This window comes from Lathyrus oleraceus, chromosome 4 (genome assembly GCF_024323335.1).
Source record: "Lathyrus oleraceus cultivar Zhongwan6 chromosome 4, CAAS_Psat_ZW6_1.0, whole genome shotgun sequence".
Taxonomy (NCBI): Eukaryota; Viridiplantae; Streptophyta; class Magnoliopsida; order Fabales; family Fabaceae; genus Lathyrus; species Lathyrus oleraceus.
The window spans coordinates 352,335,567-352,407,655 of record NC_066582.1 but is presented as its reverse complement, the minus strand read 5'-3'; the positions used below and the strand labels follow the sequence as shown (position 1 = coordinate 352,407,655).

General features: G+C 36.7%; 1 protein-coding gene and 1 long non-coding RNA gene across 5 annotated transcripts; both read right to left on the bottom strand.

Moving 5' to 3' along the window:
• Positions 1 to 12,288: 12,288 nt before the first annotated feature.
• Positions 12,289 to 45,258, bottom strand: LOC127075449 (choline transporter protein 1). 4 transcript variants are annotated; one of them, XM_051016908.1, is made up of 11 exons: positions 44,836 to 45,258; positions 44,138 to 44,496; positions 43,912 to 44,057; positions 43,308 to 43,491; positions 42,388 to 42,461; positions 42,170 to 42,283; positions 41,142 to 41,498; positions 40,323 to 40,583; positions 39,981 to 40,208; positions 19,997 to 20,096; positions 12,289 to 12,512 (listed from the first exon to the last, which is right to left on the bottom strand). In XM_051016908.1, exons 1-10 carry the CDS (start codon positions 45,018 to 45,020, stop codon positions 20,040 to 20,042), a joined length of 1,965 nt encoding a protein of 654 aa, XP_050872865.1. In that variant the 5' UTR covers positions 45,021 to 45,258; the 3' UTR covers positions 12,289 to 12,512; positions 19,997 to 20,039. The 4 variants fall into 4 exon arrangements, with proteins under 4 accessions (XP_050872865.1, XP_050872867.1, XP_050872868.1 ...); XM_051016910.1 differs by lacking the exon at positions 19,997 to 20,096 and adding an exon at positions 13,830 to 13,929; XM_051016911.1 differs by lacking the exon at positions 12,289 to 12,512 and adding an exon at positions 18,456 to 18,679.
• Positions 45,259 to 54,273: 9,015 nt separating this feature from the next.
• Positions 54,274 to 56,124, bottom strand: LOC127075448 (uncharacterized). Its single transcript, XR_007786450.1, has 3 exons — positions 55,753 to 56,124; positions 55,549 to 55,610; positions 54,274 to 54,985 (listed from the first exon to the last, which is right to left on the bottom strand). It is a non-coding gene; the product is annotated as an uncharacterized LOC127075448 (long non-coding RNA).
• Positions 56,125 to 72,089: the final 15,965 nt, after the last annotated feature.

The following is a 72,089-nucleotide window of genomic DNA, read 5'->3' as shown; positions in this document are numbered from 1 at the left end:
AAGTCAAGCATTTTACTCACAAATCTGAAATTACAATTACAAAGAGGTATAGTAAAGTAATTCAAAAAACATGAAAAGGAAAATAGTAAAGCTATGATCAGATAACACGTTTTGCTTTTCACTCTTTCAACTCCTTCAATTCAACTTTAAACCTCTTCATCATGCAATCACAGAGGCACATGAATCGGAGTATAGAATATGGAGTAGTGCTCTCATCAGCATCTTCCAAAGCATCCTCCAGCTTCCAAGGAACCTCCTTGGTTAACTCATTGCAGAATCTCACTAAGAGTTCATACTTGGCTCGATACATAGCAGCAACAGGTTGCAACAAGTTAATAGATTTATCATAAGTATCTAGAAGACCATTCATGCGAGCCTTCTCACTGAGCCAACCCAAGCTCTCTTTCTTCAGTGCAGAAAACCGATCTCTCAATGTTCGACACTCAAAGTGGCAAGTTCAGCTTTGTGACACTTCTTTCTCTAGACTTGAGGTGTGATGTAGGAAACTCATACGGCTTCCTCTTTGAACATCAATATTGTAGGGTAGTTTGATCTCCTTCACCCTTTGTACCACCCATTGGTGATACGTCTCTTTAGCTCGGCAGTCGCATTTACCAAGCTCTTTGCCTTTGCGATGAATTTGAGTCCAAGCTTGTTTGATCTTATGCAACAGATTTGGGTTCTCTGTTCCCAAATCGGGTAAGAAGAAATCCTTCAGTAATTCAGGCTTACGTTCAGTCTCCCTCAAGTACCTCAATTGTCTCATGGCCAACGAAGGGTTGTAGTTTATGCAACCTCGAGGACCCATGAGTGGAACATTTAGGAAGTCTCCACAACTCGTGATGACTTAATCTATCTTGGAAGCAGGGAGGTACCAAACCATGGCATTATCAGTAAGGGAAGCAAACTTCTGAGACCACCTCAAGTCTTTCAAAAAGTCTACCTGTGGCCCCTTTTGAGGCGTGTGGGATAGAAGTTATGTTTATAACAATGAAGCACGACTCAAAACCACGCCTTTCTTATTTTCGTGCCTAGTGTGTAAGAATTAATACACATCAGACACCGGAGCAGGGACAGGATTCCAGGATACGAACACACTAATGATAGAAGAGTTTATGTAGTCATCGTCATTAGGGAATAAGAAGACTCTATAAATTAAGAGAGCAAGAACATCACTAAAGGGTATCCATTTCCCTTCTTTCTCTAAGGCCCAAGCCTTATATTCCATGAACTTTCTAGAAAATACCCTAGGTCTCAGACCAAGGGTTACCACTTGAACATATAGGTGTAATGCTTTGGCAACTGATTCAAACGTCAATAGTTCACCCAACTTTGTAAAGGGAGGGTGATCTTTCACATACCAACCTAGAAGCCTCTCATATTCTTCAATTGTCGAGACCAATTGAAAGTCTTTGAAGGTGAAGCACTGAAGTGGAGGATCATAATATTAAGATAAGGCCACTAAGGCCGAGACATCAACAAAGGTGGTGAGAAGATCCAGGATCTGTCAGTATTTGTTGATAAAGTTATTCTTTTTACATGGAGTGATTTTGCGGCTGAGAGCCAAGAGATTGTCTACTCTTGGAAGCTTGAACTTGAGAGGAAGGGTATTCTTCTTATCTGATCCCATCTCAGAATGTTCACTACACAATTACAAACCTTTATGGTTCTCAAAGACTAAGGCCTAAGTATGTATGCAATGCAATATGTTATGAATGCATATGATACAAGAGAACAAGATCAATATGGGTTTAAGGTGTGTTGGAGGTTAAGTTTCCTTACAAGAAACCCATATACCCTCACAAGGTGAGTACTAAGACTTCTGAAGACGCTTAGAGTCACGGAGCATGAGGCGAAAGTATCATTATCGCCACAAGATAGCTTATGAGTTAACAATAATTTCTTAATGATCTCATCTAAGTGTAGTTTCCTTCAACTTCAAAAGCCAAGGGTTTTCTAAAGGTCCTCAGTGTCATGGACCCTCTTTGGAAGAATGGCTATCATCGCGAACGTGACTCACGTGCCAGCAAAACTCCAAAAAGAATTTACTCCAAGCGGGATCTTCATATCTCCCCCTCAAGACAACTATGTCAGACAGGTCAATACGAAGATCCCTCCTATCTTAGGTAAGCTCTATAAGCTTGTGTATTGGGCTTTTCACTCCATAGTATCCACCCCATAAGATCACGACAAGATATATATAACAAGGATATATATAATAGGAATGGATCACCAAAGGAAGGGTAACTAAGCCTATGTAAAGAGTGTTATCCTAGTGCCGAAGGCTCGTATCACCAAAAGAAAGGTAACTATACCTCCCAAATTAAGGAAAAATGGCATTCAAGCGAGTAAGCAAGACGCATGAGAGATTAATGCCTCAGAATACTTTCCAGGAGCAAACATGGCATGAGGTACTCCACTTGAGTAACATTTATGCGCCTCAAGCCCTACAAGCTCACATTAAGGGGCCCGAACCATGAAGATGGTTTTTAATTCCATAAAGTTAAAGTACACCACACCTAGGATTGATATCAACTCAAGAAGGAAATCGAGCTCTTGATCTAGGAGGGACACCTCAAGAAGTATGTTAAGGGTGACTTCTCCCAAGGGTCGGGAGGATCTAACTTGTACAGGTGATATGATGCGGGAATTCCCGGATCAAGAAAAGGAAAGGAGTCATCCATAGAGGAGAATAACAAAGTCGTGCTCCACACACTCAATACTATCACAAGAGGGTTCTCCGAGGACGGGTAAACTATCTCTGAGGAGGTGGATGAAGGCAAGCCAAAGACACCCGAAAGCGAAAATCTTCTTCTTCGATAAATATGCGTCCATGATCCACCTACATAATGATTATCCCATGGTCATCACTATTGGGTTGAATTTGAGAGGTTCCGCCCCGATCGAAATGACCCAAAATCCTTCAAGGGATTGCTAGTTGAATTCTCTGGGAATTGTCGTGCCGCAAAAAATACAGAGTCGTCATCAGATTTTATTTATGTAAGACCCCAATTTTGACCCAAAGATCCCTCATGCTATCTCATCATATGCATTGGAATTGGGATCACACCTTGGCATTCTCCTTACCCCTCATTCATTGGGTTTGCATTGGGAGAGATTACCAAGCACTCTTGATGGTATCATACTTTGTTTTTCATTATTTACTAACCAAAATACCAAAAATATGTCAATGCAGGGTTTATTGTTTTTTAGGTAGTGTACATACTCACCTATGCTCTATCAGGCTCATATCTAGGGTTTGAGACCCTCATTGCAAGGAGCTCAATCAAGAATTGGTTTACTTTGGCTCTAAGTGTCATATATGAATCCCCATGATCTTCACATGTTATTTTGATCAAGAAATCATCAAGAGTTTGGAGTTGGTTTGCCTTGGAAACCCTAATTCATCTGGGTATCTTATGTGACTTCTTCAATAAGTTTCTTCAATAATTGATCAAAAATTTCAAGGGATACTTCAAATTACATAATCTTATGCATATATGATCTTCCATGAGTCCCAAAAGTCAAGAGAATATCAAGCTAGCAAGTTGGTTCATGGTGGTTGACTAGAGGATTTCAACTGGTCAAAAAGTTACTCTAAATTACATTCCAAACAACTTTCATTTTAAGGTCAAGAGCTAGTTTTTCTTGGAAATTCATTTTTTATGGTGAAAGATTATAGGTCATCTTGTCTAAACCCTAATTTAGAGGTCAACTTAAGATCATAACTTTCTCATTTTGTATGAGATGAAATCCATTCAAATTCCATGATCAAATTCAAGATGTCTACTTCAACTTTGATGTTTAGAGGAAGTGCAAATTCAACTTGCAAATGCATGTGCCAAGAGGAAACATTATAGGTCACTTTGGGCCAATACCATTGAACAAGTGATTTTTCTCAACTTCTAAAATGCATAACTCCTTCATGTCAAATCCAAATGAGGTCAAATTTGTTACCAAATTAAAGGTATTTGAAAGAGCTACAACTTTGATGAAGGAACGTTTCTCATTTGAAACCCATAGAAAAAGTTATTCAAGGTGGAAGAAGTGAACATATGGCTTGGTACTTAGAATTTTTTTTGATATGTTTGATTTTCCAAAATTCCACCTCAAAATTCATCATGATCCAAGCTTAAAATGAAAAAATGTTCAACATGAAAGTTGTTCCTCTTGATCTAACCTTTCTAATAAGTCCAAAATCATCTCATTTGGACAAAGTATGAATGACTGGCGCATGGCTTAAACTTAAAGGACCATTTTAGATTGAAACTCCAAGATTCCATCCCTTTCCTTGATCCATTTTCATTCCATCTAGCATCTGAAGCAAGGCCACGCATAATTGAGAGCAAGATCATGCCAATCTGAAGCTGCAGTGAAGGTGATTTTCAGAATTTTTCATCTCTTCGATTCTCACTCAATTCTCCACTATTCTTGTTGATTTTTGGTTGTCTGAAGTCCTACCAATATAGGCAAGAAGATTGAGTTGCTTTAAGGTTAAATCGAAGCAACTCAGATCATGATCCTCAAAATTTAACTCCCTGTATCTTTCTATATACTTGGAGTTAGACAAAATTGAGGCCAGATTCGAGCTCCTGGGCATTTTTTCTTCAAATTCATGTCCTCCTTTTTCATTTTGGTGATGGTTGAAGGTGGACCGGTCTGGTGAGATCCACCGGAGAAGAAGACCGAAGCTCTGGCTCCGGCGATGTGTTGGCATGTCTCTGAACCACATGATCCATTCATTTTATTTTAATCTTAGGCATTGATTTTGATTACCACATGTGTAGCGTTGTTGACTCAAGACCACATGGAACGCGCGCTAGAGACCATCTGATCTTCCACCTCAATTAATGAGGGGGATCAGATGGTCCACGTATTTTTGTAATTTCTGATTTTTATTTTAATTGCTTTATTTTTATTAATTCATATTAATGTTACTATTGTTCCAAAAAATATGGGACTTTCACCAAAGAATTTAAAATATTTTTCTCTTTCATTTTCTGAATTAAAAATATTTGTTGGATCAATATTAATATTTTTATGATTTAATTGTTTTTGTACATATTTTTAATTGTTTAAAAATACTTTTGCATTTCCAAAAATAATGAAATTATTTCTCCAAGGTTCTTTGACCTCGTTTGACCTATGATAAATCTCTTGGCTATTTATTTGGTGTTTTGAAGAGGTTTTAGGTTTTTGATCAAACATAATTTAATTTAATGCATTTTTTAATTGATTTTTAATTGTTTAATTGTGAATAAATTGTGTTGAGCTATTTTTATTGACTTTTGAAGTTTGACTAATGTGTTTCGGCCTTGGTCAAAGTTGACTTGACTTTGTTGGATTAAAATCATTGGATTTAGGGGATTGATGGAATGTACATTTCATCTCCCAAAATGAATGAATGATTTTAATTTGATAAAATACTTCCCTTGTCTAATTTGTGTTTGTCTCATTTCCCCTTCCTCTTCATCTTCAATCCCCTTCTATCCCATTCATTCTATTGACCTATGATATCTCTATATCCTAAGGCTAATTGGTTGATAAACAAATACAAGTATGGATGAGATTAAGTCCACCCTTTTGCCATTTTCTTTTAAGTGTGGTATGTTTTAGGAGTATGGTTCATTATACCCTATCTCTAACATGCATTAACACTAAAGTTTCTATCCGATCTCAGATAGTTGTGACTTCTACATAAGTCCAATTAAGATTGCTTAACATATCGCTAAATTTTGACCCAAAAGCATAGCATTCTAGTAAGTGAGATTGTAAGTCTCCCCCCTTTCATGGTATTATGTGGAAACTTGGCATTTTTTCCTTCCTTTGGAAGATGTCTTGGTTCAAGGATTCATGCTTGTGAATAGAGGGTTGAGTGTTCTTCAAAGAATGACTTAAACAATTGAAAAGCAAAAATAATACTAACATCCAATCAACTAACACTTGACTAACTTTTAATTTCAAGTCATTTACTTTATGCACTTTAAATTCAAGCTCTTTTATCATTTGTCATTTATTCATATCATTTAACTTGTTTCTTTTAATGCCATTTTTTTACTTTGCTCACTTGAGCCATATGTTGTTAATATATTTTGATTGTGTAGACTTATCTTGTATCTTGTTTGTGTTTGTGGTCTTAGGTCCTTAATGTACATAATAACAACAAAAACCCTTAAAAAATATTTGTGTGGACTGTTGGATTTGATCTGAGACTTGGACTTAGAATTAGGCAAAACTCCGTATGCAAAAGGACTTGGCCAATGCCAACTTTTCTGAAGCCAAGCCATAGTGAATTGAACTTCCATCTGATGCAAGTATTGGGATCCACTTGAGCTCATCTGCTACATGGTCTTGATGCAAATGTGACTTTGAACCTGTGTCTAATGCCTTATTTTGAGCCATTCAAGGAGTATGTCATCTGATGTATGAGGAAGATTATGAAGAAGACTATGAAGTTGCTAGCTTGGATGTAGCTATCTTTATTTGATGCCTTGCTCTTCATCTTACTTGTTTATTGATATTGCTTGATTTTAAAGTCCAAAGGAAAAGTGGGTTTCTATATGACATTCTTGTCTATTGGGTTACATCCCACTAGATCATTTCAACTCTTAACTTTTAAATTCTTGCTTAGGATTAGTCTCTTCATCTCCTCCCATTTCTTGAATTTCAAATCTCTCCCCCCTTTCAAAATCTTCTTTTCTTGTGATTTTCAAACCTAGACTCTTTATTGCAAATTAGAAATTTTGGCCTTATGCCATTGCGTTTTTAACTTCTTTTTCTTAATCAAACTTGTAAATGAACTTAACCATACTTGACTTAAAATTTCAAAAGACAAAAAGAACTAACACTCATTCAAACTCTTTTAGGACTTTTGTGCCTCTTTCAAACTTAATTTTTTGTTAAAAGCAAGTCACTCACTTTGAAATTGATACCACGAACTACGAGGTTTTAATCCCTCATTTTATGTTGGTACGTAGGCACAAGTCCGAAGGTCTTGTCAAACACAAAAATTTAATTAATGAATTCTTTTCTCATTTCCCCACTCTATTTATTGCAAACATTTTTTATACCAAAACACATACACATATAAAAAAGGGCTCCCTAAGAGTACCTAGGACACTTTGGGTGCTAACACCTTCCCTCTGTGTAACCAACCCCCTTACCTGTAATCTCTGACATTTTATTAGTTTTGATTTGAAAACTTCTTATCTTTGGGTTTTGTTCATACTTTTCCCTTTTCCTTTAGAAACAATAAAAGCAGGCGGCGACTCTAGTTTTATTGACGTTAAGCTTATCCATAGTTTAATGGTCATTAATTTACCGCTACAATTTATTCCAAAGGAAAGGGAAAATAGCGATAAAACCCCAAACAAGAATGGTCTCGCAACCAAGAAGGGATTCGGAAGTCGGTTAAGCAAGGGGAAGGTATTAGCACCCCTTACATCCATGGTATTCCATGGGAACCACTTGCTTGTATCAATGCATATGGATGTTCTTTATCTGAATGTTGCTTGCTATCGATAAAATAATATTAAAGAATAAGATGGGTAGAGAAAATAAGTTTTAAATTAGTGTGCTCGCTAAGGATTTGGGCCCTTATGCCTACGTATCCTCATATGTGCAATAAGGAAGTCAGAGCTCCGTAGTTTAGCTCACAAACAGAGTATTTGTTTGGTTATTTTTACTGAACAGTGTTAACATTCACGTGCTACTGCTCACTTGCTTATATGCTCGAGCATTGGAGCGAGAAGTATTTATTTGTTTGCGATAAAATGGATGTGCATGGATCATACTCTAGTAGTTAAACATTACTTGCTCACACGTGGAGGCTTAAGCGTCGTTCATGGTAGAACGGAAGTAACACGTTCTTTTTGAAAGGTTTGAAGAATGCACTGAGGCAAAAGATGATTTAATTTATTGGGGTTAATTTTCGTAGGGAGACGGGCATCAGACCCTTCGCTAGACACAATCAACAGTCCAAAATCTCGAGAGTTGAGAGGACAATGGTATCCTAACCACTCTTTTTCATCCAAAATAGATTTGAATTGTGAAAAAGTTTGGCAAGTCTAATCGTTGGAACTTAGAGGGATACAAGCATATGACCATTGACTGAGTACGACCAACAATCAGAATACTTGGGAGTCAAGAGGGCAATGGTATCCTTAAGCTAGATACGACCGACAATCCAAGTACTTGAATATTGTGTACAAGCATGTTCACCCCACTTTTGAATTTCATATTGTTATGAAAATGTTTTAAAAAAGGCACTTGACGTTGGATCAAGTGTTTGAGTTTATTATGAAAAAGTTTATGTAGAATGGAGAAGAGAGATAGAATGGATAGAAGAGAATGGAGAAGAGTTGATAATAGATCATGGAATGGATGGGAGATACTTGACATTCGATCAAGTACTCACGTTGTTATGGTGTGAGTTTGGTTTGGAAAAAAATTGACGTTGGATCAAATATGTCTTTTGTCTTTTGAAATGATTTACTTTATTGTTTATTTTTATCTTTTTTAATTAGCATGCATGGTGAACTAATAAAAGAAATAAACCTAAGTTATTACACTTGCATGGGGTGGGGATGTAACACCCTTCTAAAAAACCCCAAAAATTTAATTAAAAATAATAAACATATAACAATTCAGAGTAATTATGCCATTCAAGGGTGTCACACAATTTATTCACACCATTCAACAATATAACGGTCATGCTCTTTTATTAATTCAAAACATAAACATTTGCATAAAACACAGCCTCAGCTTAGTTCCCAAAGCCTTCTGCAAAACTTCCCAGAACTTCGATGTAAATCTAGGATCCCTGTCCGAAACAATACTAGACGGAATACCATGCAAACTTACAACCTTCTCAATATACAACTCGGCTAATCTCTCTAACGGATAATCCATTCTGATCGGAATGAAATGAGCCGACTTTGTCAATCTGTCAACAATCACCCAAATAGCTTCAAAATTCTTACTTGTCCTCGGTAAACCAGAAACAAAATCCATACTGATACTATCCCACTTCCACTCTGGAATAGCCAACGGTTGCATTAGCCCAGACGGCTTCTGATGCTCAATCTTTGACTTCTGACAAGTCAAACAGGAATAAACAAAACTCGCAATTTCTCTTTTCATTCCCGGCCACCAAAATAACTTTTTCAAATCGTGATACATCTTCGTAGCTCCAGGATGAATACTCAGGCCACTACGATGTCCTTCCTCAAGAATACTCTTCTTAAGTTCGATAACATCCGGAATACACACCCGATTCCCAAATTTCAAAACATCATTCTCATCAACTCTGAATTCACCACCTTGACCTTGATTCACTAAAGTCAACTTATCAACCAAAAGCACATCGGATTTCTGACCCTCTCTGATCTCATCCAGGATACCACTTGTTAACTTCAACATTCCCAATTTAACACTATTGTGAGTACTCTCACACACCAAACTCAAGTCTCTAAACTGCTCAATCAAATCCAATTCCTTAACCATTAACATAGACATATGCAATGATTTCCGACTCAATGCATCAGCCACTACATTTGCTTTACCCGGATGGTAATTCAAACCAAAGTCATAATCCTTCAGAAATTCTAACCACCTCCTCTGTCTCATATTCAGCTCTTTCTGATCAAACAAATACTTTAAACTTTTATGGTCACTGAAAACCTCAAATCTTGATCCATACAAGTAATGCCTCCATAACTTCAGAACAAATACCACAGCTGCCAACTCTAAATCATGTGTCGGGTAGTTCCTCTCATGAACCCTCAGCTGTCTCGAAGCATAAGCTATAACCTGCTTATTTTGCATCAACACACCACCCAAACCCAACAATGAAGCATCACAGTAAACCTCAAACGATTCCGACGAACTCGGTAATATCAGAATAGGAGCAGTAGTCAACCTTCTCTTTAACTCTTGGAAACCTTCTTCACATTTCGAGTTCCAAACAAACGCTTGGCCCTTTCTAGTCAACATCGTCAACGGTAACGCCAACTTAGAAAATCCCTCAATAAACTTCCTATAATAACCTGCAAGTCCAAGAAAACTCCTTATCTCAGAAACTGACTTCGGAGCTTCCCACTTAGATACCGCTTCTATCTTAGAAGGATCAACAGCAACACCACCTCTTGAAATCATATGACCAAGAAAACTAACCTCTTCTAACCAAAATTCACATTTAGAGAGTTTAGCAAATAACTTCTTTTCTCGTAGAACTTCTAAAACCACTCTCAAATGCTCAGCATGCTCTTCTTCAGATTTTGAATACACCAAAATGTCATCAATAAACACCACAACCTCATAGTACCTTCTTTCTTCTTAACCAACAACACTGGTGCACCCCACGGTGACACACTCGGACGAATAAATTTCTTATCCAACAGATCTTCTAACTGACTCTTCAATTCAGCTAACTCAACAGCAGACATCCGGTACGGAGCCATCGATATCGGTCTAGTACCAGGTACCAAATCAATCGAGAACTCAACTTCACGCTCTGGCGGCAATTCATTCACTTCTTCAGGAAACACATCAGGAAAATCACACACCACAGCCAGATCACAAATCACCAGTTTATCTTTAGCTTCCAAAGTCGCTAACAGCATAAACAACTCTGCCCCATCTGCTACTTCCTCATTCACCTGCCTCGCTGATAGAAACAAATCCTTTCCTTCCTCAATCTCAGGAAAAATCACAGTCTTATCAAAACAGTTAATAGAAACTCGGTTAAACACCAACCAGTTCATACCCAAGATAACATCAATCTGCACTAATGGAAGACACACAAGGTCTATCCCAAACTCTCTACCAAAAATACTCAAAGGACAACTCAAGCAAACTGAAGTAGTAGTCACTGAACCCTTCGCAGGAGTATCAATCACCATACTTCCAAGCATCTCATATATCTCTAACTTAAGTTTCACAGCACAATCCAAAGATATAAAGGAATGAGTAGCACCGGTGTCAATAATAGCTACAAGAGGAAAGCCATTAATATAACACGTACCTCGGATCAAACGATCATCTGCAAAAGTCTCAGAACCCGATAAAGCAAAGACCTTGCCTCCCGACTGATTCTCTTTCTTCGGCTTAGGACACTGTGGACTGATATGACCCACCTCTCCACAGTTGAAACAAGTTACAGTCTTCAACCGGCACTCTGCAGCCAAATGACCACCTTTGCCACACTTGAAACACTTCATCTCAGCACTGGTACACTCATGGACACGATGTCCAGCCCGACCACATCTATAACACTTAGCAGGAGCACTAGAGTCTCCCCCACTAGGCCTCTTCATCCCACTCTGCTTTTGGAAACCTTTGCCAGCTGCATACGGTTTTCCACGATCATTCTGATTCTTGCCTTTCCTATCAACCCTTTGCTGATAGCTCTCTGCTCTGGCTTTGGAATCCTGTTCAAAAATCCTGCAACAGTCAACCAAATCAGAAAACACTCTGATCCTCTGATATCCAATAGCCTGTTTGATCTCGGGACGTAACCCGTTCTCAAACTTCACACATTTCGAAAATTCCCCAGCAGCCTCATTATAGGGAGTGTAATACTTCGACAGTTTTGTGAACTTAGCAGCATACTCAGTAACAGACCGATTGCCCTGCTTCAATTCCAAGAACTCTATCTCTTTCTTTCCTCTGACATCCTCTGGAAAGTACTTCCTCAGGAATCTCTCTCTGAACACAGCCCAAGTGATCTCAGCATTTCCAGCAGATTCCAACTCAGTGCGGGTAGCAACCCACCAATCATCAGCTTCCTCTGACAGCATATGCGTACCGAACCTGACCTTCTGGTTATCGGCACACTCAGTCACTCGGAAGATTCTCTCGATCTCTTTCAACCACTTCTGAGCGCCATCTGGATCGTATGCTCCCTTGAACATTGGAGGATTGTTCTTCTGGAACTCACTCAGTTGACGAGCAGCTCCTATTCCCACAACATTCGGATTCCCTCCAAGTACTCCAGCTAGCATACCCAGAGCCTCAGCAATCGCAGCATCATCTCTACCTCTTCCAGCCATCTCTATTCTGAAAACCCAATCAAGCTAAAACAATAAGTACTGATAGGGTTACACAACACCTATCCCGTACAGGGGAAACAGAATAATTACGACTCGACTCGACCGACTACGCTCTGATACCACTAATGTAACACCCTTCTAAAAAACCCCAAAAATTTAATTAAAAATAATAAACATATAACAATTCAGAGTAATTATGCCATTCAAGGGTGTCACACAATTTATTCACACCATTCAACAATATAACGGTCATGCTCTTTTATTAATTCAAAACATAAACATTTGCATAAAACACAGCGGATAGAGATCTCCTCAATCATGTAAAACATGTAACATTCACATGTAAATTGTTCGACAACATAAAACATCCCATCCCGATGTTACATCTATCAGAGCACGACCCACTAAGGAGACTACACTAGACTCCAAGCATTCGCTTCTACTCAACTCATTTCTCGTTACCTGAAAAATAGTTGTAAGGGTGAGTTCCTCAATCAATATAATAAGCATTATAGAATATAATGTCATATTAAGTAATTTAACACATTAATCACCCTAATCGCAACATACAATCAGTAACAGCACATCAGCTCAACATCATACTCAACACCAACATAAAGCACAAGTATAATCTCAAATCATACTCCACAACAACACAACACACGTATAATATTGGAATACATCCATTCATATTATACGCCATACATACATTATGCAATGAGACTCCACACATGCGGTACCGACTATTCTTGAACATATAGTTCAAGCTCACCGATCAAATCCAGATACGGCTACTAAGCTCACTAGTCCCACTCATTTGAGATCTAATGACTCACTCACTAATTCCTCACCATGGGAATTAGCTACATCCCCGAAGGCTAGACTATGCACACTAATCATCTAGCATGCAAACATCAACAACAAACCCACACTGGTTCACTCACTAATTCCTCACCATGGGAATTAGCTACAGCCCCGAAGGCTATGCTATGCACGCTAATCATCTAGCAATGCAGCATCAACAACAATTCACAATGGACATATGCTCACACTCTAAGCCATACAACAGTCCATTCACAAATACATGCATAATATATACATTCACATCATTATGCATACCATCATACATCATCAACACATGTAGCAACACATCATTATCATGTAAATCAATTACACACAGTATTAGCACACTCTACTAATACCTATACTGCTCAAAACAGCGGGAAATAATCCCTATTACATCATACGCCAACATAGGCCAACTCTCAATTATGTACACAACATTAAAAAGCCAATTTTTCCACTCTGCAACAGTGTTAACCGGTTAACGCCCTGGGTTAACCGGTTAACGCAGGCAAAAACACATTTTCTGGCAAAACGCAACAGTGTTAACCGGTTAACGCCCTGGGTTAACCGGTTAACGCAGGCAAAACAGCACAATTTCACAAATTATAACAGTGTTAACCGGTTAACACCCTGGGTTAACCGGTTAACGCAGACAAAACAGCAGTTCCTGCGCTAACACAAGGCAGAATGCAGAATTCTCCGCATTTTCCGCCGTTGGAGGACTTCCGGACCTCCGATTCCGATTCCGTAAAAAGCTATACGTTCGGAATTTCACAACTAACCCAAACACAGATTCAATTACAGTCTAAATACAATTTATCCAATTCAATTCTTCAGCATCAACAATCCCAATTAGGGTCAAATTAACGGCTTATCACTACCCATCACATATTATCCCATAATACCCATTAATCGACGATAAACCCCCCTTACCTGATTAATCCGGCAAATCTTTGAGCCCCAAGCTTTTCTCTCTTCAACCTTCAGCCCTTGCTCTGTCTCTTTGCCCTTTTCCTCCTTCACGATCGTTTCTCTGTTTTTCACGTAAAAACTTATTTTCCAAATGGGCTCTTTTCCTTATTTCCAACATATATATATTTTCCAAATAATAATAATAATCCAATAATAATAATAATAAAATTTCCAATTATTTAATTAAATTAATAAATAAATTATTAACTCAATTTAAATAATTATTTTATTATTATCGGGGTGTTACAACTCTCCCCCACTAAAAGAGTTTTCGTCCTCGAAAACATAACTCAAGCGAACAACTCTGGGTAAGACTCCTTCATCTTACTCTCCAGTTCCCAAGTCACGTTGCCACCTACTGGTCCTCCCCAAGCTACCTTCACCAAGGCAATCTCTTTACCCCGCAACTGCTTCGACTCTCGATCCTCGATCCTCATAGGTGATGTTTCAACAGTCAGGTTATCTCTCACCTGTACATCATCTACTTGGACTACATGCGGCGGATCATGGATGTACCTCCTCAACTGAGACACATGAAAAACCTCATGCAAATTCGCAAGCGACGGCGGTAAAGCGACACGATAGGCTACCTCCCCTATCCTCTCCAAAATCTGATAAGGACCAATAAATCGAGGTGTCAACTTCTTCGACTTCAAAGCTCGACCAACACCAGTTATCGGAGTAACACGAAGAAACACATGATCTCCCTCTTGGAACTCAAGTGACTTCCTCCTCTTATCATGATAACTCTTCTGACGACTCTGAGCAATTCTCATCTTCTCCTGAATCATCTTAATCTTTTCCGTAGTTTGTTGAACGATCTCCGGTCCAACCACAGCACTCTCACCGGACTCATACCAACATAAAGGTGTCCGACATCTCCTACCATACAAAGCTCCAAACGGTGCCATACCAATGCTCGAATGAAAACTATTGTTGTAGGTAAACTCAATCAAAGGCAAATAACAATCCCAAGCGCCTCCTTTTTCCAAAACACAAGCCCTCAAAAGGTCCTCCAGTCTGACCATCAGTCTGCGGATGATATGCAGAACTCAACCTCAGCTTAGTTCCCAAAGCCTTCTGCAAAACTTCCCAGAACTTCGATGTAAATCTAGGATCCCTGTCCGAAACAATACTAGACGGAATACCATGCAAACTTACAACCTTCTCAATATACAACTCGGCTAATCTCTCTAACGGATAATCCATTCTGATCGGAATGAAATGAGCCGACTTTGTCAATCTGTCAACAATCACCCAAATAGCTTCAAAATTCTTACTTGTCCTCGGTAAACCAGAAACAAAATCCATACTGATACTATCCCACTTCCACTCTGGAATAGCCAACGGTTGCATTAGCCCAGACGGCTTCTGATGCTCAATCTTTGACTTCTGACAAGTCAAACAGGAATAAACAAAACTCGCAATTTCTCTTTTCATTCCCGGCCACCAAAATAACTTTTTCAAATCGTGATACATCTTCGTAGCTCCAGGATGAATACTCAGGCCACTACGATGTCCTTCCTCAAGAATACTCTTCTTAAGTTCGATAACATCCGGAATACACACCCGATTCCCAAATTTCAAAACATCATTCTCATCAACTCTGAATTCACCACCTTGACCTTGATTCACTAAAGTCAACTTATCAACCAAAAGCACATCGGATTTCTGACCCTCTCTGATCTCATCCAGGATACCACTTGTTAACTTCAACATTCCCAATTTAACACTATTGTGAGTACTCTCACACACCAAACTCAAGTCTCTAAACTGCTCAATCAAATCCAATTCCTTAACCATTAACATAGACATATGCAATGATTTCCGACTCAATGCATCAGCCACTACATTTGCTTTACCCGGATGGTAATTCAAACCAAAGTCATAATCCTTCAGAAATTCTAACCACCTCCTCTGTCTCATATTCAGCTCTTTCTGATCAAACAAATACTTTAAACTTTTATGGTCACTGAAAACCTCAAATCTTGATCCATACAAGTAATGCCTCCATAACTTCAGAACAAATACCACAGCTGCCAACTCTAAATCATGTGTCGGGTAGTTCCTCTCATGAACCCTCAGCTGTCTCGAAGCATAAGCTATAACCTGCTTATTTTGCATCAACACACCACCCAAACCCAACAATGAAGCATCACAGTAAACCTCAAACGATTCCGACGAACTCGGTAATATCAGAATAGGAGCAGTAGTCAACCTTCTCTTTAACTCTTGGAAACCTTCTTCACATTTCGAGTTCCAAACAAACGCTTGGCCCTTTCTAGTCAACATCGTCAACGGTAACGCCAACTTAGAAAATCCCTCAATAAACTTCCTATAATAACCTGCAAGTCCAAGAAAACTCCTTATCTCAGAAACTGACTTCGGAGCTTCCCACTTAGATACCGCTTCTATCTTAGAAGGATCAACAGCAACACCACCTCTTGAAATCATATGACCAAGAAAACTAACCTCTTCTAACCAAAATTCACATTTAGAGAGTTTAGCAAATAACTTCTTTTCTCGTAGAACTTCTAAAACCACTCTCAAATGCTCAGCATGCTCTTCTTCAGATTTTGAATACACCAAAATGTCATCAATAAACACCACAACCTCATAGTACCTTCTTTCTTCTTAACCAACAACACTGGTGCACCCCACGGTGACACACTCGGACGAATAAATTTCTTATCCAACAGATCTTCTAACTGACTCTTCAATTCAGCTAACTCAACAGCAGACATCCGGTACGGAGCCATCGATATCGGTCTAGTACCAGGTACCAAATCAATCGAGAACTCAACTTCACGCTCTGGCGGCAATTCATTCACTTCTTCAGGAAACACATCAGGAAAATCACACACCACAGCCAGATCACAAATCACCAGTTTATCTTTAGCTTCCAAAGTCGCTAACAGCATAAACAACTCTGCCCCATCTGCTACTTCCTCATTCACCTGCCTCGCTGATAGAAACAAATCCTTTCCTTCCTCAATCTCAGGAAAAATCACAGTCTTATCAAAACAGTTAATAGAAACTCGGTTAAACACCAACCAGTTCATACCCAAGATAACATCAATCTGCACTAATGGAAGACACACAAGGTCTATCCCAAACTCTCTACCAAAAATACTCAAAGGACAACTCAAGCAAACTGAAGTAGTAGTCACTGAACCCTTCGCAGGAGTATCAATCACCATACTTCCAAGCATCTCATATATCTCTAACTTAAGTTTCACAGCACAATCCAAAGATATAAAGGAATGAGTAGCACCGGTGTCAATAATAGCTACAAGAGGAAAGCCATTAATATAACACGTACCTCGGATCAAACGATCATCTGCAAAAGTCTCAGAACCCGATAAAGCAAAGACCTTGCCTCCCGACTGATTCTCTTTCTTCGGCTTAGGACACTGTGGACTGATATGACCCACCTCTCCACAGTTGAAACAAGTTACAGTCTTCAACCGGCACTCTGCAGCCAAATGACCACCTTTGCCACACTTGAAACACTTCATCTCAGCACTGGTACACTCATGGACACGATGTCCAGCCCGACCACATCTATAACACTTAGCAGGAGCACTAGAGTCTCCCCCACTAGGCCTCTTCATCCCACTCTGCTTTTGGAAACCTTTGCCAGCTGCATACGGTTTTCCACGATCATTCTGATTCTTGCCTTTCCTATCAACCCTTTGCTGATAGCTCTCTGCTCTGGCTTTGGAATCCTGTTCAAAAATCCTGCAACAGTCAACCAAATCAGAAAACACTCTGATCCTCTGATATCCAATAGCCTGTTTGATCTCGGGACGTAACCCGTTCTCAAACTTCACACATTTCGAAAATTCCCCAGCAGCCTCATTATAGGGAGTGTAATACTTCGACAGTTTTGTGAACTTAGCAGCATACTCAGTAACAGACCGATTGCCCTGCTTCAATTCCAAGAACTCTATCTCTTTCTTTCCTCTGACATCCTCTGGAAAGTACTTCCTCAGGAATCTCTCTCTGAACACAGCCCAAGTGATCTCAGCATTTCCAGCAGATTCCAACTCAGTGCGGGTAGCAACCCACCAATCATCAGCTTCCTCTGACAGCATATGCGTACCGAACCTGACCTTCTGGTTATCGGCACACTCAGTCACTCGGAAGATTCTCTCGATCTCTTTCAACCACTTCTGAGCGCCATCTGGATCGTATGCTCCCTTGAACATTGGAGGATTGTTCTTCTGGAACTCACTCAGTTGACGAGCAGCTCCTATTCCCACAACATTCGGATTCCCTCCAAGTACTCCAGCTAGCATACCCAGAGCCTCAGCAATCGCAGCATCATCTCTACCTCTTCCAGCCATCTCTATTCTGAAAACCCAATCAAGCTAAAACAATAAGTACTGATAGGGTTACACAACACCTATCCCGTACAGGGGAAACAGAATAATTACGACTCGACTCGACCGACTACGCTCTGATACCACTAATGTAACACCCTTCTAAAAAACCCCAAAAATTTAATTAAAAATAATAAACATATAACAATTCAGAGTAATTATGCCATTCAAGGGTGTCACACAATTTATTCACACCATTCAACAATATAACGGTCATGCTCTTTTATTAATTCAAAACATAAACATTTGCATAAAACACAGCGGATAGAGATCTCCTCAATCATGTAAAACATGTAACATTCACATGTAAATTGTTCGACAACATAAAACATCCCATCCCGATGTTACATCTATCAGAGCACGACCCACTAAGGAGACTACACTAGACTCCAAGCATTCGCTTCTACTCAACTCATTTCTCGTTACCTGAAAAATAGTTGTAAGGGTGAGTTCCTCAATCAATATAATAAGCATTATAGAATATAATGTCATATTAAGTAATTTAACACATTAATCACCCTAATCGCAACATACAATCAGTAACAGCACATCAGCTCAACATCATACTCAACACCAACATAAAGCACAAGTATAATCTCAAATCATACTCCACAACAACACAACACACGTATAATATTGGAATACATCCATTCATATTATACGCCATACATACATTATGCAATGAGACTCCACACATGCGGTACCGACTATTCTTGAACATATAGTTCAAGCTCACCGATCAAATCCAGATACGGCTACTAAGCTCACTAGTCCCACTCATTTGAGATCTAATGACTCACTCACTAATTCCTCACCATGGGAATTAGCTACATCCCCGAAGGCTAGACTATGCACACTAATCATCTAGCATGCAAACATCAACAACAAACCCACACTGGTTCACTCACTAATTCCTCACCATGGGAATTAGCTACAGCCCCGAAGGCTATGCTATGCACGCTAATCATCTAGCAATGCAGCATCAACAACAATTCACAATGGACATATGCTCACACTCTAAGCCATACAACAGTCCATTCACAAATACATGCATAATATATACATTCACATCATTATGCATACCATCATACATCATCAACACATGTAGCAACACATCATTATCATGTAAATCAATTACACACAGTATTAGCACACTCTACTAATACCTATACTGCTCAAAACAGCGGGAAATAATCCCTATTACATCATACGCCAACATAGGCCAACTCTCAATTATGTACACAACATTAAAAAGCCAATTTTTCCACTCTGCAACAGTGTTAACCGGTTAACGCCCTGGGTTAACCGGTTAACGCAGGCAAAAACACATTTTCTGGCAAAACGCAACAGTGTTAACCGGTTAACGCCCTGGGTTAACCGGTTAACGCAGGCAAAACAGCACAATTTCACAAATTATAACAGTGTTAACCGGTTAACACCCTGGGTTAACCGGTTAACGCAGACAAAACAGCAGTTCCTGCGCTAACACAAGGCAGAATGCAGAATTCTCCGCATTTTCCGCCGTTGGAGGACTTCCGGACCTCCGATTCCGATTCCGTAAAAAGCTATACGTTCGGAATTTCACAACTAACCCAAACACAGATTCAATTACAGTCTAAATACAATTTATCCAATTCAATTCTTCAGCATCAACAATCCCAATTAGGGTCAAATTAACGGCTTATCACTACCCATCACATATTATCCCATAATACCCATTAATCGACGATAAACCCCCCTTACCTGATTAATCCGGCAAATCTTTGAGCCCCAAGCTTTTCTCTCTTCAACCTTCAGCCCTTGCTCTGTCTCTTTGCCCTTTTCCTCCTTCACGATCGTTTCTCTGTTTTTCACGTAAAAACTTATTTTCCAAATGGGCTCTTTTCCTTATTTCCAACATATATATATTTTCCAAATAATAATAATAATCCAATAATAATAATAATAAAATTTCCAATTATTTAATTAAATTAATAAATAAATTATTAACTCAATTTAAATAATTATTTTATTATTATCGGGGTGTTACAGGGGACATATAACCCATAATGGAGGGAGTGAACCATACAATACAAATGGAAAATGGAAAGAAATTAGACAACTTACAAACCAAGTACCATGCCAAAAACATACAAGTGGTATGGTATCCTCACACGATACAAGGCTACTGAAATAGATTAGAGACGTTGAATAACTTGGATCCAACTTGAATCTCAATGGCACATGTGGACACAAATATGATTCAAAATTAATTAGTATGCATTAACAAATGAATTAGAATGGAAATTAAATGAATTACAAATGAAATGAATTATGAAATTACAAAATATGATGAAATGACAAGATGATCATGGTAAGCAAAACATACACCAACAAATTAAATTGAAATGACATCTTCAATTTAATCATTAATCACAATCCAAAATGTAAACAATTAAAATGGTATTAATCATGGCATATGGAATTAATGTGGATTTAAACCGGAAACAAATCAATTTTAATCCTAACTAAATATGCTAATTGAATTAAAAAACAAGTCTGGATCAAAACAAATCAAAATCAATATGGAAATCAAATATTTTTAGGGATTTTTCATGGTTAAAAGGTGAATTAACATCTAAACATATCCAATCAAATTCTAAATGGCAATTAACATAAATGGTATTTTTTTTTCTAATATTTTCTAATCGTGATAACCAAACAAACAACAATCAACAATTAAAACATGAATTAAATTGCAAGAAAAAGAGAAATACAAGAAAAGTGAACAAAACAATTAAAATAAATAACATGGGTTGGGGGGCAAAATTATAGAATTGTGGGGAAACTAGTAAAATGCACATGGGCCTGAATTAGAAGCCCACTAGAATTTGTCTTCAGGAAAGGGGTGTAAAGCCAAAAGCATGGGTGATAGCACTTAATTCACATTTGGGTCCAACGTGTTGAGCCCCTCATAATCCAATGCAATGCAAATGAAAGAATTGGCACATGGGGGAAATCATGAGTTAACATAGATCCAAATGACATGTGGTGGTGAAAATGAAATGAACTTAAAAAAGGAACGAAAATAGCACGCCACACAGCTGAGATACACTCAGGTCAGCCTTAGCGAGGAGATTTAATATTAAAATCCTAGAGGGAATTCCCTCTGGTTCCATTTAATTTATCGGCACTCATTTATTTTCCTTACCGCTATCTATTTATTTTTTTCTATTGTTTTTTATTAGGCAGACAATATGTCTCTACCACTTTTAAGGACATGTTGTTATTTTGGGGGGTGAACTATTCCTTATGTATCTTGTGTGGGCGAGGGTTTTTAATGAGGTACATCACTTTATTATTCTTAATAATATTCATTGCTATCTACTCCTTTTGAAGGAAACCTAAAGGTTCTGAAGAAGATTGCCCTTAGAAGTAAGAAAAAAGCTTGATCCTCATGAAAGATTCTTGTCGTCCTCATAGGCAATCAAAATGTTGGATCCTCATGAAGGATCCTTTTCTCCCTTAGAGGCAATCAAAATATTGGATCTTCATGAAGGATCCTTGCCGCCTTTATAGGAAATCAAAACACTAGATCCTCGTGAAGGATCCTTACCGCCCTTAGAGGTAGTCAAAATGTTGAGTCCTCATGAAGAATCCTTGTTGCCCTTATAATCAATCAAAATATTAGATCCTCATGAATTGATGACAATGGTCTAGTTGATCAAAAGACGATGACTCCATAAGTCAAACGGCTTTTGGGTGTTGATAGCTCTTTTCAAGAGTTCATTGTGACGTTTGTCAAATGGGGGTTTGATTGCAGTTGTCCAGTAGTTTCTAATTATGTCATTTGATCAAGAAGAATATATCTCAAACCTCATCATTCAGATGATTAAATGTCCAATTAAAGTGTTAGTCAATCGTTGAATCAAATAGAGGAACTTGAAGTCTTAAAGTTGTGAAAGAGAGCAAGTGTGAAAGCTTCTATGATCATGCATTTAGTGTTTTAGAATGATCAGTATACTGTAAAAGGGACAAGAGTATGTCTTTAGATAATAAGGAAATCACGCACACAAAATACTTTTTAAATCTCTTTTATTTTACTAAAACTTCTTATGAACCAATTCAGAAAAGTATGGAATTGATTGACAATTGTTTCTAATCAATTAGGAAAGTTAACTCACTTCCTAATCGATTAAGAAAAGCCTATATTCTAGCAATAGTTCATGTAGTCGACGCATTGCTAACTCTGGTGGTGCTCGATTTCCTCTGCAGATCCATCTTCAAACTGGTTAATCCAACTAATAGTAATACATTCGGCCCCAATATTTGATCCAACTAATGGTGATACGTGTCTTCTTCCTCAGTGGCCCAATGTGAACTGTTTGTGCTCATATTGCACGATCCTTCAAATTCTCTCTGAGATGAGCATTGCCAGATCAATATCTTCTCTTATCGTGATGGCACGTACTTCTACGAATCTTCCCAGGATGAACTCAGAAGTGTTTACACCAGTCTCTAGAGTGGCCACCGGGAATGTGGCCTAATCCTTCAATATAGGCATCATATCTTTCTACACGAGCTTTGCAGGCCAATTGCCTGGTACTTGTTTGTACCACTGAGCTCCTTCCACACACAGCTCACATAGAATCATATCACTCTCTTCCTAGGTGGAGGGCAAGTTTCTTCTTATTTTGTGGATGACATACTTAGTAGGTGGGTATAGATTCAACAATCCATTAATGACAGCAAGTAGTCAACAATAATTTCATGTACACTGAATGAATAAGAATTGGCCTTCCTTTCTTACTAGTAGGTGTTAGCCATTAAACTTACTTATATTTTGGGATTGTAATCTTCGATCAAGCCATTAATGTGTTCACAAAGTGATCTCGTGACACTAGGAAACACCAACGTTGAAGTCCTTCTCGTCGTTAAACTTGCACTTTAGCAACCGCCCATCTCTCTCGTAATGTTGTTGACTAATGAAATGAATGGATCAAATGCTTGTTGAACATTGGAGGAACCTTTGGCAGCTCTGTGATGTTTTTTCATCTAGATAAAAATTATGAGTAAGAAAAATAGAAACTAGTATGGAATGGTCAAGAAATGCATTGTGTTCATTGTTTATAGCCTTCGTCAAAATGCATTGTGCCTCTAAGAACACACTACATTCTGGAGTTGTTATGGAACACATTGTGTTTCCCCTCAGATGCAATATGTTTATAGATTATTGATGGTACACACTTTTCTTTTTACACCTCTTTTTTCTTTTTTAACTAAAAATTTAAAAATAAAATAAAATAAAAAACAGTGGTTACATCCCATTGCCGCAGGTTTAACATCATTATCTTGATGCCGGTCACCCAAATTTGGGTAGGTACTTAATCTTCTACATAATCTTAATCTTCTTCTTTGATATGAAGGATTTGTTCTTCCAAGAGAAAGGTAGCACTCTTTCACCTAATATTCTTAATCTTTCCACAACATTCGTTTGATATTGCTTTTTCTTCTTTCGTTTATTTTTAGGAGTTCTTGCTTGAGTCTTTTTCTTCAGAAAAAGCTATTTTTTTATGAAATGTAATTACTTTTAGCATGACTAAGGTCCCATCTTCGCTGTGAAATTCTTTACAACTTTAGATGGCATAATATTTCAGTTGACAATTTTTTAATTTGGATTACATTGGCAGAAGACTTGATCTAGACGATTTGGTAGCAATCTTCTTTGCCTTCTTTGTGCTTCATGGTTTTTAGCACTTTTGATTTTACTACCTCATCGTATACTTTCAGAGTTAATGTACCTTCGAATTTGATGTTTCATTTTCCCGTTAGCAAGAATGGCAGACCAAAAATCAAAGGGATGTCTTCATTTGCAAGTATGTCAAATACCACAAAATCTATAAAAGAAAATAAATATGTCTATAACACCATATTTACTCTCCCAAAACCATATGAACGTTTGATGGAGTTGCCAACAAATTGAAGTGTTATCCTCGTGTTATTTACTCTCCCAAAACCAAGTTTCTTGTAAATCGATAGAGGCGTCACACTTATACTAGAACTAAGATCTATGAGGGCTGTTTGAAATGTTTCATCGCCAATTATGCAATGGATGGCGAAACTCACAGGATCTTTGCGCTTGATAGGTATTTTCTGCAAGATGGAATTTCATTTCTCACACATTTTCATTATTTTATAATCCAAATGTCTCTTTTCTAAGGAGATGTCCTTTATGAACTTGGCATGGGTAGGCATATGCTCTAGGGTTTATGAAAATGGGATGTTGATATGCAGCTTTTTTAGAATTTCTAGAAAATTTTTGAAGCTTCTATCATCTTTTGGCTTTTGCCATTTTTGAGGATGTGGAAGTTTTATCTCTAACTTTGGGAATGAGGGATTAATACCTGAGAATACCAAACGACGGTCTTTTCCTCTTACATGGGAGGCTCTCGGACATAGGTGTGATCGTCCTTGAGAATAAGGTATGGGATTGTAACAGCATAAAAAACTCTGGGGACACACTTAGGAAGATAACGGGAAGCCATTGTTGATTCTTGAGAGCTTTTGAGAAGAAAAAAAGAGTTTCCTTGAGAAAAGACGAATTTTTCCTCCTTGTATGGGAGGCACTAGGACATAGGTGTGATCGTCCTTGAAAATAAGGTCTGGAATTGTAGCAGCATAAGAAACTCTGGTGGCACACTTAGGAAGATAACTGGAAGCAATTGTTGATTCTTGAGAGCTTTTGAGAAAGAAAAAAAGAGTTTCCTTGAAAAAAACGATAGGAAATTGCAGGGAACTCAAAGAAATTTCTAGGATTCTGAGGAAGATGTCGAAAAAGGCAAAGGATATATATATATATATATATATATATATATATATATATATATATATATATATATATATATATATATATATATATATATATATATATATATATATATATATATATATATAACCACAAAGATGAAAAACTCTTCAATTTCCCTCTAAAAGATTCGACAAATGGCGTTTTGAAATGGACATGTGACATTTAAATTTCTTGGAAAAAAATAAATTAAATGATTTCTTTTAATATCATTTAATTTCATGACTCATAATTGTCCTAGGAAATCAGAACGATGATGACAATCTGCACTCAATTCTTTGACGTGACGGTTTGGTGAAAAGTAATCATGAAGACTATGACGTGTGTAGGCTATCTTGAACAGTGTCGAACAGTTACTAAAACGTCACATTTCTTTTATCTGATACATATGATCGAAAGTGGTATTTTTTTTTAGGGGGGGAGAGAGGGGGCATTTGTTATCCTGCAAATTTTAGTTGAAGAAATTCAACAAACGACGGTAATAACCATGTCGGAAAGTGCTAAGTGTCAAGAGCGGCATACATAGCTTCGACATACTAACCATGTCGACTATAGTTGGTTCGACCCCTTTTTAAGTTGGTATGGGGCACAGCCAACGTAGCATGGTTTGGAATAGTCTCAGGAACATATCCACAAGATTAGGACCACTCTCTCTTCGAAACATGTCCAGAATCTCGAAAAGGGGTACATGAAGCAGCTCTTCGAAAAGTGTCGAGTTCGACACATGCATCATATGTTGGAGACTTTAGATATACTTATGTCCCAGACTAGGTGTTGTGAAGATGTCTTAGTAACATTGTAGGCTTCGACCAAAGACTCCCGATAGAGGCAGTGAAGAAGTTCAAGAGCAGTTATTAGCATAGTGGATAAATTTCAGCAGTTTCAACATTGGAGAACGTGTGGAAGCAAGTTAGAGCATTGAAGCCCGTGTAATGGGATACATATCAAATCTTGTGGAAATAGTTGTTGTCGACAGTTATCATTATATTAGTATATATAGTCAATATCATTGTTTACTACAAATACCAGTAAAGACTAACATCAAGCAGACATTGCACCAACATTTCAAAATAAAAAGACCTTGGCACTATAAAATATTTCTTAGGACTTAAAGTGGCCATATCAAGCAAGGGCATTCACCTATGTCAAAGGAAATATGTTCTTGACACTCTTCCAAACTCAGACCTACTTGGGTGAAAGTCTGCTTCAACCCCTATGGCTAGAGCTTAAGACTTACACAATATGAAGGCGAGCCTTTAATAAATCCAACATCATATCGAAGACTAGTCAGACACCTGATTTACCTCCTGAACACTAGGTTTGACATTGCCTATGTTGTTCAACAATTGAGTCAACATATGAGCAAGCCAACACACATTCACTACAATGTTGTTATTTGGGTTCTCTTCTACCTCAAACTTTCTTCAGCTCAAGGGATCTTCTTCTCTTTTTCATCTCCTCTACAACTCAAAGCATTTTCTGATTTTGATTAGACCACTTGCCCGAACACTCGAAGATCTATCAATGGATTCTGCATTTACTCGGGGGATTCATTAGTTTCTTGGAAATCAAAGAAACAACCAATGGTTTCTAGAAGTTCAATAGAAGAAGAGTATCGCGCAATGGCTTCCACCGTGTGTGAGCTTCAATGGCTCGCCAACATCTTATAGGATCTACCCATCCCTCTGATTCAACTTGCCTTACTGTATTGTGGCAGTGCTTCTGCACGATAAATCGCAACCAACTCATCATTCCATGAACGTACCAAACATATCGACTTAGATTGCTGCTTGATGCGTGAAAAACTCCAACAAGATCGGTTTCATCTCCTGTCAGTCCCGTCCTCTAAAAAGGTAGCAGACTTCTTCGTTAGACAATAAATAATTATGTTCATTAGTGTTATTTAGTTAGTTATATTTTTCTAGGCTCTGATACTCATTTGTATTTTTAATCAAAGCTTTAATAAACTTAAGCCAAAATGGCTAGTTTTATCAACATGTGCAATATTTCCAACAAGTCTTATCGGTATGTGCAATATTTCCAACAGGTCACAAAGTGACATGTAATAGTATGCCCCAAAAGTGTACTTATTCTGAAAGTATATTTCTTGAACTTTTTTTTTTTACTCATTTACATATGAGTTTAGCATTAATGGATATATGGTGAACCCGAAAATTCATTTCCAAACTAAATTTTAAAGAAAATATGGAGTGAGACTCGCTTTAGGACATATTTTGTTGTGAAAATAGTGCGCCCGAAAATGCATTTTCGGAATCTGAGAAGCATTTTCGAATTTTCATAGGGTATTTTTCTACCTCTTCGGATGGGAATAGCAATTCCCTAAATATAGTTTACAACTGAGCAAGTTTTTAAAATGTTCAGCATGAAATATTTTTGGCGAACTTTTCTTTTATAATACTTGCTGTAAACAAGTTTATAATATTTGGAAAGTGAGCAATAAATTGTCTATCTCTATAACTGATCCATCCATTTGTCAAAAGGTAACCCCGATGATTGTCCAGAAATGAATATGAACATATTTACAAATGAAGTGAGAACAGAACAGAACTATGGTGGCAAAAATAAGCACCTTAATTAAAATCCAAATGTTGTGATAATCCCCAAAATTATACATGAATGATGTTTCACTGTGATCCTTGGGTAAGTCTATGCATCTCACTTTGGTTACCAAGAGTTTCAATGAGAAGAGGTGGAGCATACTGTGCTGTCCCTTGGTGTTCTTCAGAATCTTGGCAAAATGAGAGAACAATGGTATCAATTGACATCTCCACCACTGCAAAAAATAGAGTTGCAACAGTATATCCAAGAGCCCAGCATACCTGCATTATATCACACCAAACATAAAGTAAGGTTCTCACAACTCGTAATGTTGAGCGTGTGCTTTCATTATACTTGAGAACTTGATGTCAACTATACAATGAACTTGATGTAAGTTTTGTCCTTATGTAGATAGTTTGTAACTTTGTATTAGAGCTCTAACTATTCATCCCATTAGTGTAAATGTATATATAATCTTGTCTCTTGTTTGTAACTACATAATGAAATATAATTTATACAATTTCTTTTCGTGACACATCTAATTTATACAATTTCTTTTCGTGACACATCTGTTTCTCTGATAAGACCTTCCCCGTGCACATAGTCACCTCCGAAATCATTGCCTTGCCATCATCAGCCAGCCCACTAAATTGTACCTTGACAAAACTGTCACAAGTCACAACCTCCAATGGCCCCTTTCAATTTTGCCTCCCCTTCTCTGCCACATTTCTTCTCCCACTGCAATCACCATTGTGCTCCCTAGTTGCCTCACTCTGGCGAGTCTGGCCCAGTGCCAGAGCTCCAGCAAGCCGCCATGAACCGCAACTATTTTAGCTGTTCTGTTGTTTTCATCCGAGGACTTCATTTCCGCTGTTCTTTTCTCCTAGGCTAATTCCATCTTTAAAATTTCTTTTGTTGTTATTCCAACAATAACTAATTCGTACTCATCCAACAAGTTGCACTTCTTCTCTGCATTCATATACTTTAAGCCAGCGCAACAGAAAAATTAAGGGCTCCTCTAGTTTTGTTTCTTGAACTAAAGTTGGAAAAGTGGTGTATTGGATAGGGGTTGAAGAAGGATGAGGAAATTTCGGAACAGATTGATGGTCTAAAATTTACTTTGTTAGTTTGTTATGGAAATCTAGAGTTTAGCTTTGGAACTTTGAAGAGAGATTTTAGATAATAGGTAATGATGAACCCTTTATTATAATTGGGTTAAGGATAGTTTAGTCTATTTATGTTTTATTATATATTCTCTTTGTCATCCTTATTTCCAAGGATTATGTTATATTATATATTCTCTTTAGACTATTTATGTTTTATTATTATGTGGTCCGATAGCGCGAACCACTCTGATACCATTTTAGAATTAGAGTGTGGTCTAACTCATCCCTACAAAACCGGCTCGTAAGGTAAGAGGTGTCACTCTATATAAACTATTTCCAACATCTATCCATATCCAATGTGAAATTTCTTGAGATTTTCTCAATACACCCCCTCGTGCCCATCACTATTAGACTTGGTGCGTGGATATAAATGGTGGTGACCTAGGCCCGATCAATAAGCTCGGATACCATATTAAAATGTGGATTGGACCTAACTCATCCCTATAAAACCGGCTTGTAAGGTAAGGGTTGCACAAGCTTTACAAACATTACACATACCATATCTCTAAACAATATGAGATTAAATCCACACTTTCAAACCCAACACAAAGGTGATGGAGGTTGCAATGAAGGCAAGTCAAATGTCGCACTTAAGCAACTAGGGGTGGACCGCAATGAAGGCAGAATTTCCAACTAATACTTTATTGTTGAAAAATTAATCAACCGTCGTCACAAGAGTATTAGTGTTCCTGAATTTGTTGGTCAAATGGCATCCATCAATGCTGAATTCAATGCCCTTTTACCAATAGGGAAGAGGGTTGTTGAAGATATTGTTGACACAGACAAGTTCTTTATTGTATGTATGTAACTTTTACATGCACAGAGTCTTGAATGATCATCTCTTAGGGATCAGATATTTCCTGATCCTATTGTCTGTATATTGGATGAGGTTTGTTAGAATTAATTCATTTTCAGTAACTTGTAGATAAAGTTAGTTAGAAGGTATTTTATTATTTTTTTATTAAAATCTCATTTGTATTTAAGCAAGTGAGTGGTGTGAACAAACTGTATCTTTACTTTTTTTTGCAGTGTGTGTGTGTATTTTACTGTGTAACCATTTTAAGAGTAGTGCAAGTTTGTTATTATTCTCTATTTTCTTTCTTATTTTCATTGTTCATCTTTATCACTTTGTGCACCAACAATTGATATCTAGAACTCCGGTTCAGATCCACGGGGAAACACCATGGGAAACACGAGTGAAACGATGAGGCGTTATGTGATTGATTTCTGTTCAAAGAATTCGTGTTGAATTTCTTATTAGAATCGTAACAGAATCACATATCTTTATTCTGCGGGATTGAGAAACGTTGTGTTTAGGTGAGATTTGAGTGTATTGCACAAGGTTGAAGATGAACGGAAACAATCTGAGCACCAAGCTTCCAGAGTTCGATGGCAAGAACAGGAATCGTTGGATGATTCTGATGCGTGTGTTGTTTGGAGCTCAAGATGTTCTTGATCTCATCAACGACAATTACATTCAGGTTGCACTTTTAGAAAATGCAACAGACACGCAGAGAAATGCTCAGCGTGATCTGAGGAAGAAAGATCAGAAGGATCTGTTCTACATCCATCAGTGTGTGGATGTGAATGTGTTTGAGAAAATCGATGATTTGACGACAGCGAAAGCTGCGTGGGACGCACTGGTGCGATGCTACGACGGTGATGCATCTGTGAAGAAGGTGAAGCTTCAGTCACTATGTAAGCAGTATGAGAATCTCAGCATGAAGAACAATGAGAAGGTACCTGACTACATCTCCAGAGTGATTCTGATCACAAATGAGATGAAGTCATGTGGAGAAACTCTCTCTGAAGAAAGTATCATTGAGAAGTACTTAGATCTCTTACTCCTCAGTTTGATTACACTGTTGTAGCAATTGAACATTTTAATGATTTGAGCAGAATGAGAATAGAAGAGCTGCAAAGTAATCTAGAGGCGCAAGAGTTGCGTCTGACTGAAAGAACCTCTAAGAGAGAGGTAGAGCAGGCTCTGAAAGCTTCTTTTGTCAAGAAATACCATAAGCAATCTTGGTCAGAAGCCAAGAAAAGACATGGTAGGTTTCAGAAGTCAGAAACCTCAACTTCTGGTAGTCAGAGGAGAAAGGAGAAGTATAACACGAAAAAAGTTCAATGTTACTGTTGTAAGAAGTTTGGCCACTTCGCTGCAAATTGTTGGTCAAACAAGGAGAGGAAATCAAGAGAAGTGAATATAGCCAGAAGTTCTGATGATGAACATGTGCTATTAATGGCTTCTGATTCTGATAGTGCGTCTCTAGAAGACTGGTGGTATATGAACATTGGTTGTTCAAACCATCTTACTGGAAATAAGAAATTGCTGGTTGACTTTGACTCTGGGAAGAGGACCAAGATAAGATGTATTGATGATAAGTATATGAATGCTGAAGGAATGGGGAATGATATAGTGATTCTGAATAATGGCAAATCTGCGTTAATTCAGAATGTCTTGTATGTTCCTGACATGAAAAGCAATCTGATGAGTGTGGATTAATTAATTGAAAAGGGATTCTCAGTTACCATAAAGGATAATCTTTTGAAATTGTATAACTGTAATCAAATGTTGATTATGGAGTCAGAACAGGGAAGGAATAGAACATTCACGGTGAATGTTAAAACTATAGACTCTGAATGCCTTAGCACAACAAGTGTTGTGAAGGAAAGTGAGTTATGGCAAAAAAGATTTGACCATTTGAACTTCAGAAGCTTAGGACATCTGAATTCAAAGAAACTAGTACGTAGAATTCCTGCAATTAAGAAATCAGAAAAATCATGCAATCTATGTATGAGAGAAGAAACCAAGACTGTCAGTTGCATCAGAAGTAGCTCCAAGAGCAAAACATACTTTGGGAGTAGTGCATTCTGATGTGTGTGGACCATTTCCAGAACCTTCACTAGGAGGAAATAAATACTTTGTGACATTTGTGGATGAGTTCACAAGGATGACATTAGTATCCCTTATAAAGTTCAAACACGAGGTGTTTGCTGAATTAAAAAACTCAGAATCAAGGAGTTGATGAATGAGTTTGAGATGACTGATCTAGGAAATATGGTTTATTTTCTAGAGATGGAGATTATGTACTCGGAGAAAGGCATAATTTTACATCAACTGAAATATGAACTCGAGCTTCTAAAGAGGCTTGAGCTGCTGAGTTGTAAAGTTGTTGTCACACCTGCTGATACTAATCAGAAATTGGATTATGATTCTGATGGTGATAATGTAGATCCAACAACGTTCAAGCAGTTGGTAGGATCTCTGAGGTATTTGTGTAATACCAGATTTGGCATTTGCTATGCGGTTGGAATTATTAGTAGGTTCATGAGTAAACTGAAGTGGTCTCATTACCAAGCTGCTGTCAGAATTCTGAGGTACATTAAGGAACTCTAAAGTATGGAGTTTTGTTCCTTTCTGGTGCTGAAATTGACTTAGAACATATGAGTTACTCAGATTCTAATTGGTGTGGAGACAGAGTTGACAGAAGAAGTACTTCTGGATACTTGTTTAAGTTTTTGGGAAGTCTTATTTCATGGTGTTCCAAGAAGCAACCAGTTGTGACTGCATGTCGAGCTATGTGGCTTCTGATCTTACACTAGGATCTGAAGATCAAAATAAACAAGCCTCTAAAACTAATGATTGATAACAAGTCTGCAATCAATCTTGCCAAGAACTCAGTGTTGCATGGGAGAAGCAAGCATATTGAGACTAAATATAACTTTCTGAGAAATTAGGTTCAGAATGGAGTGCTAGAAGTTGCGCACTGTAGCACCCAGAAGCAACTGGCAGAAGTTCTGACGAAGGCAATCAAGACTGGTCAATTTCTCCGTTTTAGGGATGAAATTGGTGTTGTTAGTTGTGGTTAAATTGAATATGAATTAAGGGATGGTGTTAGAATTAGTTCATTTTCAGTAACTAGTAGACAAAATTTGTTAGAGGGAATTTTAGTATTTCTCATTAAAATCCCACTTGTATTTAAGCAAGTGAGTGGTGTGAACAAACTGTACCTTTATTCCTTTTTGCAGTGTTGTGTGTGCATTTTACTCTGTAACCATTTTAAGAGTAGTGGAAGTTTATTATTATTCTCTTCTCTCTTGTTTTCATTGTTCATCTTTATCACCTTGTGCATCAACAATTTTATTATAATTGGGTTAAGGATAGTTTAGTCTATTTATGTTTTATTATATATTCTCTTTGTCACCCTTATTTTCAAGGATTATGTTATATTATATATTCTCTTTAGACTATTTATGTTTTATTATTGTGTCGTCCGATATCGCAAACCACTCTGATACCATTTTAAAATTAGAGTTTGGCATAATTCATCCCTACAAAACCGGCTCGTAAGATGAGAGGTGGCATTCTATATAAACTATTTCCAGCATTTATCCATATCCAATGTGAAATTTCTTGAGATTTTCTCAATACACCCCCTTGTGCCCATCACTATTAGACTTGGTGCGTGGATATAAACGGTGGGTGACCTAGGCCCGATCAATAGGCTCGGATACCATATTAAAATGTGGATTGGGCCTAACTCATCCCTACAAAACCAACTTGTAAAGTGAGGGTTGCACAAACTTTACAAACACTACACATATCATATCTCTAAATAATGTGAGATTAAATCTACACTTTCAAACCCAACACAAAGGTGATGGAGACTGCAATGAAGACAAGTCAAATGCCACACTTAAGCGACTAGGGGTGGACCGCAATGAAGGCGGAATTTCCAACTAATATTTTATTGTTGAAAAATTAGTCAACCTTCGTCACAAAAGAGTATTAGTGTTCCTTAATTTGTTGGTCAAATGGAATCCATCAATGTTGAATTCAATGCCCTTTTACCAATAGGGAAGAGGGTTGTTGAAGATATTGCTGACACGGACAAGTTCTTTATGGTATGTGTTGATATTTGTAAGTATATAGTGTTGAGAATATTTAAATATAGAATAGTCCCACATCGACTATATCATGTAATTAGTTGTAATCTCTCTATATATAATAAAGTCTCCGTAGTGTTTTTAGAGACACACGGTTTAACCTAAATGTCTCTTAGTCTCTCCTAATTCAATATGGTATCAGAGCCTACTAAGAGACAACTTTTCGCCGTGTTTTTACCCGGTTGACCCACTGTCTTCTGGTGATTTTTTTTTTTTTTTTTTTTTTTTGCAAATCGTATCATCCCTCCGGTTTGCCTCTCACTTCTCCTAATTCTCAGGTAAAACCACCTTGCCGCCCGATCTGGCCGTTTTTACAGCCACCCCACTCGGCTCCCTCCATCGGTCACAGATCCGGTCTCCGTTTTTCATTTCGACTCTCGGCACCATCTCTCTGTGACTTCTGTCCTATATGTACCTAATTGGCCGTTTAATTTACTGTCAGTCAGTCGTTTAACTCGTTCCCTTAATTGTTCTATCACCTTTACTAATAGTAATGTTACTCTGCAGGATCATTGTTCTATCACCTTTACTAATAGTAATGTTACTCTGCAGGATCGGAGTTCGGGACAGACGATTGGCGTCGGATGTGAGTCTCAAGGCCTCTACTACTTCTCTATGTCATTTACCACATGCTCCACCACAGATTCTCCACTCATTATACATGCGCAGTTAGGTCATCCAGGTCTTCCCAAGCTACAAAAGTTGGTGCTAGTCTATCTAAATTGTCCACTTTACATTGTGAGTCTTGTCAGTTAGGGAAACATACTCGTAGTCACTTTCCTGATCGAGTCAATAAACAGGTTGCATCCCCCTTTTGCTTTAGTTCACTCCGATATTTGGGGTCCCTCACGTACCGTGTCTACTTTTGAGTCTAGATATTTTGTAACTTTTATTGATGATTATTCACATTGCACATGGTTATTTTTAATGAAGAACAAATCTGAATTGTTTTCTATTTTTGAACAATTTTATCGAGAAATAAAAACCCAATTTGGTTTGTCTATTCGTACCTTAAGAAGTGACAATGCACGTGAATATTTATCCCAACAGTTTCAAACTTTTATGTCATCTAATGGTATTCTGCACCAAACATCTTGCCGTCATGCACCCCAACAAAACGGGGTAGCCGAACGCAAAAATCGGCATCTTGTAGAAACCACTCGGACCATACTTCTCCATGGTAATGTTTCTCTCCGTTTTGGGGGGGATGCGGTGCTCACGGCATGTTACCTCATATATCGCATGCCCTCATCTGTCCTTAATAATAAAATATCTCATTCAATCCTGTTTCCAAACTCTCCTCTCCACCCAATTCCTCCTCGAGTATTCGGGTCAACGTGTTTTGTACACAATCTCTCCCCTGGTCTTGATAAACTAGCAGCTCGATCACTAAAGTGTGTCTTTCTTGATTATCATCGTTCCCAAAAGGGTTATCGTTGTTATTCTCATGCTCTACAACGATACCTCATATCGGCCGATGTTACCTTCTTCGAGTCTGTTCCATATTTTGGGTCCAATCCAGTATCTCCGGAACCTCTACAAGAAAGTACTCCCACACCTTTTCCGACAGTTATTAATGTTCCGCCTACCATTATCCCTCACCAGTCTATGGCTCCTGACCCCCTACTTCTCGACCACTTCAAACATATCAGCGTCGTCACTCAACGTCTGTTGTCCCTGTCCCTGAGGTCATTGCAGACTCTCTTCCGACGCCTCCGCCGTCACCGGATCCGATCCTGCAACCTGAGTCCGATCTTCCGATTGCCCTTCGAAAAGGTATACGTCAAACACGAAATCCTTCTCCACATTATATTGATTTATGTTATCATCGTCCTTCCCCTTTGCAGTATACTTGTTTGTCTTCTTTGTCTTCTGTTTCTATTCCTAAAACTCCAGGTGAAACATTATCTCACCCTGAGTGGAGGCAAGCAATGATTGATGAAATGTGTGCTCTTCAAAGCAGTGGTACCTGGGAACTGGTTCCTCTACCCCCTGGGAAATCTTTAGTAGGTTGTCGTTGGCTTTATACAGTGAAGGTTGGTCCAGATGGTAAGATTGATCGATTTAAAGCTCGCTTGATAGCCAAAGGATATACTCAGATTTTTGGATTGGATTATAGTGATACATTCTCGCTTGTAGCCAAGATGACATCTGTTAGACTTCTTCTAGTCATTGCAGCCATTCGACATTGGCCTCTTCATCAACTTGACATCAAAAATGCTTTTTTACATGGTGATCTTGAAGAGGAAGTATATATGGAGCAACCACCTGGATTTGTTGCTCAGGGGGAGTCGTTGAATATGGTGTGTAGGTTACACAGATCTCTTTATGGTCCTAAGCAATCTCTGAGAGCTTGGTTCGGCAGATTCAGCGTTGTAGTACAACAGTTTGGTATGGTCCGTAGTGAAGCTGACCATTTGTTTTTTATCGTCACTCAGCCCAAGGGTGTATTTATCTTATTGTGTACGTAGATGATATTGTCATAACTGGTAGTGATCAGCAGGGTATACTCCAGTTAAAACAACATCTCTCGAATCAATTTCAGACAAAAGACCTTGGTAAACTCCGCTATTTCTTAGGTATTGAGGTAGCCCAATCTAAAGATGGTTTGGTGATTTCTCAGCAGAAATATGCTATGGATATTTTGGAAGAAACAGGTTTGTTGAATGCTAAACCAGTTGATACTCGTATGGATCCAAGTGTCAAACTACTACCCAATCAGGGGGAGCCTCTATCTGACTCAGGAAGGTATAGGAGATTGGTTGGAAAGTTGAATTATCTCACAGTCACACGTCCAGACATTTCTTTTGCGGTTAGTGTGGTAAGTCAGTTCTTAAATTCCCCTTGTCCGGAACACATGGATGTTGTTATCCGGATTCTGAGATACATCAAATGTGCTCCAGGAAAAGGTTTAGTGTATGAAGATAAAGGACATACTCAGATAATTGGATACTCTGATGCTGATTGGGCAGGGTCACCCATTGATAGACGATCCACCTCTGGGTATTGTGTACTTGTTGGAGGAAACCATGTATCCTGGAAAAGTAAGAAACAAAACGTAGTTGCAAGATCAAGCGCTGAGGCAGAGTATAGGGCCATGGCAATGGAACATGTGAACTTATTTGGTTAAAACAGTTGCTCAAGGAACTTCAAATTGAAGAAGCAAGACCAATGACACTTATTTGTGATAATCAAATTGCATTGCACATTGCTTCAAATCCAGTCTTCCATGAGAGGACCAAACATATTGAGATAGACTGTCACTTTGTTAGAGAGAAGATCGAGTCAGGTGACATCGTCACAAGCTTTGTCAACTCTAATGATCAATTGACAGACGTGTTTACAAAATCTCTGCGAAGTCCCAGAACTAGTTATATATGTAACAAGCTTGGTGCATTTGACTTATATGCTCAAGCTTGAGGGGGAGTGTTGATATTTGTAAATATATAGTGTTGAGAATATTTGTATATAGAATAGTCTCACATCGACTATATCATGTAATTAGTTGTAATCTCTCTATATATAATAAAGTCTTCGTAGTGCTTTTAAAGACACACGGTTTAACCTAAATGTCTCTTAGTCTCTCCTAATTCAATAGTATGTATGTAACTTTTACATGCACAGAGTCTTGAATGATCATCTCTTAGGGATCAGATATTTCCTGATCCTATTGTCTGTACATTGGATGAGGTTGACTCTTGGCTTCTTCATGAAACTTATAGGGAAGTGGGCCTAGATGGGAGTGCTAATGTTAAGCCCAAGGCATGGAGGTGTATATGAGGAAGGGCAAGAAAGGTACAGTGAATAATGAGCTGAGCTGGCAGCTGTTGTAACAGAATGAGCGTAAGTTGTGGGGTGTGCCTTATGCAAGGGAGGAGAGCGAGATAGGTATCAAGAAATCAGTTGCCGTTGCCTGTTGTTTAGACAGAGAGCTCTAGTTTCGCTGTAGGAGCACTACTACTAGCTAAGTTCATTCAACATTGAATAATACAACCATGTTGTTTAGACAGAGAGCTCTAGTTTCGCTGTAGGAGCGCTACTACTAGCTAAGTAGATTCAACATTGAATAATACAACCATTTATATCATTTGCTGAGCCTTTTTACTATGTGGTTATCACTTTGTCTATTAATTGGTTCAACATGCCTGATCAAGAGTCAGAGCCAGTGAAAGCAAATGCCCCCTAAGAAGATGGATACTAAGGTGAATGCGTTGGAAGGTGAGGTAGCCAATCTCAAGCTAGAAATCACTGAGATGCGCGATGGTCAGGAGCGACATGTCTCCCTCATTACCAAGAACTTGGAGTTGGAGGAAAGTAGTGGGAAATCGGCACAGAAGCTGGAGACGTGGAGGCGAAGAAGTCTGGGAAGCTGTTTCCGGGTGAAGCTCTTGTTGAGTTTCGTCAATCCGTCAAGAACGAGCTTCTAATGTTTGACGGAGAAGATCCGGGGTGGGGGGATAGCTCGTGCAGAGGTTTGATTCCGAGTGATGAATACTAGCCCAGAGGTGAAGGTGAGTTTAGCACAGTTGTGTATGGAGGCGACTCCCTTCTTCAAAACATTATTGATGAGGTTCATTAAGATGCCAACAGGAGGGGAGTCAAACCATTATTGATGAGGTTCACTACGATTGCCAAGCTAATTCAGATCATTCAGGGTTTGAAAGGCCAGAAAACAAAGGGTTCAGCTACAAGGAGAGGGAGCTATTGTTCAAGGGGAGGCTGGTGATGTCTGAACAATCCACAAGTATCCCAAGAATGTTGACCGAATTTCATGAGACTCCACAAGAAGGACATTTAGGTTATTACCTAACGTATGCCCAACAGTTTGTAAAAGCTTGCAACATCCTTCAGCGTCAAAAATACTTGGCTGCTTCCCAGGGATTTACTACACAGCCTCTGGGCAATCCAAAGCAGGTTTGGGAAGAGATTACAATGCCTTTCATTACCGGATTGCCAATATCCAAAGGCTGTTAGGCTATTCTGGTGGTAGTGGACAGATTGACTAAGTACAGCCACTTTATCCCTCTCAAACATCGCTAAATTGTTGGCTGAAATCTTTACTAAGGAGGTGGTGCCCTTGCATGGAATCTCTGCTTCAACCCTTAGCGACCTGGGACCCTATCTTTTTAAGCTCTTTTTGGAAAAAATTGTTCAAGCTGCAAGGTACTCAATTGAAAATGAGCACCGCATACTATCCTCAAACGGAGGTCGTTAACCGGTGTTTGGAGACATTTCATCGTTGTTTCATTGCTGATCAGCCCAAACAGTGGATGCAGCGCTGATCTGTTTCCTACCAGGAGAGGTAAGAGAGCTGAAGGATCGGGATGAGGCTCTTTAGCAACTGAAGTTGCACTTGCAACGGGCTCAACACAGCATGAAATGCAGGCAGATTGCCATAGGACTGACAGTGTTTAAGTAGGTGACTGGGTTTTTCTCAAACTGCGACCCCATGGTCAGCTCACGGTAGAGGCCAGAATTAATCCCATGGTGTCCCCTCATTACTATGGGCCTTTTCAGGTACTGGGGCACATAGGGCTGTGGGGTACAAGCTCCAACTGCCTAAAATGTAGCGTATTCATATCATATTTCATGTTTCCTTGCTTAAGGTTGTTTGCAATTATGATGTTCAAGGCAAACTACCGCCAGAGTTGGGAGAGGACACCAGCAGCAGAGTTGGGACCAGTGGCAGTATTGGCTCGCAGAACAGTGGTGCAGGGAGGCAATTATGTTCAGGAAGTCAGGCATGAGAACCAAACATATTTAAGTGGGATGGCATTTCATTAGAGGAAAATTATATCTGGTTGTAACTAGTTACATTCGTTCTAATGATCAACTGGCTGATAATCCCACTAGGTCTCTCATAGGTTATAAGATTGAGTTTATTTGAAGCAAGCTCGGGGCATATTATCTATATGATCCAGCTTGAGCGAGAGTTTTTAAGTGTTGAATGCATAAGCCTATTAGTATATAAGTACATAAACACTTGCGATCTCTCATTTGTAAGTAGGAACCGAAATATAAATTATAAATTTCTACAATTTTATGGTGCAAAGCATGGGCTTATGCAGAATCAAAATGGTTTTTAACTATTATTGAGTTTCACAACAAAGTCTATATTCTAACAAATTGGAATTGCAGCTACAAAGTTCAACGGAACACCAAAATATATGGATTTGACATTAAAATATATGATTAGAAAAAGACATACCACAACAGGGAAGAGTGGAGATGAGGTCTTGTTATGGCCAGAACTGTACTTGTGTGTGTCTAACATGAGGAATGCGAACACTGAACTTGACAGGCTGACACACAGTTTTCCGAGGAACAAAATCACATCTCCAATCACATTAAGACGACCAATCTTTAGAATGTTATTCATGATCAAATCTGTTGCAATAGAAGACGCACTAAAGAAACTTTTGCCCGTTATAGCAATCTGCAAGCATCAAAACATACAAAAAGTTAACATCAGGAAAGTCAAAACAATATATTAAGAATATAACAGTCAGCGAGCACCAAAATTATGGTTTATGGTAAAAATGTAGATTACCATGATGTAAGCATTTCGGTTTATTGATTTGATTGTCCACTCAATACACCTAAGAAAACATTGAGAAGATTTGTATGCAGCCTTGCCTATCCAGCTGTCATGCACATGACTAGATACTTTTAGTTTGCGACGAAGAGATTCAAGCAGAAACCGGATTGATTCTACAAATGACACAATCAGAGAACCCAGAGCCACAGATCCGAGACTGTAACGCATAAGCCTCTTCATAGAGGAAAATACTGAAAGAAATGGAATTTCGTGCTGCATCGAGAAATATAAATTTTAGTTAATAACATAGACAACAGATAATCTTTCAAGTATCAATGAAAAAGCTTAATTAGTCTATGGTCTAGTTCAAGTCAGACAAAATAAATACCCTCCATTCCTTTTTAAGGATATACATATACTAATGAAACTAATAAGTTTTATTACTTTTGATGGAATTATTTGTCTTTTTCTATAAGTACTCAACAATTTATTAGCCTATTCCACATATTTTTCTCAATGCAATAAATACTTCAAGGTATTTTTTACAAAACAAATATCAATGTTGTGTTGAAACATTGAAAACAACAAGTATATAAAAACAATTTTTCCACAAAAGAAACACGTTAAAGGGTCCGAATGAAGTACGTAAATAAGCATAGGTGTTTGCATGCTTCATTTGAACATGTTTTTCACAATTATGAAGCTCAAATTTGCTGAGTTGCTGACATAAGTAGGTCAGCAATCTATCTTTCACAGAATAAGCTACTTTTAATACTTTATTATGCTATATCTTATAGCAATGAGGAACTTTTAAGCCAAATAGCAACTTACAGATGTTTCACCATGGGCCCAGTAATAGGAGGCAACAGACCCGGCAACCACTGTTGAGGAGCACGCTACAAAAAATTGGGTAGCCCAATAGCACCCAAATAGGTGAAAAAGAATGGAAACTCCAATATGTGGTGTGTAATGAATGCTATATCCACAACACCGGTCACAGTTCACCCGTTTTGCCACAAGATCATATGTGCAACAATTAGAGTTGCAGTCGTTTTGAATAATCTGGCCAGAGCTGAATAAATGGAGAGCAGCTGACGTCCAAAACATGTAAAACACAGCAAGGATAGCAAACGGAACGAGAGGAAAAATTATGAGTGCTTGAACTTCTCCTATCACTTTTGCAGCTACCTGTGAACAAAGTTAGCATCAGATTAATTAAATTGTTTGGGTCAGGTAATTGAAGAAGCACTGTCGTTTTATCAGCAAGTTTTGTGAAAAAGTTGTTTAACATTGTGACAACTGGATGTGTAAACTCAACACAGTACTTGGAGATAGGACCACAAAATAGAAAAAAGTTAGCTTCATAATCATGATATATATCATAAGTCAGCACAGAAAGTTTTACTGTTTATGAATATAACTGTCAGAAACGAGGAGGAAAGTTAGCTTCATAATCATGATATATATCATAGCTCCTCAAGTGATTTGTTTAGGTCTGTAGACTTGAGAGGACTAAGAGATTGTTAAACTATTAGACGTATCTTTTGTAATCTATTGAGATTAGTGGATTAAGTCTTTATTGAAGGCGAAATCACCTTGGCCGGGTGAACTGGAGTTGCTTTGAATTTCAAGCGAACCAGGATAAATTTTGTGTGTTGTAGCATTTATTTTGTGTGTGTGGTATTGAAAAAGTTTTTAATTACTGTGAGAACAATTCAAACCTCTCTTTCTTGTTTTTCTCTACCTTCACCTATTATATAAATAAACTCAAATAAGTCGATCCAATTTTCCTAGAACAGGCTATATGTGTAGCCTCAATTGCGTAGTCCTTAGTAGCAATATCACAAAGTAATGCTTGCCTTCAGAACAGATGTTGCCATAAGGATGCGCCGTACGATAGCAATTGAAGTCAGAATGGAAACAGCCATGATAACAGTCATAAGTACAGTCACAGCACGTAGATGAGTCAACTCCTGAAAATAAAATCATTTAGTTAGACATACACATGGAAAAAATTATCAAGTCTTTGAACACTTCAAAAAACATGAATCCATTTTCAAAATAGGATGTTACTCACCCTCCCAAATACATTAATGTAAGGGTCATGCTCACCAATGATGGGAGAAATAGCATCATTTCCAATCCATCCAGCTGAAAAATTAGGAAGAAAAAGTATTATTGTTTCACTGATGTTTGTCCAAAATCCAGATAAAGAAACTAAAATATTACTCCATATTAAGTGTCGTCTTAGGTTTTTCACACAGATTAAGAAAATCTATAAACGAATAAAAGAATGCTACAATTTTATAAAATTATCCATATTAATTATTGATTATTAACTTATTAACCATTGGCATAAATGTTTATAGTATTGAAAGTGATGCCAATAGTGTTGATTTGGAGAATTTGAAAACAACAAGCAATGCACATTCAAAAAGTAAAACGACTTTTTCTTTGGGAATTTTTTTATATGCTAACCTAACACTAAATTTGGGACAGAGAGAGTATTTGACTAAATAACTCAACAGAATAATATGAGAATAGGTTTCAACAAGAATCATTAAATAACTCAACAGAATAATATGAGAATAGGTTTCAACAAGAATCACCAGCAAAGTATAACCTTTTATTTCAAAACGAAAACAGCACAGAAATAGCATAAGAACAAAACCAATAATTGTGGTCAAAATTCAATCTCCAAGAATAAAACTCGAAACTGTCTAGCATGCTCCACATCACATAAAACAACAATAACTTAGCAAGCAAAAACCTGTAGAGCATTTAATTTGTGTCTACACCAGGAATCCTTTTTTTCTATTGTAAGTTTCAAAACAAAAAGTTGAGTTTTAAGTGTCTAGACATAGCTTCACAACAATAAGTTAATTCAGAAGGATTATTAATAGTTTTCTTTACATCGGTATAATGATACTTTCATAAGACGGCACACATTTGATTCTAGAAATACTGAAATAACCTATGACTATGAGAGATACTAACCTTTTACATAGAAGAACATTGTGACCGATATTATTAGAACATTAAAGAGAACCACTGTTATCCACGGCATTGCAGCAACAAAATGCCGAATCATCATGAGCCAAATCACAGAAAGAAAGAGAGGTAAAATCCCTCCACAAACAATCAGCACAGGCCATGCCTTTCCTATGTCAGCCATGTACCTCTGTAAATACAAATCATAACACATTTTAATTCTAAACCACATAATACATGTGACACTAAATATGCTTAATCCCTCCCAAAATTTTCTTACTTCAATTGCTTAACACTTTTGACACAAACATGCGACTAATGTATTGTAGACAACATACAATGTTGATATTGAAATGTTGAGCCTTCCCTGGGTAAAATTACAATCATAATACCAATAATAGTAGGAAGCAGTGTTGTCTATGGCAGATGACTGTACATGGCAGAGAATCAAAACCAAGCCATACTGGGTGTGGCGCCGTCATAGCGGATTATGGCAAAAAAATCCGCAATATCGGCCGATATTTACCATTGCGGCAAGTTCAAAAACCGCCACTGATAACCACTGAGGCGAATAATCAATAGCACTGGTAGGAAGTTGAAAAAATCTAACCTTTAAGACAGCTGACCGAGAATTTATAGACTTGTGAATTGACTTATCAATAACAATGTCTTCATTAATAGTAACTCCACCCATCTGCTCCCAATGCTTCAGCGATGTGTTTGATGCCCGGGCAATAAACTGGCAACTCCAGTAAACTAAATAAAATACTCTTTTAGAACCAGAATTTGTAAAAGGGGTCAATAACCAAAGAGCACCGTAAGGTAAGTTTACTCACCATTTACACTGGGAAATATAACAGGATAACATGGGCCCTGAAGTTGAAGAGAGGAGTTTCTCATTTCTGGTGTAAGAAACTCAAAATAATCATAGTTCGTATTAATCCAATCCTCCATCGAAAGACGAATATCTCCTTCAGGATAATCACACACCCAGTAAAGGGAATCATCGGAAGGTATAGGGCATTCTAACAAGCATATACTACGGGCATCAACTAGTTTGAATTGGCTATCCTTCAATCCACTCTGATAAACTTGGTTAGGATTTTGCCAATATCTGAGCTCCAATTCGCCAAGGCCGGGATGTGCATGCTTGTCTCCACACACATTGCCTTTGTAGTCCAGCCCATAAGTAAGCCTGAGGTAAACCCATATTGTTAGTGAGGCAATGATCAAGAACTTACACAATTTAATAAGGACAATAAATTCGCACACAAATTCAAGCTCTACTTCCATGCACACATTTTAATTATTTGACACAATTCTGGAATAAAATCAGAATTTCATTCAATCTGAAGCATGCTAATAAGGTATACGTGACACCCATTTACTAGAAAAATGTTATTTTTTTCTTTTGTAAATTCGCAATTAAACAAACTAACTAATCAAAGAGGAAGTGGCAGATTTGTTAAAACTAGCAATCAAAATCAAAACTTGGGAATTGCAGAAAGTCCTCCATTAACAGAAGAAGATTTACCTAAGTGGGTTTCCTTGGTTAAAACCGAAACTAGAGTTAACAATCATTGCAATCCAAAAAGCAATAAAGATGAAAAGAGCAATGATATCTCTGCATTTTCTGTTGTGCTTAATGATTCCACCCATTTGAGTAACTCCATCACTTGATGTATAGCTTCCAATTACAGCACCTAAAGGACCCCTCATATTGAATTATGTATACAAAACTTGTAACAAGCTTTGCTTCAATTTAACATTCAAGGTAGAGTGAATGAATATGGCGGTAGAAGAGGAAGAGGGTTAGTAGAGAGTGAGGTAGCTAGGGGAGAGCTTGAAAAGCCAGTGTGTGAAAAAGCAAAGTGTTTTAGATTTGGGTTGATATAATAAAAATGGAAAATAATTATTAATTTATTTATTAAGACACAGATTTTCTAAAGTGGATGTTTTTTCTTTACTTTTTCTTTTTGATAAACAACAACGGATCCGTGTTTTGTGGCTTCTCGGACACATTTAAACTATGAGCTTCCTAATGTTCGCCTAGGCTTAAACTACAAGTGCAATACTCAACTCCTTGCTATTTATTACTCCCTCAATTCCTTTTCCTTTTTCAGTATCGTTTTTTTTTACTTTTTAGATATATTAAGATAATTAATAATTGTTATTACTACTATATTTTTTTTCTACTATATTTTTAATTTTTTAATAATTTATTTAATCTTTTTTTATATATAATAAATTATTAAGGATAATTTTGATAATATTACAATTAACTCTCTATTGAACTTTGAAATAACACTTAAAAAAAAAAATCTAAAAAGAGACACTTATAAATGAACGGAGGAAGTATAAAGTAGTAGTAGTAATAAAAAATTTAATTGTGTATTATTTTTTGTTTTTTACATATTCGCATTTATAGTTTTGTTTTTGTAGAAGGAAAAAATATAATATTAAATACTACCTCTGTTTTTTTATTATAAGTCGTTTTGGAAAAATATTTTGTACCATAATATAAGTGGCATTATAATATCAATAATTATTAATGTTATTTTTCTTATTATACCCTTAAATATTTATTATTCACTCTTCTTTCAATTATGTCAATTTATCTTTTCAATATCTTTAATGTAGGATAATTTTGTAAAACTCTTTATAATTTCTTTTTTTCATACCATAATTATTACATTTTTTAATACGTGTGAAAAGTTAAAAATGACATATAATAAAAAACGGAGGAAGTAGAAATTATAAAATAATTAATGCTCATCGGATTTCGAAAAGGGTATTATTACATTAAGGAGAAGAAGTTGAAAAGTTAAAGATATGAAAAGCATGGCGTACAACTTTTTTATTCATAATCGATTAATTTGTAATAATATTAATTATATTTTTTTCCGAATATTACTAAATACATATAGTATAGTTTCAGAGAATTTCTAAATAGAGTAAAAAGATAAGTTTTTGGATGAATCTCTTTGATTTAATTGTATCACGGGTCAAGAAAGTCTACTAGAAAGTAAAGGAGTTACTACTAGAAGGTGCGAGTGGGTCGGATGAAAAATAGACTTATGAAAGTCTTTTTTAAAGGAGAAAACTTATTGCTACCAAAGATTGTGATGGATGAGAAGCTTTTTCAGGAACTGTACAATCCTTGGAAGGAGACGTGATGTCATTCTGTCATTACGTAAAATCAAATACAAGACATTAAGTTATGTGATTATTGGGAACGAATTGTTTAAGAAGTCTCTTGAAGAAATCTTACTGAGATGCCTTAGTGAGAGTGAAGCTTATTTCATATTTTTTTATGCCCATAGTCGATCATGTGCCACTCATCAAGTAGGTTACAAGATGAAATGGCTTTTATTTCGACAAGGGTTGTATTAGTCAACTATGGTGAAAGATTGTATTGAATTTTCCAAAGATTGTCAGGAATGTAAAAAATATACAGGTAATCAACATGTTGCAAGTGAGTTGCATTCGGTTGTCAAGCCCATTTGGAGGTTGGATGTTAGTTTTAATCGGTGAAATTCAACCAACATAATCAAAGGGTCACGTGTACACTTTGGTTGGTATAGATTACTTTTCTAAGTGGGTCGAAGTTGTTCATTTGATCAATGTCAATCAGGAAGCAGTAATTAATTTTATTCAAAACTACATTATTTATAGGTTTTGAGTAGCATTTGTTAGTCTGTCGAATCAGCATATTCGACATGAGTGGAAATGTGAGATAAATAAACAGGCTAAGCATAGGTAGCTAAACCATGTTTTCGACGCCAAAATCACAAAGATTCGACAAGAAACAAGTTGATTCTCGACACAAGCAGTTAGAGGACCTGAAGATGTTTTTTCGGCAGAAGTAATGGTTTTGCAATAGTTCAATAACTAAAGACATGTGGAAGCAAAGGAGAGAACAAAAGGTTGCGTAATAGTGTACATGTTGAATGATGAAGAGTTGATCGTTGTCGACGGTTATTGATGTACATGTATATAAGTCGATTTGATCTATGTGACAAGGGTTGACATTTTCCATTGTTGTTCTCTATAAAATTCAAACATCCAGGTTACAAAGATAAAAAAGATTTGTGTGAAATGTATGAGTCTGAGTCTCACTTTTAATCTAAGCATTTTAAATTGATTTCTTTTATGATTTTTTACGTTTACTTTATCCTTTCAAGCAATTTAGCATTTTACTTCTTGTGATTTTTATCCAATTGTTCTACCTTCAAACGTTAAGTTATCAAGCACAAATACTTTTTTTTAAACATGTTTTGTACAAATTATCCTTAGAGTTTTTTCGAGTTTAATCTTGTAAGTGAATAAAAACTTGTGATTTGTGTACCAAAAACACCAGTAAACATGTCCACTACTACAAATAATATATTTCATGACAAAACTTTCACCTCGACAAACCAATAACCGAGGTATATGTCATGGAAGCGTCATGATTAATTATTTTTAAATATATACAACATATTCCCTTGATTATTCCCAAAACTAATGGAATATATCTATCAGGGACCTCGCTTTGAATCCTAGATACTACTTTTTTTTCAACTGGTTTAAGGACCAAGGGTTATTATTCTTCAGTTGGCGACTTTCCTTTTTATCTTTATTTATTTATTTATTTTGAATTACAAAATTAATATTTACAAATGTCTTTATTTTTATGTTAATTTTCTTTTTAATTTGTATAATCCCTCGGTTACTTTGTCCAGTTGATGGGTAATATCTTTTTCATAAATTTTCTAGAATGTGGCTCTTTTTAATTAATATATTCCCTCAGCTTTTTCCAAAAACCGACGTGAGTCCTTTTGCATGAATTTCCGGAGTATGGCACTTTTCCATTTTAAAAATTTTTAATTTATTTATTTTCTCGATTTTGCCCAAAACCCGACGTTAGTGTTATTTTGCATGAATACTTCATAGAACTAGACTCTAACTTTTCATACACTCCTTATTTTATCGTCATTCTCTTTAAAAAAAAACATAGGCGATTTTCATCTTCGTTAAACTCATATTCAATCATATATTCCAACACAAGTATTCCAACATCAACTCTTCCAACTATCTCGAACAAATCTTCGTCGTCACATTTTAGGTACGTAACCCACTTTATCACTTAAATATTGTTGTTGACCACTGAGATGTTGATAGTTTTAGAAAATGGTGTCATTGACCAGTAAAATATTGATAAAAATGGTGTTTTTCCTTGAATAGTATTACTTTGAGAAAATGATGTTACATAGTGACCATTGAAATGTTGAGTGTATGTTCTTAGGTAGTATATATGTTAAATGTATGTTGAGTGTATGTTCTTAGGTAGTTTATATGTTGAATGTATGTTCTTAGGTAGTATACGTTAGATGTATGTTCTTAGGTAGTATATATTGAATGCATGATCGAACCTCAAATTTTGTCATGAATCGTGTTAGTTTAATAATGTGTTTAATGTATGTTCTTATCTTACACAGACATGGGCGATTCGACCAACACCTATGCTACAACCTCTGTTAATACTAAAAGTAAAAGAAAACTAGAGGTGTCATGTTGTTGACCAAGGTGACAAAAGTCTGTGAAAGCGGTGTTCGCTTCCCAATTAATTTGTGTTTAAGAACTAATAAGGGTTATGGTGAACATCATGATAGTTTTAGGGGTTATGTGACAGTGCAAGGTAGAAGCAAAGTCAGTATTTTGATTGATAGTTGGCAAGACATTGACGATGAATTTAAAGATAAATTATAGACTGATATTACGTTATCTATTTTAAATTTTTATGATTTGTTTTACAAGTATAAATGACCTTTTTTTTTGTTTAATATTAATATCAACTATATCATGTAAATGTAGGACATGTTTATTATTCTAGAGGATAACATGTTGAAAACGAAATGGCTTGGATATGTTGGTGAGTATTGGAGGGGCTTCGAGACATAGCTCACACATGATTATATTACATATCTAAATGTTAACTTAGAGCCCCCATACGTGAAGTATCTATATATTGATAAGAAAGTTTGGGAGGATTTTATCAAGTCTTGTACCACTCCTGATTTCTTTACTAAGAGCCAAAAGAAAAAGAGAATGGAGTTAGAAATATCTATCCGCATAGATTTTTTCCTGGAGGATATGATAAACTATAAGAGAAAATGATTAATGAAAAAGATAACAAAGAGAACTAGAGTTGGGAGATCCTTCTAGAAGCCTTGATTATAGCCTATCTCCACCATCATGCCATGAGAAATGGAAGAGGGTGTGCGTAAAAGACCAGAAGGCGAGTTCACATCAGAGGCTACACACAAAGCGGCTAAAAAGATTGTTAGTAGATGCTTTTTTTCAACATTACTTATTTTAGTTAATTCAATTTGGTAAAGATGAACTTTTATATGTGTTGTAGGATTTACTGGTTGAAAAATCCAAAGATGGTATATTTGTTCCACGATAACGTCATGACATCTTGGTATAAGTGACTGGAACTGAGGAGCATGGTATGTGTGTGTGTGGTCTTGGAAGAGGTGTCGATTTGATGTTATATTTTGCACCATCACAATCAAATAAGGAAGTAAACCGTAAAAAAGAAATTTAAGAGATATTTGATCAAAAGATTGGGGGATTATAACAAGTATTAGAAGTGGAGCGAGAGAAGTGTACTTGAGAGGCATCAGAGAAGTGGACTCAAGAGGAACGTGAGAGGGTGCATCTTGATGAGCGAGAGAGGTTTCAGGAGGAACGAGAGAGGTTGGCTGAGAATGAGCGAGAGAATTTGTTTGAGGAAGTGCGAGATAAGTGTACTTACAATGTGATTGAGGTAAGTATAAGTTTAAAAAATTGTTTTGTATGTTGTTGTTATTGTTTGTGTATTTAAATTTTTATATTATGTGTCTTTTTATGATGTAGCAATTGAAATCAATGGGTGTACTCATTGACCCAAAATCAGATCAGTTCGACATACTTGAGAAAGTAGCTGAGAAAGTTGTTATAGATGGTGCAAGCACAAAAAGTAGTCGTTTTTCCCCACAGTCTAATTGTTCTACCCAAAGCACAATATTGACACCACTTTACCTCAATTAGATAACTCATAAAGACTATCAAATATGAAATAGGAGATGGTAGACATCGACGAGTTTATATTAAAACATGAACCATAACAAACTTATATACTTCATAAGAGTTGTGTTATGGAATTTTTGAAGGGAGATGATTGCAAGAGATGTGTGTTGAAATGGATCTAAGAAAGTATTGTTTTTTAGACCCACTTAATATTCAATTTCAACAAAAGGGGTCAAACACTATTAAGATGTACATATAAAATAAGTTGGTTGATGAGAACAAAGAGTGTTACCTAGGACCTTTTTACCATGCGTAAGTACATATTAATTTGTGTTTTCGTTTATAAATAATTTTTATACATATTATTAATTATTCTGAATGTTCATGAAGTTCACACTAACAATTAGTTGTTATATGCCCGAAGCAAAATGTTGTAATTATGTTATGCTCGTTACACTATAACCTTACTGAAACGATACATGACGTTTTGAGTGGGTAAGTGATATTATTTTTAATACTCATATTTTACCTTTAGTTTTGAATAATTTTTATTCATGTTTAAATAATACCGACATGTAGAGCTATGAAGGGATACAATTTTGTGAAACGTAATTTAAAAGGTAGAAAACAAATGTTCCTTTCCCAAAAGTAAGTATTGCTTGTGTTTTTTGATATTATTTTATTTTTGCTAATGTAGTACGTGTTATTTTTGTGTATCAATTAGTAACTATATGAAAATTATTTGTAGTCACGAAAACAACCCAACAACTTTTTGCGTGGATACTATGTCATGAGACATATGTTAAATATTGTCTTCGGAGGCATTATCAAATCATGGCTTAAGATATTAACTTTATCCATATACATGTAATTTATTTATATTTTCTAAATTAATATTTTTTTGTTAGCTTATCATAATTTAAATTTTGTTCAAATTATAGGTGTTTAGTGACCAAACATCATTCTCACAAGAATATATAGATGACATCTAATCACGTTGGATCGATGTTTTCCTATTTTTTTATGAATCTCAACAACACTAGTCTTTCTTGGTTTTTACACACATTTTATAAAGGTTTTGTCATTGTAGGTTCAATTATGTATAAGTTCAAATATGTGCAGGTTCTCTTGCTAGAGGTTTTATGTATCCCAAATGTCATTATAGATTTTGTAATCATTATATGATTCTGTTTTCAAATATGTATAAGTTCTATTGGTGTACCATTTTGGATATGTGAACATTTGGTTTTGTAAACAATTAAACTTGGTATTATGTGTATATTTAGTTATGTTCTGATTCTGTCACGAAATTTGTACTTTATATGTAAAAAAAAAGTACAGGTCAGTCAAATTTATATTTAAAACAAATTATAAATAAATAATAAATAATGTATATCCCTCGTTTAATATATAATCGACGTAAATATACTTCTTTTCCCTTGCATATTTACAAAAACGAGAGGCATGTGGCATGCGCTTTATATTTTTAAAAGTAAAAAAATGTTGTTGTTAAGGATCAAACCAATTACATTCACAACTCTCTGATTGGTGTTACAAAAATTCAGGTGTAAAGTGACATGTTTTCATGACGCTCTTTGTTACCTCGGATGTGAAATTGAGGTAAAGTCCCTTTTGCCACCTAGGTAAGATGTGTTTTTTTTGTAATAGTGGTCACTTTACATCTTCAGGAGTTGTCTTTATCAAAACTATGATGTTATTTGGGTTAGGCATATATTTCTTATCTATGAACTTTGATCACTTCTTGATTAAACCTGCAAGCACATAGTTCCACATTATCCCCCTTTTTGATGATGACAACACATCTCTTAGGAAGGTGATAAAAGAAAGAACAGGTAGATAGATTTGGAGTGTTTAAACTCCCTCTCACATGAGTAGAGAGTATATTCTACTCCCCCTAAGAGTATATTTCTCCTCCTTTGTCATAATTAAAAAGTTGGATAAAGATACAAGATAAAACTTTAAACATACCGACACATAGTCAAACATTTTGAAAGGGAAAAGAAAACATTTCATTGATTCAAGGCATGAAATTGCAAGAAAATTGAATTTAAACACACATAAAGACTAAGACATATAGGTGAGGCTACTCGTTGCCATAAGTATAGTAATTTCTTGAGGTATTATTCTTGATGATAGAAATATATTTTTCTAGATTTTGTATGGCTAGAGCATTTTGTTGGCACATCTCCATAAAATTATTTTTTGTTATGTCTTTTACGCCTGGTTATGCCATGTCTTTATCTTCATCCATCAATTCATTTCTTAATTCTCCATGATAGAGGTTGGTCTTTATTTTTCTAAGCAATGAGTGATCGATCTTGTTTGTTGAATCCAATTCTTCTCCCATAGTGTCGATTCCAAACATAACTAGAATTTTAATGATTAGGGTTTCATATGGAAGTCCAGGTGCTCAAGTTTGTTTGCAATTGTTCATGTGAAGAAGTATGTCTTCGACCCAATTAGTTTAAAATTGTTGGGTTAGGATCCAAAGAGGAACTACATCTTACTTAGTGACGATAATTAGGTTGATATTCCTTGGTAGGAGTATCCTTGTTATTAGGTAGTGCATAACACAAACTTTTGGTTTCATATAGCTCACCTTGATAGGAAGGACCCTATCCTCCATGGGATTCATAATGAAGGAGAATATGGAAATGAAGTATTTGAAAATTTTAATTGATCCTTCGTATGTGTAGGATACCCATTAGAAGGGTAGCTTGAGCATTCTTCCAAACTGATCTCTATGGGTGTCGATTTCAATTCCTTTCACGGTTGACTTTATGGACGATCCTTTAATTGTTAGATTTAAGTATACTTTTTTCACATGATTTGAAAACATTCGATTAGGTAAGTTATTGAATAACTCTCTTAGAAAACCTTGATAGATATGTATGTATGGCTTGAAGCTCCTAAGGAAGCTTTCCTCCATAAATTATGGTTGAATCACTCTTCGGTTGGTCATCATATTTTTTTATTAAATTCTTGATGATATCCCTTCTTCAAATAGTCTTCTTGATAAATGTAGTATCCCAAAATTTGCCCCCATTTTTGTTTTTCATCTAGCCTGTGGTGTTTGGTTTGAGACCCTAAGCAGGGACAACTGGTGTTCTAACGCCTCGCTTGGTTGACTTGGGATTCGAGATTCATCAAAGCCCTAGGCATGGATTTCGAAAGGTCATGAATCATGTGATTTACTTGGAGGGAGTGGAAAACCCAAGATGATGGTTGTGGTATTATCATCCATTTGCGTATGCATTCAAGACTGGGGGTCCATCCCAAGCTTCACGTGTTCTTGATTTGTTGGTCATTGTTTCAACTAGGGCAATGGCATCACAAATGTTCATCTGGTTTGATTCATAAGCATGACGTGTTTCATCTGGTTTAAAAACATTAGGTTATTCATTCCAATCCACATTCAGTCATGATGTGCATTGATCTTGGTTAAGGCCTTGGCTTGTGCGTGGTCCATTTGGACGATCAGTTCACATCGTCCCAACTCATATTATCTATTGTATTGTCATTTGTTGTCCACCCTCATTTGTCCGTAAGAGAATGCACATTTTTTACCTGACTTGACTTTTGGTCAACTGTTGACTTTTCGGTCAACCAGTTGACCAAAGTCAACCGACAATTCTTCCCTAATTTCTATTTCCGTTTATCCATAATCCATCCTTGATTCCCCCATTAGTCACTTTTCAAACCATGTTGCCATTTTTAATCCAAGTGCCATTTTAAATAATTTATGAGCCAATTCCAATTCGACTATTAACGCATTGATTCAATTGCCATATATATGCTAATAATATTTCATTTATTTCGAATTTTGATTCATCTTCCATACATTTTCATGACTACATAGTTCATTTTGATATTACTATAATTCATACACTTCTCATACAAAATTCCATTATCATGTTCAATTTCATCACCATAATTCCTGGACCGGAAATATACAAAGTCAAGCAATGCGTGTTTGAGACACCAATGGTAAACAATTCGTTACTTCCTATCACCACACATGTGGGACTCCGAACCGTGCATTAGACCGGATGCTAGTACATCCATTCTTTACATAAGTAATATAAAACTTAAATTATTACCCAAAAAAAACAAATTACATAAGCTAAGGATGTCATTGGACGCCCTGTTGAAAAACTGGAGAAGAGCATAAGTTGCGCAAGTGTTAAATCAGCGCCAGATGGTCCTTCAGCGAGACCGGAGAAACCGTAAAGCTACCGTCCAAACAATAACTGCTAAGAAAACCTGAAGGATGAAGCATTTTTAGCTTATCAAGCAGGGTATTGAGGTGTATTTGGGAGCAACAATTTCCAACAACCCAATGCTACGCAACTGCCCCAACAGTTTGGAAATTTACGGTTTCGATTCAGCTATCAAGATGCTCAACTCGGAGGTCGAAATTGCGAGTAGCCACAAAGGTTAAGCCTTGCATCCTGCATAATATCCCAAGAAGAAAGTAGAAGCTCTGAATGCCTAACCATGGCAATAGCAACAACTTCACTTGTTAGCCACACATAACGGTCGATGGTGGATCCAGCAATATTATAACAGCAATTCAAGCTATCCATCGAGCAACGTTATTGCTCACCCTGCAACAGAAAACATTTCAGCTTTAAAAAACAATTCAACAAGCCACTGCATAGCATTCACAACAGAATTTACATGTCGGCACAAAATTAATTCATTATCACAGGAATTCACCTAAGCCAACATTCTCATGGCAGTGTTTAATTAACCAGTCCAAACCCACAATCAACTTCTAATCTGAGTTGAAATTAGCAATTAGCCGAAGCTAGTAAGCTTAAGGTTTTTGGTCCCGAGTCGGTTACCATGCAAATCCACTTTAACTAAATTGTTTCATAATAGAGCATTAGAATAGACAGGGCTATACCTAACAAATTAACAAATATATTTCTAAAGACTATCCATTTAGCTAACATGATTTTTACCGCGAACGTTAACATCTAATTCAGCTAGCAAGAACTATAACTAATTCCGCATTCAAGTTTCAGCCTTCCTTTCAATTGTAGCAAACAATAATAGCTAACATCATGCATTGGTAATTAACCGAGAAAACTAACAGTTTTTCACACCAGAACCCACATAAATACAGAGTCATTATATCCTTTTTCAACACAGTACAGAAACCAACCTGTCAAACCTAGGCCAGGACTGTAAACAAGCGGCCAATGCGCTTTCTCACATAAAGCATACCTGCAGCAGAGAGAAGTGACGATTAAGAACGTTAACATCAATAAAAAATCAGCAGAACTCACTTCAAAACTTCACAAATTGATTAACATAATTCCACACTTCAAGGCAAATGCAACAAGGATAATTTTCACAAACCGCTTACGTAAAAACTGGCTGTATCGCATCCATTTCAAACTGTGCAAACCCGCCCGCAACAAATTCAACAGTGCAACTGCAATCAAGAAGCCAAATCCACATCACATCATCGCCCCTGCAAGATAATAAGGCATCTTAGGCATGCTAATGTTGATAGATTCAGGTGCGAAGATAGAGGGTTTGGGCGGGCCAATTTCGGGATTGTGCATGTAGCTCCGCCGCCGAGGGATCCTCCGGCACGGCGGAGACGAGGATGGAAGCGGAAACGGAATGAATGGTGAGAGTATAATGTGTTTTATCTGTCATTCAATCTCTCCCTACGCATTTAACGCGCCTCAATCCTTCTATCCACGTGCCAGCCATCATTGCGCTTTGACTATTGCATTCTTCCAAAAGATCTTTGTGACGTTTCAAAGCCATCCGTTAGTGGAGACGATGGGCCTTTGCTTATTGGGCTTTGTCTGGCTTTCCCCCTAACTAATCCACGCAGGCATACCCCTCACGAGCTACCTACACCCCCTGGGAACGCAGGAGTTAGCATTGGGCCCAGACGCGGCCCATGCCTGTTTTTGTGCCACACACCACTTTTTTTGGAATTTTGCATCCTGCGCCAAAAAACTGTATTGGGCTCATCCTGTAGCCCACTAATCAATTTTGTTTGCACCCCTGTTTTCCAATCCACACCTCCTAGTTCAATGGCAATTTGTTTTATTTTTTTTACAATTCAATTAGGTTAATTAGAACAACATTAATTGAATTAGGATGTAAATTTTGACCATTCACATTTTAGAATTTAATTAGGATTAATTCACATTTTAGAATTTAATTAGGATTAATTCACATTTTAGAATATAATTAGGATTAATTCAAATTTTAGAATTTAATTAGGATTAATTCACATTTTAGAATATAATTAGGATTAACTCACATTTTAGAATTTAATTAGGATTAATTCACATTTTAGAATATAATTAGGATTAATTCACATGTTAGGATTTTTCATTAGAATTTAATTAGGAATTTTAATTAGATTGGAACTAGAATTCAATTAGAATAAAATTAGACATATTTTTGGTAAATGACCAATTTGCCCTTTTAGGTTTATTTTGATATTTTGTGTTGAAAATTGCATGTTCCCCTTAGGATTAGAATTCAATCATTGTAGGACTTAACATAGAATTTTAATCATGATTTTAATTAATACTTTGACATGCTCATTTAGGATTTCTAATCTAACTTAGAATATTCAACCAATTTCTAATGCATGATCCCTTAGGATAGTTTCTAACAAGTACTAATTTCAATTAGATCCAAAATTAGTTCCCTTCAAAACTAAAACCAAACCCCCGATTAAATTGATCAAAAGCAATTTTGATTAATTAAATCCTTTGAACTTGTATAATCCCCCCGTCTAATTGAGTGACCAAAAGACCATTGGTTACTTAGTAGGACTTTTCTTTCACGCTGTGGAGCTCAAGGCCTCAAGTCAAGATCTTCAATCAAGGCATCCTCAGTCATACCAAGCAGCGGATTATTCAAGCACATCAAAGGTGGCATCTTCAACACTTGTTAAATCAAAGTTAGAAGAGTGTGACACGAGCCTTAAGTAATAGAGAAGGAGTAGGACTGGAGTATTCCTACCCCCATTCTGAGTATCTTTGGGTATGGGACGTATGACCCAACGCTCATCGTATTCAAGATAATTCTTCTCTTTTATCTCAAATTGTTTGTACCCCAGCAAGTGATACATTCTCCCTTGCATCAAACAATACTTTCTTGTGGGTCTCATTCACATCCTTTTAGGACGCTTAATGAATAGTCCGCCTTGTGAACCAAGAGTTGTTCGTGCTATGCAATCGAACACTTAATTATTTTCTTTTTTAGGTTATTCCAATACGATGTTGTAGGCCCTCACATGTTGGTTCATACCAGTTTTACCCTTGAGTTCGAAGCCAGTTATCTTCGTGAGCTCCCTCGATACCGTTCTGTTGGTGCAAGTTATAATCTTCATCACTGTATATCTCCCTTTATCTCTTTTCGTAGTTCTGAACTACGATTGCTCTGATTTTCTCATTGTAGAATGAGAATACGTAGGCACGAGGATGCGAATCCTTGACGAGCATACTTCTAATTATTCCTCCTTCGCCTTAGGGCACCATCCATATCTTTCATTATCCATTATTCACCTTCGATCATAAACCGTTCACCTAGTGACACATTATTCCTTTGACATCGAGATATACTTTCTTTGGAATACCGTATACATCCTTTTAGGACGCCTAATGAATAGTCCACTTTTGTACCTAGAGTTGTTTGTACTATGTAATCAAACACTTAATTCCTTCTTTTTTTGGCCAACCATATAGTGATACCATGTCTTAGACCTCTCACTTGTGGTTCATGCCACCTTTCCCTCTATGGCATAAATTTTATTTCTCCTATGGATTCCAAGATACTTTGACTTTTGATTTCAAATCATACCTTTTCCGTCGCTTATCCCCCAGATACTCTATTTTGTGACTTCGGTCACTTCCTTCCGTTCATCCCATAATACGTTCATAATCTACCCTCATTCACTTCATGTGATATACCTATTCTCTGAGCCAAATACACTATACCTTTGTGCTCCCTCTTGTACCCCTTTGTGTGAACCAAGAGTCGATTTGTTTGTCTTGTCAGACCTTGTAGCTTAGACAAACATCTCCCTACGTACTTTACAACCGCATTTAGGCAACCCTTTTTTTCCGGTTATTCCAATACGATGTTGTAGGCCCTCACGTGTTGGTTCATACCAGTTTTACTCTTGAGTTCACCCCTTGTTGGAGTTCAAATCATATGATCCTTTGGCTCAGACCATACCTTTGATCATTATTCTTTTCATCTCCCACCCTTAGTTCTTTGAACTACGGAGCTCTGAATTACTCATTGCACTATGATGATACGTATGCATGAGGGCCCTAATCCTCACCGAGCACTTTATCTATTCCTTTCCCTTCCTTCTTTGCGAGTAATCTTTAGTTAACATCTATTCGAGCGAGAACAATTGAAACGGTTCCCATGGAGTACCATGGATGTTTGGGGTGCTAATACCTTCCCCTTGCATAACCGACTTCCTTACCCAATATATCTCTTCCCCTCGAGTTTTATCGATGTTTTTCCTTCCCTTTGGGGATAAATAAAGTTCGATGGCGACTCTGTTGTATGTTCGAGCGTGCGATACATTCGGGTATATTTTTGCTAGCTTCAATAAAGAATCTTAAGACTGAAGACATTTTGACGAGGCCATGATGATACTTACATTGTAGAGTGAGACTCGCGTTGGAACATAAGAAGAGAGAAGAAATTATGATATGCGAGAGAAGGGATAAAGGTTACCTATTTATAGCAGACCTTATGGCAGTTTTGAGCATGCAAAACTTGCACAAAATTATTGAGGATTTTCCCATCAAATATGAGATCCAAATACCTCTAAATCGGTTCATCTAATCGATTAGATTGAGGCCCTAATCAATCATATCCTGATGTTTTTGAGGATATAACGTGTTTTCCTTTATTGCACATATTTGATTGGATTAAAGGATAAGTTTAAATCTAATTTGATTTGAAATTTGAAACGTGTAAGTCTTCTTATTGATTAGCTTATGGTCCTAATCGATTATGCTTTTTTATTTTTAACCTTCTTGATGCTTTTGGGGCCTTGGGTTAAGTTTTAGCTTTGTCTTACTTCTTTTTGCACCCCTGGCCAATTTGTTAACAGCCTTTTGTTTTTACAAAAACTAAATAACTCATCTATTTCATTAGTAAAAATATTTTTAAAGGATGTGAGAATATTAAAAGCACGTATTTAAAGGGTTAATCAAAGTTTTATGATTATTCAACCTTTAAATAGTGTACTACCTTGATTACCAATTAACATTGATAGAAATGCCTCCTTTCGAGAAAACGACGATATAGTATCGTAGATCATTCTCTACAGCTCGCTGGATATGAGAGTTTGTTAAATACAAGATATACATTTCCACTACAGACTTATCTTCCCAGCCCACTAAGACATTAGTTGATCATCACTGAACAAATAAGTTTCCCTTCTTAACAAACACTTGCTTTGATCATAATCATTAATATACACCATCCAAGCTTCAAATCAAACTAGATATTGTTGTATACTCTAAGGTATACACTTTTCTTTGCACAACTTTGTTTATTATGCGCTAAGGCTTGAATAAAGCTGCAAAGCATCCCTGCAAGACATTCTAGGTTTTCACCTTTGGTACTTAAATTTTATTGGGTTCACATGCGTTAGTAGCTCTAAGAGGTCTAAGGTGCCTTTAAACCTTATCAATTTATCAAAACAAAATTTCTATAAATGAATAAATATATTGCAGTGAGAACATCTATAAACAGGTCGATTTACTTTCTTCCTATTTAATTATTTACTATATGTTCTACCAAATTTAAACCCTAATCAAGTTTTATTTTAGGAAGGCCTTTGACTTGATAGAATCAATTCAATGCTTTTTTCCCTTGGTAAATTAATTAGGGTTTCATGCAAATATTTTACTTCCTTCTTCATCGAGACACAAGTCTCACATGTTCTAGCTAGGTTTCTAATATTAGTTATTTCCTGATGAAACATTTCATTACTCTTCTCTAGAAACTCAAGATATTACTTAAGGTCTAAGTTATGCTTCTTAATATCATCATTTTCCTTGATTAACTTAGCATTTAATTTAAACAATTGCTTATATGATAACTATGTTACCTCGTGACCAACTTCTCCGTGAGATACTTTCAAACAAACTTCATCTTCTTCATTGGACAAAGATTCTTCAAATGTTCTACCTGAGGTTGACTTTTCAAGGTTCCTCTTTGATGTTAAATTTGTGTTCTTTATATAGGTTTTCTTTTACTTTCTTATCTCGAAGATTATACAGGATGAAACTTCTTCTTCACATCCTATTTTAGATGAAGTTCTTTCATTTGTTGTTGAATCTTTCGAGCATCGTTCAACTACCGAGATTGCTCTTTCGAATGAGATCACTAGAGTACACTTGCTTTCACTAGAATTTGAGGAATTTGCTAGGTATTCTTCTAGACATGAGCTCACACCTTCATCGTTTGGTAATTGAACTAATTCATTCAGCTTCTTAATGATTTATTGCTTCTTGGTTTTTTCTTGAAATTCATAAACATTCTCATTTCTCGATTTAAGGATTGGATCAGGTTTTATGATTCCAATTCTTAATTCTTATATATTTGTTAGTGACTAACATTCTAACATTATTTCCAATATTTCTAAATTTAGAGAGGCATTTGTGAATAAAATATTCATCTTCTTCGCCTCATATGTTTATTCGCTCTTTTTCGACACTTGGAGAAACTCCATATATCATCTCAAGAGTGTCTCATATCTCCTTGGCAGGATTATATATAAGAATATAGAGAAGTTTATTATCATCTAAAGACATGACCAATACATTTTTTATTTTTAAATCAATTTCAAACTTTCTCTTTTCCTCTAGGTCCAAAGGAATTCAGGTTTATATACTACTTCTCTGTTTATATGGTAAGTAAGAGATAAACAACCCATGGATTATAGTTTTCCAAAATTCAAGATCAAGACTTTGAATAAAAAAATTAAACCTAGCTTCCCATAGTTCAAACCTATCACCATTAAATGTTGAAGGTGAGTTTAAGAAAGTCCACTTGTTTAAAATAATGTTGAAAGTCATCTTCCTTTTAAGACAATTAGTCTTTAAACATGAGTTAGACTCTGATGCAACTTGTTGAACATGTGAACCCCATACAATATGGGGTGAATTGTGGGGGTTTTAAAAACCTTGGTTTAAAATGAAACTATTTTCTAAATCATAATTTAAAAACATTTTTTGTAACACCCATATATAATACATGTCTAGAAATACATATTATACATAACTGTAATGTTGGTACTGAAATACATAAGTGCCTAGTGGCAACATTATACATATTACATGCCCAAAATAAAACTACAAATATGGCACAATATACACAAGGATGCCAAAAATAAATCTAGGAACTAGATCGTTATAGAAAAAGATCTCAAAAGAGATATCTACATAGTGGAAAAGCCATCCAAAATATCAAACAAGTAAGGACATCAAGCTATCTTGTCCCTACCATTCACCTGCTCAGAACTACCTGAAAAATAATTAACAAAATGGAGTGAGATAATAAGCCCAGTGGGTTCCCTATCCTATGGGTCCACTTGGCTCTACAAGGTTCTAATTAACATCCTAACTTAAGTCACAAAGGGGTGTAATACCCTCAAATTTACCCTACCCCATATCATCTTTTAAAGCCTAAACCCTAAGCATACATCCTATACATGTCATCTCATATGCATTGGTTCTTAATGACCACAATAATCCACAAGCTCAAGGCATGAGATTCATATGCAAGGCCTAAGATCCTCTGATCATGTTAAGGTGTGCCCAAGCCACCTTAACCCTAATCTCATCCTTAAGCATCACACAAAGCTTAGAAGATCACTCATGGTATCTCACTCACTCCCTAAACCCAATTTGGATGGTGAGTCCCCTTTGAAGAAGCTCAAAGATTCATCTGGTCACCCAAGAACCAAACCCTAGTTCTTGACCCTCTTTTGGCGTATACAAGTCATGGTTCACCATGGATATTGACCATTCCATTTAGAACCCTTCAAATACAAAGTTTTTTCAGGCTTCATACCCTTTAAACATCTCAATTTGATCCTTGCATCTCAAACCCTAATTCATTTGGCTTTAGTTCTTGATGAAACTTGTGGCTCAAGAAACCCTAGTTTGAGGTTCCCTTGATCATTGAACTTTCTCACTGTTTACCATAAAATCACCCTACCACTCATTCAACATCATTTTATGTCCACAACAATCAAAATTCACCATTTAAGCATCCATTCAATCCATGTTACAAGTAGTTGGTTTGTTCATGATTTTTCAACTTTCAATGCTTTGATCCACCCAACAATTTTACCTAAAATCATCCCACAAAGGTACAAATCTTATTTCCCATCATGGTATGATCATATGAACTCACAACATCCATTATTGTTCCTTGGAAATCAAGAAATCACAAAAAACCCAAATTAGGTCATGTTGCTTGGTCATATTTTGGCAAGAATGACCTATGGGAAGTTCCAAAGACCATAACTTTCTCATTTTTCAATATTTTTGAATTCCACTTCGAGAAAAATGTCCTAAATAACTTCCTCTCCAACTTTGTTTCAATGTCCAATACCTAACTCATTGAGTAAGGGGTTCAATTTTGCTATTGTCCAAGCTAGTCTAACATGCCCCCCATGCCCTAAAAATAATGTCATGACCACTACTTTGACACATTGCCATTACAAACCACAAAACCTTTTGACCTGGTTCTTTTTGAATTCAATTAATATCATGGCAATTAACAAATGGCCAAAATTTGAGACAAAATGCACAAGCCAATTTTGTTTGGCCTTGGTTCAAACATGGAGGTTCATCCTGATGTGCAAGACATACCACATCAGGCAGAATTTGAAAATGGATGCACCAAGTCCTCAAACCATTTCAATATGATCCCAATTTCCCCCAAACATACTGTATATGGTATTGTGGTGTGATTAAAGGTCAACTTACAAGCCAAAACCTTACAAATCAGAAAACTTGACCCCATGTGAAAAGTGGAATATTTCTCAAAATGGCAAAAAGCAAAATTTGTAGTAGACCATTTCAATGCCCTTGGTTGTTCCTAAACAATGCTAAGGACCAAAACCAATTGATATGAGCTACAAGCAAGGTCATGACACAACCATTTCATGTTCCCCTAAGTCAATCCCAAGCATGCTTCGAGTCACATGTGATTTTTGATCAAACCTCCACATTCTCCCTCAAAAACCATCCACACACCTTCCCTATAAATAGGTGAAGGTGTTCCATCCGAAAACCAAGCCTCCAAGCCCCTCAAACCTCTGCTGAACTTTTCACCTCAAGCGTCAAAAACAGAACATCATCTTTTGAGTTTCAAAGTGTTTTAACTTCAAATAACCATCAAGAAAACTTCACTAACCATTACTCAACTTTCTAAACACCTAACTCACCTTCTCCAAGCTTCACCTGAGCTAGGCCATACCATTGGAAATCCTCCCTGAGTTGTTTTTGATAAGGTAGTTCTCTTCACCCCCATCATCCAAACAAGTTACCATCTCCCTCTAAATGATCCTCTGATCATTTCCCTTAAGTTTCCATCTTTTATTAGTTAGTGTTTAGAATTTAATTTTTGAGCTAGGTCAATTGTGTTCACCAGAATCATGGTGAAATACTCCCCACTCAGAGCCAATCAATGGCTCATGATTGGGGAGAATGATTTGTTGTTGATCATACAAGCTATCTTGATGCTTGAATCTGATTGAAAACATGTTTTTCTAGATTTTTATTTTGAGTGGTCGAAGGTTGAAGACGACTGTTTCAAGCATTTTTTGAATTTGAAAAAAGGCGGTGTCTTATTTTAATTAGTTGGTTGGCGCGCAAATCCCATTTTTAATTTGTTTTTATTATTTATTCGCTTCAGTGCGTTTCTTATTATAATCGGGCCAGTGGCCCAGTGGGAGAGGGGGTTGATCCCCTCATGACCCCAAGGTCAGGGGTTCGACCTCCAACGTCTGCATTCTACTTTATTTTTGTTTATTTCACTTTCCGCTTATTTATTTTACCATATTTATTTCCATTTTCATTTTATTTTTTAACCCCCTTATTCTTATTATTATGAAAATATGTCCAACATAGACCCTCTTTATTTTTTCCTCTAGTATTTTATTTTATTTTATTTCAAGTCATTTGGTTATTTTTTGAGAGACTTATGAGGTCTTGAACCTTAGGTCCAATGAGATCTACTTTTGTCATGATGTTGGTTTGATTAGGGTTGATTGAACCTTGCTTGTTTCAAATCTACTAATGGATGATCAAATGTTCATCCATGGTACTTTGAATCATGGATAGGTTACCCCTACACCAACTAACTTGGGTCATTGGACATGTAGATAAGGTTTTGCTTTGTTAACTTGAGATTTCATCTCATACACTATTGTTTCTCTTGATTATACTAACCTATTAACATTATACTCATTTGTTTATATCACTCGCTAACCCTTTACTAGTTAATATCATACCTTGTTATTATAACTTGTTAACCTAACAACTCAATCGATCATAACTTCCAACCTTGGGTTAGCTATAGTCTTCCTTTTGTCAATCTATTGATAGATGGACTTGAGGTTGAATAACTTTCATTGTTACAAATCTATGGTAAGTTGATTCATTGATCATCATCCATACTTTGCATCAGTGATAAGTTATCCCTTGATGCGCCATATTTTGAATCTATTGACCTAAGGATAGATAATCCCCAAGTGTTGGTCTGTTGTTCATAATCTCAACCTAACTTAACTTCAATAACTTATTATTATTAACCTTTTGTTATTATTATCATTGGTATATATCATTGATATTTACTTTTATATCATTTCCATTCAAATACTCATTATTATCACCATTGTATAAACTTCATCATGCATGTTTATTTACTCGTCTTTACTTTATTGTTATCATACATTAAAAACAACAAAAATATGATAAAATTATAAGCCAAAAAATAATCCTATTCACTTAATTCATTTGGACTTAGAGGATCTCATCCTAGGACTTTTGCTTGGGGGCCTTTACCATTACTTTTTGTGATACTTTCTTTCAAACATTGGGTTTCATTTGTACTTACATGTTTGTTGTAAGAATGGCATCATGGCACCACCCTAAGGGGACATGTTTGTAAGACCATTATCTTTTGTTTAGCTTAGGTCACTTCTTTGCACACACAAGGCTTTCTCTTGGGCTACCTTACAATGAGCTCTTTTATCTTTCTTGTTGGTTACTTTGCATTCATGTTGAACATGCTAAATTTCTTAATCAAATAAATAAACCCTTGATTTAATGTCAAACGACTTTTTCTTAATCAAATACAAAACACTTAATTGAAGGAAAATTGCGATCCAAAACGCAGCAGAAATTAAAATTTTTCCTTTAGTGATCCTTATGAATGGGCATGATCAGTGATAAAAACCATTACCTCTTGTGGCGATTGAAACCTTTGATGCATATCTAAGGAGTGATCACGAGCGTTGAATGGTGACAACACCTCTACTCAGTCCACACCAACGAATTCCTTCAGTCTCAGTGCTAGCTGCTACGAATGAAGGCTTTGAGTGACTTAGAGAGAGAGAGAGAGAGAGAGAGAGAGAGAGAGAGAGAGAGAGAGAGAGAGAGAGAGAGAGAGAGAGAAATGAAATTTCATCAAGTGAAATGCTTCTACACAAGGGTTCTATTTAGAGAACCACTTGTGTGAGTTGCAAGCTAAAAATACCACTTAAGTGTATGTGGCCCCATATCTCATGATATACCAAAAATCACTTAAGAGTGTGGTACCTTACCATATTTCGTATTCTACTTAAGTGCACCATACCTTACGATGTTCTACAATTCACTTAAATGCACCGTACCTTACGGTGTTCCTTATTTACTCTATCTCTCATCAATCCGTCCTTTTATGTGTGACCCTGTAGGTTTTCGTGACATTGGAAATTATATTAAATCACGTATTTAACATAATAAACAGTGAGTGATATCTAGCAACACATCACTGCTACCCAAGACACGAAAATGTCATGTGATCTGACAAATCCTTTTTGTGATAATACTTGTGTGTACAATTACCCTTTTACCCTTATGTCTATATTGAACATAAGGCATAGACCGTGTCATCCTTGTCCAGTTCAATATTGGGTCCTTAGACATTTATCCTGTTACGCAAGATGGGCAAATTCCATTTAGGTCACTCATGTCCCTCAACATGCTTCGTGGAGTACCCATTAACTATCTTTATGGTCATCCAGTTATGGACAATGTTTGATCAACAATAAAGAACTCGACTCTACATCTAGGGTCCATTATGGTTTCAGGTCGAAGGGTGGTATACACCACTATCACCATGAGAATAACTTATGACACTTTGCATAACATTCTACGTAGTATTCTCATAGCAGGTCAATCCAGTATAAATATTACTCCTAATATTCATACCCATGTTTAAGACTTGATAACTCCTTATCCATGATCTATGAGATGTAATCATCAGTCTATATACATAATAGTCTTAATGCTTTAATGTTATCCCACTTCACAACAAAACTCGACTACAAATAATTTAAGAATATTGTCCTTATGTTTAATGGGATCTCATGATTAAGTCACACTTGATACATTAAACGGACTAGCTATTCTAGGGACTTTATTAAACAAACATAATAAAGAAAAATCCTTTTATTATCAATAAATAACTCGATACAAGTATCAAAAGTATTGGCCTATAGGGTTTACACCAACATTAATAACTATGATTAGTATTGTGCACCACGAGCCTTAAGTGATGGAGAATGAGTGAGAATGGAGCATTCCTACCCTCACTCGGAATATTTTGGACACAAGATGCTTAGTTTGTTATCTAGAATATTCACCTCTGCCCTAGACTTTAGTGCAATCTAATCATAAACATTCTTTTCATAAACCCTTATTCAAGGTAAAATCAACATAACCCATCCCAAAAACCTTTTTCTCAAAGGTAAAGTCAACCAACACACAAACATTTTCCACTCCGAGCTACGAAGCTATGATTCCTCATGCCCGATGAGTGATACATAGGCACAAGGGCCACAATCCTTGACGAGCACCATAATAAAAAACCAAAACCCCTCTCTTTCACACACAATCTTTTGAAAAATAAAACAATAACAAGATATATCACCACATACGTAAAATAACCCAAATGGTTCCCATGAAGTACCATGGACGTAAGGGGTGTTAATACCTTCCCCTTGCGTAATCGACTCTCGAACCCTAATCTCGGTTGCGAGACCGATTCCTTATCTCTTTTTAGCGCTTCCCACACACTTATATTTTTCGATGGTTTTATCCACTATTTCCTCTCGCCTTTCCGATAGAGGCACACAAGTAAAATTCGGTGGCGACTCTCCTAATTTCTTCTTTAAACAAGATGATTATCCAGATTCCTCGTTATCCACGTTTAATCCCAGTGGCGACAGTTGGTGACTCTGTTGGGGATCGAACCCAAAATATCTCATTTCCCTAAGCAAGTCTAGCGTAGTTTGGGTTGTGTTTCTTTTACGTACGTTGGGATTTATCCGTGTTTATTTTTTCTGTATATATTGCTTTTGTTGCTAACTTGTACATATTTTCTTTGTTTGTCTGTTGGTCCGAAATCATGGCTCTGTGACGAAGAAAGTTAGAAGGAAATAATGATTGTAATGAAAAACCTTGTGTAAAAGACTCTTCACTCGAGTATGAGAGCTTGCTTGAGATATGAGAGGTTAATTAGTATTGGTCCCCAAGGTGCCTTCCTCATATGGGTCGTATGATAACCTCACTTAGTGGTAGACTCTCTTAAAGGGATTGATGATCGTCGTGCTTTTAGCGTAAGCATCCTTACCTTTATTAGAGTCTATGACCATAACACCCCCTTTGTATAACATTTGATTATGGCCGTCCTAGACCGATGGTCGCGTAGTTTAGGTCACTGAGGTGTCTTCCTCGTAAGGGTCGATACGAAGATCTCACTTAGAGTAGATAACCTTGATGGAGTGGTGGCATGACAAGTAAATTGATATAAGCGGATGACTGTCAAGGAAGTCCATGACTCTAAGGGAAGTGTCTTACACCCAATATCTCAAAATCCTTATATCACGCAAAGCGAGAACCTTGGTTTACAAAGTAGTCATTAAACGTCACATTCGTCACGATGGTCTGAAACCTTGAACCCATGCCTAAGTTCTGTGGAAATTAATAAACCAATCATTCATTCATATATACATTCATTCATCATCAAACTAATAAAGCAAAACTCTTAAGATTTTCATTTGTTCAAACACATAGTTACAAGACTTTTTTTACCGATAATCATGGATTCCTCAACAAGGAAAAGCACTTCTACCTTCAGATTCAAGAGTCCTGACATCAGCTCATTGAAAGTCCTTTGCTCAAAAGTAACAGTCCTCAAGGGCAACATGTTCAGAGCCAATTTTGGGAACATCGTAGATCTTCTAACCGATAACGTTGACTATGGTGTTGTAGCGGGGTATTCGTTACCTTTAGATTTATTGACTAAATCAAAAGTAAGCATACAATTCGAGTCGCCACCGCACTTTTATTTGTCCAAAGGAAAGGTTAAAAAGCGAACAAAAACCAAGTAAGAAGTTTTATCAAACCAAAAACTAATAAAAATGTCAGAGATCTAGGTAAGGGGGTTGGTTATGAAATGGGAAGGTTTTAAGCACCCAAAACATCCTTATTACTCTAAGGGAGCCTTTTTTGCAAATGTGTGTTGTAGGTTGACATTTGTGAAAATATGTGCAAAAGATTGGGGGGATGAGAAAAGAATATTATATTTATACCTGAAATCTCTGACATTTTATTAGTTTTGATTTGAAAACTTCTTACTTTTTGGGTTTTGTTCGTACTTTTTCCCTTTTCCGTTGGAAACAATAAAAGCGCGGTGGCGACTCTTGTTATTTGATCTCTAGCTTATACATAGCTTGATGATCATGAATTTAACGCTATAGGACCTAATCTCATCCATACTTGTATTGGTTCATCTAACACAAAGTTATTGATGAACTAATTATCCTTAGGATATTGAGACTTCATTGGTCAATGAAAGGGATGGGATAGAATGGGATTGAAGATAAAGAGGGAGGGGAGATGAGATCAATACAAATTGGTCATGGGAGGACTTTTATCAAATTAAAATCATTCATTCATTTTGGGATATGAAATGTATATTTCTTCAATCCCCTAAATCCAATGATTTTAATCCAACAAAAGTCAAATCAACCTTGACCAAGTCCCAAACACATAGTCAAACTTCAAAAGTCAATAAAAATGGCTCAACATAATTTCTACACAATTAATCAATTAAAAATCAAATAAAACTGCATTTAAATTGAATTATGTTTGATCAAAAACCTAAAACCTCTTCAAAACACCAAATAAATGGCCAAGAGATTTATCCTAGGTCAAACAAGGTCAAAGGACCTTAGACAAAAAATTTAAGAATTTTTGAAAAGTCAGAAGTATTTTTAATCAATTAAAAATATACACACAAAAAATTAAATCATGAAAAATATCAAAATTAATCCAAAAAATAATTTTAATTCATAAAATGAAAGAGGAAAATATTTGATTTTTTTGGGTGAAAGTCCCATATTTTTTGGATTAAAAATGAAACTAATATGAATTAATCAAAACAAAAGGATTAAATGAAAAAAAAACAGAAAAATAAAAAAAACAAGGGCCATCTGATCTCCCTCATTAATTGAGGTGGCATATCAGATGGCCAAGAGCGCGTATTCCACATGGTCACTAGTTAAACGCGCTGCAGGCATGGTAATCAGTTTGGACGCGTGAGATTAAAACATTTCAAATGGATCAAATGGCCTGGATTGATCCAGCGTACCGCTGGAGCCCTAGCTCCGGTCATCTTCTCCGGTGAGGACCACCGGACTGGTCCAACCAAAACCTTATGAAAAATGAAAAGTGAATACACTAATTTGAAGGAAAAATGCTCAGGGGCACGAATCTGACCTCAATTTTCTCCAATTCCAAGTATATAAAAAGATACATGGATTCGAATTTTGAGGATCATGAACTGAGTTGCTTCGATTTGACCTCAAAGCAACTCAATCTTCTTGCCTACATTTATAGGACTTCAGACAACCAAAAATCACAAATAATGGTGAAGAATTGAGATAGAATCGAAGAGATGAAGTTTCTGAAAAATCACCTTCGAGTTGATCCAATTCCACTTGATCTTGATCTGGATTTGATTGCTTTCTCTTCCTCTTGCTTGCCGAAGCCAATTGAGATGAAAAGGGAAGTGAACTTCTGGAGTTTGAACTTCCAAATAGAAGATGAAGTTCAAGATCGATTTCAAGAGAAATCTTTAGAAATTCTATGGCAGTGAGGATTTGAATCAGTCTAACAAAGCCTGGGCAAGGTGTTGATGTTGTTTCTGAAGCCTTGAGCTTGTTTAAATAGGCAATGCATTTGATTTTTGCACCACTTTAATTTTGGTCAAATTTGGAACCTTCTTGCATGGGTGCATGGGCAATGGTTTGGGCCTAAGAAATTATGTAATCCACTTCCAATTCATGTGCAAAGTGTACTGAATTCATCATGTGAAAGAATGCAAAGAAGAATGATCATTTGATTTCAAAACTTGCCAAAACACTTCCCACAATGGAGCCATGCGCATGTCCCTTAATTTTGATCCAAATGAAATGACCCTAGACTTTTTGGAAAGGTGAGATCAAGGGGAACAACTTTCATGTTGAACACTTATTCATTTGAAGCTTGGATAATGATGAATTTTAAGGTGGAAGTTTGGGAAATCAAACATATTTGAAAGTTTTCTAAGTCCCGAGTCAAATGTTCACTTCTTCCACCTTGAATAACTTTTTCTATGGAATTAAAATGAGAAACATTTTTTCATAAAAGTTATATCTCTTTCAAAACTATTTAATTTGGTCACAAATTTGACCTCATTTGGATTTGGCATGAAGGAGTTATGCATTTTAGAAGTTGAGGAAAATCACTTGCTCAATGGTATTGGCCCAAAATGACCTATAATGTTTCCTCTTGGCACATGCATTTTCAAGTTGAATTTGAACTTCCTACAAACATAAAATTTGCATTAGACTTATTGAATTTGATCATGAAATTTTAATGGCTTTCATCTCATAAACATTGAGTAAGTTATGGTATTGGGAAGTTGACCTCCAAACTAGGGTTCAGACAAAATGACCTATATTCTTTCACCATAAACAATGACTTTCCAAAAAAAAAATAGCTCTAGACTTAAACATGAAAGTTGTTTGTAATGTCATTTTTAGTAAATTTGTGATTGGAATCATTTTCATATGACAAAAATTGTAGGAGATAGGGTCTAGGGAACCCTAATTTTGGTCAGTTGACTTTCTCTAGTCAAAAACCATGAACCAACTTGCTAGCTTGACATTCTCTTGATCTTTGGGAATCATGGAGGATAATATATGCATAAGATGATGTAGTTTGAAGTATCCCTTAAAATATTTGATCAATTGTTGAAGAAACTTGTTGAATAAGTTACACAAGATACCTAGATGAATTAGGGTTTCCAAGGCAAGCAAACTCCAAACTCTTGATGATTTCTTGATCAAAATAACATGTGAAG

Coding starts and splice junctions, on each gene's coding strand:
- LOC127075449 (XM_051016907.1), bottom strand. CDS start 45,020: ATGAGGGGTCCTTTAGGTGCTGTAATTGGAAGCTATACATCAAGTGAT. Junction 44,058..44,137: donor TATATTTCCCAGTGTAAATG/GTGAGTAAACTT, acceptor TATTTTATTTAG/TTTACTGGAGTTGCCAGTTT. Junction 27,938..39,980: donor CTCCACTCTTCCCTGTTGTG/GTATGTCTTTTT, acceptor GATATAATGCAG/GTATGCTGGGCTCTTGGATA.